The sequence below is a fragment of the Agelaius phoeniceus genome, chromosome 2, assembly GCF_051311805.1.
Source record: "Agelaius phoeniceus isolate bAgePho1 chromosome 2, bAgePho1.hap1, whole genome shotgun sequence".
Classification (NCBI taxonomy): domain Eukaryota; kingdom Metazoa; phylum Chordata; class Aves; order Passeriformes; family Icteridae; genus Agelaius; species Agelaius phoeniceus.
In genome coordinates, this window is record NC_135266.1 from 98,762,134 (window position 1) to 98,830,735 (window position 68,602).

Here is a 68,602-nt window from a genome sequence, read left to right on the forward strand (position 1 = left end):
GATTATCTTTGCTTTTGTTGTGCATATCTTCTATATCTTGGTATTTAATTGCCTGGTAGCATAATCTCTATGTTCTATTTAGCCCAATGTTTTCAGTTCTTACTTAATCCTTCTTCATTTATGCCAAGTTGTTCGCTCTCCAAGAAGAATTATGAGACAAGGTAAAGTTAAGAGTTTAGAGCATGTAGAATATAGGGATGCACTGATGGTCCATAAATGAGGCAAATAAAGGTTTCATGAGTCACCATGCACCAGCTACCACAGAAATGCTGAAACTTTACTTTAAAATTTAATTTGATTCACTTGTGTTACTGCCATACTGACTTTTTTTCCCTTAGAACATCTCACATTTATCTAAACTATATAAACTGTTGGCTTTTCAGTCTGAGGGCAGTCTCCAGCTCCCAGAACTCCCTCTCCAGAGGGTAGAAAGGGTACAGGCATTGGAGCCACCTCTGCTGAACTGAAAGCTTCCTGCTATGAAGGTTTTCTTTTTTTCCTTTGTACAGCTTTTTTATTCCATATTCTATTGTACCTTCTTTGATTGAAATCCCTTGCCAATTGCTCTTGAAAAATCTAAATATAACTCCATCCTCTGAATTTGCCTTTATCTTAGTGGTAATACCTTGTAGTTAAGATAAACGTTTTTTTCACTGTACAAACGAATAAGGAATAGCACTTCAGTTGTGCATGGATCCAAAGGAATTTTGACAAATGTGTGCATTTTATCAAGGTGGCTTTATACTACCTCTTTATAACATAGTCTTTTCAAGTAAAACACCATTGCTTTCACTAGAATTCCTTTTTCCAAATTCTCTCTCAAACTACAAAATCTTTTGAGGATTTCCAAGTGAAGAGGGGTTAAGATCTTTATTGCATGCTTCTTGAAATTAGGTCACTTACCAAAGAATAGTAAATTAATTCCAAAAATGTAGTGATAGCACAATGCAGAAAAGTAATGCATAATATATACTTTTCAAAATGCAATGCTAACCTTTATTCTTAGGAAAGAAAAAAGAAAAGAGAAAATAGGCATTGTTACAGGTGGTTTAAGTGGTACTAATTTTTTTCCCAGAAAGGAAATATAAATGCATTCATATATTTGAGAATTTGTGGGGCTTTTATGTATAAACATAGTTTAGCTATTTTCTAAAAAAGGAACAGAAATTTTTCATAAAAAATTTCAGCTGCAAGTAGCTGAAAGCTGTTCCAGCAGTATTACATATGGCTTGCCTTGTTCCTCTTCTCCCTTTAGAATTTTTTTATAGCATTTCTGGGAGCAGACTAGATGGTGAGAAGCACCCTTGGGCTGAAACAGATCACAAATTTACCCGCAGGATTTTGGCCTCACACTTATGAAATTCATGTATGCATTTATTCCATCAAGAAACTCCAAATATAATTTTATGCTGAGTGGCCACTCTTACAAAGCCAGTATTCTTTGTGCAAAGAATATTATGGAAAAAATTTCTGCACATAACATGTTTTTTATGTGTTGAAAATATATGCAAAATAGCTCTTAGGAATCCCAAAGTGAGATATAATTTAGTGTTGAACTAGTGTGATCTATGAAAATTTACCATGCAAACTGCTTATATTAAAACATATTTCTATTCCCATTTTTCATAAGTAGTTTTATTTGATAAATTTTCATTCTGTTCATCCTCCAGTCTTCTGGAGAATCTACTTAATACCTCACCTCAAAACTTTTAAAAAGAAAAAATGAAGGGACATTTCATATTTTCATTTTCTACGTTTCCTAAAAACAGAAAATACACAGTTCAGGTGGTAACACCCAGGAAATTGCATGCCTGCAGTTTGTGTGTTTGCCCTGCATGGAGCAGGGAGAGGTGATTTGATATTACCAGAGCAGGCTGAATGATCTCTGAGAAAGGAGGTGTTCACAGCTGAAGTGACCTTTTTTTCCACCTGCTTGTAAGGGTAGTTATGCATTTGGAAAGGGGGCTTTGGAGCTTATTTCTGTAGTTGATTCTTTGTGCTGCTACATCAGGGGGCATGCTGAATCTGAGCATTAACTTAAAATGTCAGTAGCTAACCTTTTGAACAGTCATTCAGTAAGTCTTTACCATTTAATGACAGGCATATATAATGAGGTGCCAAAATTTCACACACCTTTTTCCTAGAGGGCTTTTCATTAGGACCACAAACAGCTAGCTCTTCATTCTGGAGGCAGCAGAGCTACAGGAGCAAATGTATTTCTTTGTTTGGTTTCATGCTTTCTAACAGGTACTTATGAAACAGTGCTAGAATAAAAATTAAAATACTCCATGAACACAGTCAGCTTTTGGCTTAACATAGTGCAAAATTAGAAACTTGTCCCCAGAAAAGTCATGCTGTGTCTCACAGGGATAGTGTACCTCATTGGAAACCCATTTAGTGTTAGCAGGGAACTAGGAAAGGTCAAACTTTACATTTATTCATGAATTAGTCTGTAAAATCAAACAAGGATAGTTCTTAAGTAGTCTAAACAAGCAGAAGTGGTGGAGGTCTCAGCATAGCTGGCCTCTTCCCTTTTCTGAGGGGCATGTGAATGCTTATAAAAGCAAGCACCAAAACTAATTTTACTTGAGGGATCTGTTCTGTTATTTCTCTGCCCAGAGAACTGTAGGGGGAAAAGGGCCACATGCAAAAAGTGGGTTCTAAAAGGTGCAGTAGTCAGGATAAAGACTTTCCATCTTCAAAGAAAACTAGATCACCTGGATGATAAGCATATTGTCTTTTCCTCTGGAACCATGAGGATCATCCCACACTCCTGAGATGCAGTATTGCAGTCTCTCATTCTCCACCTTACCTTTAGCTCTGCAAAGTGTTTCTTTTGTAACCAAGCAGGTTCAAATGTGCTTTCAGAAACACTGAAGATTATGCAAATACTGTCAAAACTGATTTGCCACACCTACTTTGAAGTAAAATATTTGTTCTTTCTTTGTGGGCCCTGCTTGATGGCTGGCACACACCTTGTGAGAGAGGTGTGCAGGATGAGAGCCACACAGGTCTCCCCCCCTGTGGCTGTCTCCTGGGCTTCTGCTGAGCTGGGTTTGTGCAGCTCTTGAGCTGCTGGGCCATCATGGTAGCATTCACTTGCTGCACTGAAGCTCTGTGCACTAAACACCGAGAGATTACAGCAAGACAAACCTCCAAAAGGCATTTGTCACAAAGCAGGGGCTGATGTAAGATGGCCCCACGTACTGAATCTTGCTTGTTTTAGATTCATTGAAGAGTGAGTTTCTTGAAGGAGGAATTTTTCTCAGTATTTTTAAAGGGTTCTTTTAAAAATAAAATAAAAACAACTAAAACAAACTCTGGGTTGAAAACGCTTTTGGAGTGTGTATAGTAATTGCTTTTGTGCTTTCTTTTCCAAGAACATGAGAAACCTCATTTCAAATTCTGAGGTATTTTTAATAATTAAAGAATGACTAATTTTTCCCAAGGGATCATTTGTGTGCACAGGCCAGAGTGTCACTGAAACACAAGTTTTTCCTTTTGTCATTTGACAGACAGAGGCACATGGAAGAGAAAACACAGTCAAATAAAAAAAAAATTTTAAAAAAAATCTGTTCTGTTAAATACCACATAGGGAAGACCAAACAATCAGATCAAACAAAGGGCAGCCTATGGCACAGTTGCAGGAACTTCTGTACTCGGTAAGTGGTATTTGACTTTATAGGAAGAATTAATACATTTAATGTTGAGCTGGTTTGGTTAGGTTTTAATGCATAAATTATGACATTCCTTAGCATTTCAGTGGATACTAACTTCCCTGGAACAATCTCCAAGTCCCCCAGAAATAGGTGTGTGCTGCTTTTGCTGTTGTTACATGCCTATTTTCATGTAACTTTCTATTGTTTCACATTTGCTGCACATCTAAACACAAATCTAAGGTCAGCTCTAGCTGCTTTTATCATAGTGGTTGTTCAGGTAAGCATTAACATGGTAATATCCCTCAAGCATACAGAATTGGGTGTCTATTTAAAAATTTCTCTCCTAGGACCTTTACCCTGCACACTGATCTTAAAATTGTAAACATGGTGATTAAATTTTACCGTATCTCATTTCTCAGTGAAAAGTTTTCTTGTAATTATAGATACTGGCTATATGTTTTAATATCCTCATTTTGAAACCTGTTGGTAGTTCAGAGCAAGATATGGATTTTTTCTTTCTCCCATTGACAGAGGCGGTGTGAAATTCCAAATTCAGAAATGTTAAATGTTTGGTGTGTTAGCAAGTGCTTTGAAAAAGGGCATTCATTTGCTAAACCACAAATATTTCCGCTCATCTTTTAGTTCACAAATGATGATGAAGCTCATCTTCTGTAATGGTAATTTTATTACAGTGATTGGATCAACTCAGGATTAAAGCTTCTTAGATTTGGCAGTAACCTCTGCAGGTCATGCTTTTGACAAGGGTACCAGTTGCATTGTTTATGTGAAGGTTTGATTCTATTTGTTTTTCCATTAGAATAGCTCCATTTTAGAGATAGTTACTCATTGTACTTTGTTACCTCTTTTTATTCAGAACAAAAAATTAACTTTTCTTCAATTAGATCGTTCTCACATTCCCTCAAGCATCAAAAAGATAAAACCACTTTTATTTCACATGGCTTAAAACTCTACCCACACACACATCTTGAAAGATTAAAGACAGGAGAAGGGTATATGTGTGAACTAAGCAAATGTCTTTGCCTTGAATAGAGACCAGGCCTCTCTTACTACAGATTTCATTCTTGAAGGAAAGGGATAAGAATGGTAATGTATATACAATTGGAAAAAAACGTGGTGTTATGGCTCCTATAATTCACCTTGCCCCACATTTCTGTGTTGTGCTAGAAAAAATAGAATGTCAGAGAGTAGTAAATAAAGCTGTATGTTAATACAAGTCTAAATTATAAGGAACAGCATGAGTAATGCTTTTAATTAAACTGGCTGGGATAAAAATGTCTTGGTGCTGTCAGTCTTCATGCTTTAGGATGCACATTGATCACGGAAAAATTTATCCCCTCCCAGCCCATTCTTTCTCCTTTCACTGTAACTTCATTGAGTATGAGCATGACTCTTTGCATTCTGGTTTGTTTGTTTGCCTTTCCCCGTTGTTGACTCCAGCTGAAGATTACATGAAATATTGGTTTAACCTGATAAAATAATGCCTGGTCATATTAACAGCAAGTAGTAGAGAGGCATTATGTGGCCACATGTGAACTGATTAGGCTTTTATTGGTTTTCTGATTTCCTGAAAAAGAGGTGTGTCAGATCTGTCTTAACAAGCTTAACCTGTCATTAACCTAAGTGGTAGGAAAAAGATAATGGCTTGCCAGCCAATAAGCTGTTAATAGAAAACTATATTTTTTTTTCCTATAGCAGTTAATCAGTGAAATGTAAAAGCATCCAGTTTCACTCACATTTTTCTACAAAAACTGCAAGCAGGATGTTGTGCCTGAAAATGGTGCTTTAAAGAGATGCCTCTCTCCTGAAAGCTATCCACTTAAACCAGAACTGTGAACTGGGATTTTTTAGCATGGAGTTATGTTCATTCATTTTCCAGAAATGTGATTTAAGATCTCCTCCATGCACCCCAGGCACAGAAGCGCAAGTCACATGTGGAATATCTTCTAACAATTTCAAGGCTTTTTCAAAAGGAAACATATTCTGCAATGTGACACAAAGAAAGAGACATCCCAGAGATTGATTTCAGATTGTGAAGGCATTCAATATGCATGTTTTTAAGGTAAAAATACCTCCAGCCTAGCTTGGCTGCTATGTAATTTTGCAGGTACCTCTTCCCAATCTCAAGGAAATCACCCATTTTGTGAACCGTGAATGCAGCTAAAATTGATGTGAAAAACAGTGGTCCAGAAATTATCTGTGTGAGGAATTTCTTTAAAATGCCAGAGCTGTTCTATGGTAACAAATTGCAACAAAATTGAACACAGGGGTGATGCTAAACCTCCTGCTGCTTAAAGAAACATCTTTTAAGCTGGTGTCTTATCGTGCTGTACTACCACTGCAGGTTGAAAGCATTTGTGCAAAAGTATTAATTTACCATGGTTCTTGTAAACCATGACAAAAGGCTGTGCTGTGGCAGGAAAAGTAACATGGATGGACTTTCAATGTCTTAAAGCTGTATGTAATACTCTTAATATGGTGACCGAGCACTCTAAATCTCTGGCTTGGGATATCATTTGCCTTAATTACTTGTGGATCATCTGTCTTAAAGTGCTGACTTGTTCTTGAAAACATAAGGTTGGTGATGCAGTGAAAGTCAACTGACAAATCTGATATATAACTTCAATTAATATTTTCTTACAAGTAATTACACAAATATAAACAACTTAGAAAAATGTAAAAGCCTCTAAATAGCAGGTTTATCTTTTCATCTCTCTCTTTACCCTCCTCTCCAAGTAAAAAAAAAAAAAAGAAAAAAAAAGAAAAGAGAAAAATATTGATGTAGTATATGAGGGCTAAAGACCTTTAATACATACTAACTTTCAGAAATGGAAATTTTGATAGCCAAAGGCCAATATCCAAAATTATGAAGAAATACTGCAAAAGTAATTTTTTGGAAATACTTAGAATTGAATTTTCCAGAATCAAGAGGGCAAAGCATAAGAAGAAGTTAAATCAGGTAAAGCTTAGATGGTATTAGCAGGTTATATTAATTGATTTGTTGTAGCATTGGGATTTTTAGAGCACAAGGAGTATAAAAAAACCCCTAATGTCATTTTTTAATTGAACAAAAGAAATCTGCACCAATTTCTGGCAATTTTGGTGGAGAAAGAGAAGAACTTTCAAATCAAGGAGTAATAGCAGTATATATGGATAGCAGGTTTGCATTAGGAATTAGCAGTTAATTTAAGAGCAGAACATTCCTGAGTTGATTGAAAGCAAAATAATTCCATTAAGCTAAATGTCAGTATAGCTCTGAGTGCTTATTAGCACACAACTGTTTCTCATAAGGGATACAAAGTTTGACACTGAGCAAGGCTCCAAGGCTGTGTTACACCTATTATCGGATCTTGGAATTTATCCATTTTGGCGTGATATCACAGGAAACTGTTTAGGTTGCAGTCCTTGTGGTCAAGATGAACCATTATAGTGTTAATTTTGTTTACATTTTGTTCCATGTTTTTCTTTCAATTGAATACTTGACCATATGCAAATAAACTCATTTTTAAGAGGGAGCATGCATGATAAAATTGCAGCATAAATTAGTATCATCCGGCCCAATTCTTGCAGATCATACCAAATGTTACAAATTAAATTTCCCACCAACTGTATCCTTTCTGTAATAGATGGCCTGTTCTCCTGATGTGGAAACAAAAGTTGAGTCTATACACAGTACTTGGTGCTGTGGAGAGCACCAAGACATCTTGAGGACACTTTTGTTTTACACTAATTTTTATTTGAGCAAGCATTCACCACAACACAACTTTTACCCACCCTGCATCATTCAATCCTAATCTGTCTTTAATTCCTGCTTAATTACTATTCCAGTTGTCCTACAAATGGTGAATAGCTATAAACTTACCCCAAATGGCTATGCTTTAAACATTAACTTTTCAAAATTACTGCATCATTCTCCCCAGGTATGCCACCCCCACAATGCTTATATTTTGTGATTACATGAGAGTTTCTTTTAGCCCTTCATCACTGTCTCAGTTTGTTACACCTCTTCCACTGTGATTTGTCATTCCTTGCCTGGTTCTCTGCACAGAGTCTTTCTCTCATTTTTATGTTTTAAGCCACGTAAACTCTGGCATTTTGGCATAATAAAATAAGGTAGTAATTTTTACTACTACTAAGCCCAGACTCTTTGTGAAAACTGGCCTGGGTTTTCTTAAGTTCCTGGATATCTGGCAATTTCACATGCACTGAGATCAACCATTTAATCTGTCACATGGAATAATGTAGGATACCTTTGATGGATAGTTTGCAGAATACGTATTATTCCTGTTTCAGATCTAGCTGAAATGTCTAATAATCATTATAGCATGCTTTACCTCATTTTTATGTGTTCAGATAGGTAGCTTATTACTTTTAACACTTCTCATCATGCCTGAGTGGTGACAGTAATAGCTTCACTATTGCTTTCTATTTGTAGGAATGTGTTGTTAAGAACTGGAGTAAGTTACATCTGTCCTGATCCTTTCCTTCCTTGGAAAGCATGACATTGCTTCCTTTCCTCATCCCTTTAATCATCTGTTGGGCCTGGCTGGCAATAGCTGCATCAACACACTCAATGGCACAGCTAAGCCTTCTCAAAACTGGATTGAAAACTCACTGTGGCCACCAGGGAGAAACAAGAGCAGTAATTGCTCTTCCTCATGCTGGGCCCTTTTCATCCCCTGACAGCACCCTGCTCTTCAGGAGCTCTCAGTTTTCCTTTCTTTAATTCTGGGGGATTTGAGGTGAGTTTTGGTGTTGGATTTGGTTTTCTGTCGTTGTGTTTGGGGTTTTTTGGTGGGGGGGGGGGTGTTTTTTTGGTTGGGTTTTTGGGGGTTTTTTTTGTTGGTTTTTTTTTTTTTTCTTGTTTGGTGGGTTTTTTTGTTTGTTTTGTTTTTTTCTTTAAGTTAGAAGTTTGCCTGTCTTGTTTTGTGAACTAATAATTCTTGACTTTCCTTGACTTCTACACTAGACATCTAGCTCCATGATTAACTTTTGTAACCAGTCTGCTTATGGCAAAAAACGTTTCAATACTGTACAAAGACACTACATAAAACCATCTTTCTGGGGCATCTCTACTGATAAGCAGCAGTGCACATGGACAGAAGATAATCAATGCCAATTACACTGTGAAAAAGAATCTGCTATTCTCAGATGGTAACTCCTATCACCTCTATAATAAAGGCCTGCTACCAGCCCTGTTACAAATCCCCTTTCTTCTGAAATATGTAACAGTTCTCTAAGATAAAGTTTTGTATAATAAACCTAATATACAAGAGCAAGTGTGAAATTACCCACTCACTTTTCAGTAGGCAATTAAATAGGGCAGTTGAAGCAGTTCTGTGCTCTACAGAAATGATGGGAAATTGTACGCCAGTAGGTATCTCAGATCAAACAGGGTTTTCAGTTTCTGTCTCCAATAGACAGCCTGCACTCCACTGAGTGCTTTCCCTGCAAAACCAGTCTTGTTTCTACTTCTTCCTTTTGGACTTTGCATGTCTAAGGGCAGAATGAGCAAAGAGACTGACCTGGCACTGGGAGGTTCAAGCTGCCTCTGTCAGATTTTCACAGCAGCTGTGAACACCCTCATTAGTTCAACCACATCTCTTAGACGTCTCTATATCTGCTTATGATGTTATTTAGTAACCATCAGCAGACAGATATATTTAAGATAATTAAGTCAGTCAAAGCACTTGCAAAAAGTTTAATCTTTTTCACCAGATCTAGTAAAATGCTTTGTGTGTACTTACATATATATATATATATATATATATATATCCCTCGCCATCTCCATTCCCCAGGAGCTCGAGGAGAGAATAGGAAGAGAAAAAGTGAGAAAAATTTGTGGTTCAAGATAAAGACAGTGTCATAATCTGTTTTATGATAACAATGAGCTGGTGTTTGAAACGGTATTGATTGAAATGGGAAATAACGAATACACAAATATTTATAGCTCAGCTCCACCATTTTAAACCCATTAACATCAGTGGAACTACTTCTGATGAAAATGGAAGCAGAGGTGAAGTAGGATGCAGTTGCACCTGATGAACCAGTAGCATCTGACTCTTGTTAGCTACAACCTTGTTTTTAATCAAAAGTAAGGTAGGTTAACACAAGGAAAACCTGAATTTATTGTACAGGGCATTTTATAAACTTTGCTTCAAGAGGAGTCTGAAGACTTGTTTTGGAATGAGGCTTTTCCTAGATTTGGGTGTGATTTTAGTTGAGTCTTATGCATGCGATTTTGCCTTCTTTACCCACTGAAATGATTATTTTATTCTTTTAAAAATTTAAATCACAAGTGCAGTCAATTTTGAAAAACTAATAATAATTCTACAAGCCACATTTTTCTGTAAATAAATGCCTTTTGATATAAATTATATCTATAAAATTCTTGTTTATTCTTATTCTTCTTCATTTACTGGTAATTTATTTTATAAGTATTGGGTTAAGACAATAAATCTGACATTGTTGATGGAAAACAGCCTCAACTATTTTCAGAAAGATTTTTAAAGCAGTGATTAAACACCTATTTTCTAAACTGCAAAAAAAAAAGGTTATTTCTAAGACCCTGCTACTCACCCAGTGTATTAAAATCTAGGACTTGTCCAAGGCCTCAGATCCCTTAATCATGCTTAGTTTCAGTGGTACATTTTTAGCATGTAGTTAGAACAATATAATTGCTACTTTATGCAGCTGCAAAAAAATGCTTAACTCCAGTGTGCCAAACGCAACACGTAGTCTTGCAAGGCTTGGAGCAACATCTGCTCTCATAAATTTGATATAATAATACTCCCTAGGCCAGACTGTTGGATGTCTGACCCTACTCTTGACACAGTGGTTAAATGCAATGTAGCATTCAGCCAACTATCTTGTTCTTTTTTGAATATCCATCATCCGAGTGTAAAGACATGTAGACTGTGGCTGTGGCAGAGGTAAGATAAATGGAAAAGGCACCTCAGTAACACTAATGCAGGTGCTAAAATAGTATTATATCACAATGAGGTAGTATCTTGACAAATAGTAGTACCTCAATTATTTATCTTTATGTGGTATCTTGAACTGCTGCTGTGTGCAGCATCAATTTCTGCACTTTACAGTACATATCAAAACTGGGAATTGTTGCTTTGAATTTTTTCATGTGCTTCTTTTAAAGGTCAGTGAAAGGAAGCCCACCAACGTTTTCATTTAAGCTTATTTCTCAAATAATGTAATGTTTCTGAAGATGGCAACAGAATATTAGTGTGGTACTGAAATACTAGATATTTTAGTATAAAATATTCAACACTTTTTTAAAATCCAAAATACAGAACACTTCGTGTTTCTTAAAAGTTTTTGTCTGTTTAACTTTATTTTTGTGCAAAAGTGCCTATTCATAAATAGGCAATGATGAATTTTGTTAATTGTTTGATTTTGCATGTTTAAGTTAATTCATTTCTAAAGTTTCATTCCACTTCTTATTTGCCCTTTAGTAAAATTTACAACTCTAACTCACTTGTCTCCCTGCTAGAAAAGCACCTGTCTCCTGCTGGATGAAAGAATATGTTGAAGGATGACTTCTGCTCATCCCTTACTGATATTGAACTCCTTTGGGCAAAACAAACTATTTAATCTACATTTATCCAGCTTGCACTGTGTGTTTTACACTCTACCCTGCACAGCTAGGCTGTCAAGGATTCCATGCTTTTCCAAGAAAAAGCACAAGCAAACATTTAATACCTGAGCTATTTTCACTCCACCTCTTCCAAACTCTTCCAACCCTTTCTCTTCCGGAGAAGTATTAGTACCATCATCGCTTGGTAGTACGATTAGTACCCTTCCATACCATCGGAAGGGCTCAAACCTACTTGAACTTAGCAAGTTTTCTGTCAGCTCTTCGCTTTCACTTGGCTGTTATGCCTAATTTTGTTCTGCCTGGCTGAAGTGGCAAGGATAGTCACCCCTTGCTCCCTGCTTTCTGGACCAAGCATGCTTTAGGATTGTGCTGCAGGGTTGGAGAAAACCAGAGTTCCCCAGCACAGAGCCCTGGGAAGAGTATTCTCAGCCCAATGGAGGTTTCACCTGATTCCAGAGCCCTGACTCAAAAATAGGGACGGCGTTGTCTGCCTGATTTCAAGTTTTATTTTGACACCAACTGTGGTAGCTGTAGCATGTCAACAGCTAAGAAGCCATAAGAACTGCTGAGGAAGAGAACTTCTAACTTCAAGTTCTTCTTCTTCTCTCTGCTTATTTAGTATACTGAAGAAGTCTGTACCATACGGAAGCTGGTGCCATGACAGCATTCATGGGATCTTGGGGTCCTCCTTGTGCATGTCTAGGAGAACACTGGAAATGCCAATCTCTCATCCAAGACAAGCTTTCCTATGCAAATGATTTAGAAATCCTGCTGTGCTTCACCTTGTGTACAGATTGTTTTCAATAATTTTTCAGTCTGTTTCAGAGCCTTGTGGGCAAATTTGAGGACTGTGAAAAATACCCAGAACATAATAAACCTCTGACCAAGTTTCTACCAGTCTAGGACATGTGCCCTACAATTTTATTCTAACCAGAAATTCTCAGGCACTCGGTGATCACTCTGGAATGTGATTTTGTAACACTATGCTTGGGTGAGAGTTAGTTTTGAGGGCTTGGCTGTTGTTTGTTTCTATAGGGGCAGTGCTGTTCATTCGTGTGAGCAGTGATTTTAATAAGGAAGGGAACTGAGAGATTCCTCCCTTCGCACGCTGAATTCCTATTTTACAACATTATATAACTCTAATCCCTGTTTCAGCACTTCAGCAGGATGAAAGTGGCAGGTATTTGGCACTTTTCCTGTCACTATCTCTATAGTGTAATGGTGGATTTAGCAGGGTGAAGTGAGGATTTTCATCTCTTACTGCCTATTATGTATGTCTCTGAAGCCAGTAATAGTCATCCCTCCTGTGGGTATTCAGGACTGGTGTTTAAGGGCCGAAAGACTGTTCCTTTTTCTGGACAGTGACTTGAATAAGCTGCAAGTAGTTTGTCCTTGGATGAGGGAGGAAATATTTGGTTTAGTGCAGAACTCAGCACTCAGGAAATTTTGTAAATTTAATATGTAAGTTTTTGGCATATGTTGCATTTCTACCAGATTTGGAGGAGGAATGAGGATTTGAGAGTATAGCTTTGAAACATTGCACCTAGAATTTAAAATGGGAGCATTGTGGCAGCAGTGCTACCTAAATTGTCTTTGTCACTCTCTTTCACTTTTTAGTGCATTTTTAATTTGGCTTGTGATGCACTACATGTTTTACATAGGCATAAAATACCAAATTTACTCACTTGGCAGACTTGTCTCATAAGACTGTCTGGTCTGTAGTAAAAAGCAAAGTGTTAAGTTAGGTTCTGAAGACAGAAGCAGTAAGTGTTTTAGATATATTCAGCCCATCTTTGAAGAAAAGGAGCAGTATACTAACTTCTTATTTAAAGATTATCAACTTGTGAAATAAAAAAGCAGAGATATGAAGAAGTTTTAAATGTAGTTATCAGCAAAATCATGACATTTCTGTTCCAGTGAATATAGTTGCTGTGGCCAGCTGTTTCATTAAGATTGTTAATAAAATGACTCTAAGTTATTTTCTGAGGTAGAAAAACAGTTTCTTAATTAGAAAAAATGTTGAAATCATTCAAAAACATTTTAGTAATTTTGACAGAGGAAAAACTGCTGTGTTGTGTTTGTTATTCTTTTATTCAGTAAATGCAGTTTGTAGAAAAGTGAGAGCACGCTGCAATTGAACTGTCAGATTTTATGTCATGCATTAAGCAGACTCTTCAAATGTGTGTTATAAGCATGATACAGCAGCCTTATCATTATTAAGTGCCTGAAACTGAGCAGATGCCCAATAAAATTGCCAGAAACAGCAGTGGCTCCCTAAGGTGACTTTTCTGCCAATAGAGAAAAATGCACTAAACCAAGCCTTTCAACACAATTCTGTGGGAAAAAAGAACAACCTTAAGGCCAGAAGCACAGACATCTGAAGTGCTACCAGTGTCAGACTCGTTGCAGGTAACACTAAGTTTGCACAAAGCTGATTTCCCCTGCTCTCTGAGTGCAGTGGCATAATAATTCAGTGTGTAAGGCAAGGTGTCACACAAGCTTACAGTACAGTTTCTAGGTGTGTTTAGCCTCTATTTGTCATTTTGGTTGCACTTCATTTATTGAAATGACATCATTGACTGCTCTGCATCCCTCTTAAGGCATTGAGTAATTCAATCAGAGTTATTAGGCAATGCAGATTAGGCAACATGAATATTCTGTCTGAAAGAAGTTCCTCCTTCACCCCTTTTCTCTGCTGTTAGTCCTACTCTCCTTGCCGAACTCACAACTACTATGCAAGCAGAGCATTGAGTAAATACACCCTAAAATGTCCAGTGGGAGCTGCTGCAGCCCCGCAGCAGAAGGGAGTTCTTCATCACCCCTTCCAAAGATGGAGACAGAGCTGTGGGAAGGGACCTCATCCCCAAGATGAGAAGTGACTAAGTCATGTGTCAGATCTGCACACACTCTGGCACCAGCATGGCTTTACTGCAGCTCTTTCTGTGCTGCAGCTTCTTATCTGAAACAAAGGAATTGTTTTTTAAAACATGGACTCTTTCAATGATTGAAGTAAAATTAAAATAAAAAAGCTTTCTGCACTACTGGCACTGTGTGGAAGACACATTGATGGTGTCAGATAGTACAGATCCAGTGTGAAGACACATGGCATAGCAAAAAGAGTTGGCCTGCTGTCCAGTTCTTGAATTTCAATCACAGCAAATTATACACTATAGTGCCCAGATGGTTTGATTTCACTTTATACAGCTGGTTGAAAAAAACCCAGAATTAATTATCATAAAATTGGGAAGTTTTCAGCTACTTAAAAGTGTACTAAATTAGAAACTGCCCATTAAGGACATTTTCTGCTACATCTTCTGGTGGAATGGTGTGCCCTGAAGTCTTGTAAGCACTTTGCATGTATGATTTTAATCTTTCTCCATAAAAGCCCTGACCAAGTTACAAGAAGTTAAAGCCTTGTGGAATATAAAAGCATTGGTTTCATTTGTTGCACAGTTTGTTTCCCTCCACTGTATGAGGGCATAGCTGCATTACAAAGTTCTTAGTAAGATGCTCTGATTGAGTGACCAAGACACGGCTTTCCTGGCCTTGGTGCTTTGGAAATTTTCATCACTGATGTGTATTTGCTTTTATTGTCATTGAACATTTCAGAGATCTGCTGTTGGTTTTTTCCAAACATAGAGAGAGAGAGAACTGTTAAGAGAACAGTTTTCCTGCATACCTGAAGAGGATCTTACATCTATGTTTACAGTCTGGGAACTGCTGCTCGATTGTATTCACTCAGAATGCAGAGCTCCTGTTTCATGGGAAACCATGGTGACCCTGACTGTGGCATTGTCACAATTTTTCCAGTGAGTTCTGTATGGGAAGCGAGTGGTTTCTCCTGTCTTTCCATGCAGACAGGGTCTGCTTTAGTCCCCATCCTCAGCTGCACTAACATTGTGGTTGAAGCAATGTAGCGCATGCTGCGGGGGCTGCAGAGTGGCCTTGGTGAGGAGGGGTGGGGACTGCCCCATGCTGAGCATAGCCTGTTCCAGCTCATTCCTTGTGGGCTGCCCACAAGGCACAGCTGAACCCTGCAGCCACAATGGCAGTGTCATGTGAGAAAGGGCCAAATGCTGCACAGTGAGTGAGGAGAGAGGGGAGGGTGTGAAAAATAGTCCTGCAGACACTGAAGTCAGAAGACGAGAAGATGTTCTAGGTGTCCATGCAGAGATTCTCCCTGCAGGCATCCACACTGGAGCAGGCATCCACACTGCAGCCCATGGAAAGGACCGCATTGTGGCAGGTGGACATGCCCTGAAGGAGCCATGGTTCATGGAAAACCCATGCTGGAACAGGTTGATCCTGAAGAGCCGTAGCCCATGGGAAGGAGCCACCCTGCAGGAAAGGAAAAGAATGCAGAGGAAGGAGAGGCAAAGTGGAGCTGTTATGGACTTACCACAGTCCCCATTCCCTGCACTACTTGGAAGGAGGGAGTAGAGGCGTCAGGAAGGAGAGAGTGAAGTTGAGCGTGTCAGAAAGAGGGACTTTGGGGAAGGTTTTGTTTTGTCTTTCTTTCTCTGTTTGGTACTTTATTTTAATGGAGTAAAAACTAAATTAATTTTTGCTGTGTCAAGTCTGTTTTCCTCATGAGAGTAATTGGTAAACAAACCCTCTCTTTAATTTGACCCTTGAGCTTTTTCATTTTCTTTTCTCCCCTGTCCTGCTGAGTAGGTGGAATGAGAGCAGTTGGGTGGCATCTGTCAGCTGGCCACAGACAACCCACCACAATCACAGCAGAAATTGTTACACTTGAGGAGTCACTCTGGGTAAGTACAGCTACTCAGCTTGATTATTTTTACCACTCCAGGTTACACGTGCTTAGTTGTCATGTTTTGCCTCTGTGGACAAATTGCCACCCAATTGTTTCTACAAGTGTGCAGATGGACAATGAACTCAGAAGACAGCACTGCAACACCATTCAGAGAAGCTGCAGCTCACTCTGTTCCCATTACTAAGTTGCTTTCCTCCAACTTCTGCAAACTGCTAATTCAATTTAGAATTAAAAGCTTTCAAATACCTTTAAGGTGAAAAGTAAAGGTCAGATACTTGCATGCAAAGTTTGAACTGCTTCCACATCAAGGACCCAGGATTTTTTTTTTCAGAGACCTTTACTCCAGTACTGCAGACTTACTATTTTTAAGTACTCCAAGGTCATCTTTAAGGCATAAGAGGACAAATCAACTATCGTTATTCACCTGCTGATGATAAAGAGTTAATTTGCTCAGCTAGGGCTTCTATACCCTCCTGAATCTAATTACTGTTCTCCCTCTATTAATTCAGTTGTTTCTTCTTTACAATTTTTTTTTACTCCTTTTATACACACACAGTACCTTGTGAATGTAAATGCTAGTTATTTTTCTTTCTAAATAAGATTCCTCCCAAACAATTAAAATCATGCTATGTCCAGGTAAAAAAAATTATTTAAAGACATGCTACTGAATGGGTGTTACAATGCTTTGTGGATGCTCTTTCCAAGAAAAAGAGTATGATTTTATTTGTATTCTTAAATTTATTAACAAAACTATGTTTAATACTTCAAGGATGTTTCTTAAATTATGTGAAGTAGACAAACAGGTCAAGCCTAATTCAGAAAACCTGAGCATGGCTTTAGCTTTCAGTTATTGTTGCAAAATATTTTGGCAGTCAAAACTAGCAAAAGAGTAATGAAGACAGAATTTATTTCACTTAACTGGTTTTTGTGATTTTTTTTTTCTTATTTGGGGGGGAGGGTGAATACAGTAATTTCTTTGCTAACAGCCTGGAAAATTGGTTTCAAACTCATTAATGCAAAGCAAGGATTAATTTTGAGTAACTCTTCACACTGAGAAGAATTGCTTCAAGAGGTGTATCTTATGTTTTAGACAAATCATATCAACATGGTGGTTTTTAAGAACTGTGATAGAAGAAAAACTATTAAAGGGTCTATTAAAGGGTGAGAGGAACCTACCTGGTTTCATAAACAGAATATGAAATGCCCACTTCTTAAGCTAAAGAGCACATTTTATTAAATTAAACCTTCAGACAGCTTCAGAACCCCAATTTAGTTCCCCCCCCCGCTTAGTTTCTTTTCAAATTGTGATTGCAAGTCTGAGCCAAATTTTTCACAGCTTAGAGTTCAAGTGATTTGCCCTTAATAGTGAATGCTGATATTATTACCTGTTCCATGATGATGAAAACACTTTAAAAATGAAAAAAATAAGTCTGTAATAGATCAGCAAAAATGTCTGGAAACAATGATCTTTGCATTCTAAACGCTAACAGATTTCCTTGCCTTTATTTTAATTGCATGTGCTGATTAAGCACATTAGGCATGTGCATTCCTCCTCTGAATACCCTGGAGTTGTGCCTTCTTGAAACTCATAGAGCCCAGCTTCTCAGTGTAAATTCTCTAATGTGTATTTTTTTCTCAGACTAAAACAGACTAAAACACAAAGCAGTACTCTTTGTCAATACTCAGTTAAAAGAACACTCGAATAAATGTTGTGCCTGCTGGTATTTTTTAATATCTTAAACTTTGTCAAGAATTGCAGCAGCCAGGAACTACCTTGAGATTGCTGTGGCAGCATGAGACAACTTTAGAGCACAGTCAGAGCTGCATTGCACAGTAGTGATGAAATTCCTCTTGAGGAACATAAACTATAACAGATTGAAAGACCTTCATGCATTTCTTTTTTTTAATTAAATTCCATGCTGGTTTTATTTTTGTGCCTCTCAGGATGAAATATCAAATGCTGATAGTAAGATAAAAAGATATTATTTTCCTTTTTGTTTTCTTTGTCCTATCCCATTATTATACTTTGCTCTCAACTCTTCAGGGTCCTTCTGACAGAAAAATACAGGACTAACAAAAGTTACTAGGTTCTTTCAGTCTGAACTCTCTAACGTAAAAGATTGGCATCATGGCTGGCCAAAGGTTTTGGGTATGGTGCAAAATAAGTTACTGGAATCACACAGGTCCATTCTATATCAGTTGCTGCTGACCAGGCATGAACCATGGAAGGACCTTACAGACCACTTCTTGCATGTCCTCTGTTAGGGATTGTTAACCATGCTGAGTTACTAGTTTGTAATTCTCTACATGCTGAAGAATATTTATAGGAGTTCTCAGTAGTTCTCACTAGAAATATATTTTAAAGGGACTTTTGGGTTGCCTATATTCAGGATATAAAATGAAATGGTCTATTTAGATTTAAAAGATCTCATACTGTTTAAAAATGAAAGAGAAAAATTCTATCCATCACTATATCCACAAAGCAGACTGCTTGCCAACTGCAGCAAAGCTGTGAACTGCCAACATAGCTTTTCAAGGAAAACTTAATAGTCTGAGGGGAAAGATGGCAGAATTACTGAAGTCCCTTCACAGGGTAAATTACTTTAAATTATATTTAATTTTCAAATATTTCTTGTTATTTAACAAAAGAAGCAAAATGTAGCTGATTGTGGGCTTCCAGAGTTAGTAGCATGTTTGGTTATAAGCACAGATGCACTCAGATAGCACAGATACCCATCTCTGGATTTTTCGTAGGGAGGCATCTCCTGCTGCACTGGATTTGAACATGCTCGTGTTTCCCACTGAGTCCATGAGGTTTATGAGAGAATCTGGTGCTTTGTGTGCGATGAATTCCTCTGCCTCTTCACCTTGCACTTATTTTGCCACTTAGATAATCCCAGACTCTATCCCAGGGAGGGACTGACAGATTACATGCAAACTGCTATCAAGTCAAATTGTAATTTATTAAATGTCAGAATTCATTTAAAGGTGGTGCAAGCATGTTATATATGTTCTTCAAATTGAGTTTATATAATCACTTACGAAATATTACTTGTTAAATTGTTTCATTAATTCCTTTTGGTGAATTTTAAGATATTTATATCATTCTGAAGAAGAAAAGTTTTTTTATCCTATCTCTTTTTTTCTACTTAGGTAGAGAAAAGGGGATTGTTGCCTTTTTTTTTCTTTTCTTTTCTTTTCTTTTTTTTTTAATACAGAGTAGTGTGTGTTGTGTAAGAGTCCCAGAAAGATTATGCTGTCACCTTAATACTTTATAAAGGGCTTTAGTAGCATTAGAATATTACTTAAGTAACCTTAACAACAATTCAGAACCAACTTACAAAACCAATTTTAAAAGACATCTAATGAAGTTTGAGAACCACAAGAAATTATTATTAATTATAAAAAGAGAAGAGGAAGAATTGAAGTTTAATTGCCATCTAGTCATCTCCTCAGAGTAGGCTATCACAAGAATTTGTTCTCTTACTAGTTGATATCAGTAGAACCTTGCTGTCCCTTTATGCTTCATGACTTTGATAGCAGACAGATTTCTGCATAAGTATTTTTGTCATGTAAGAAAACACATACAGGACTTAAAACAATAACAAGGCATACAGCTTTATTATTGTGTATTCAGACTTGTGTATTTTCACATACAAGCACACTATGAAGCTTACAAGCAAATTAAATCAGAAAATGTCCTAATAAAGAAGCATTAAACCTGTGTGAAAAAATTATAGGAAGATGCAAAGAGAAGCTGTAGAGAAAATGTAATTTACATGAATGCTTTTATGGTAAATATGCCATTTGCAAATAAACCTTTTTATTTACAAATAAACCTGGGTACAATGCAGGTTTGCCTGCATTGTACCCAGACATCCATCTAAGACATGTTTCAAAACACCACAATTTTCCAAAATGATTGATCTTCAGTCAGTCAGTCAGTCTGACCATCAGCTGGATAAAGGTAAGCCAATTAAACACTCTCTGGGCCATGTCTGGTATAAAAATAGCCACACTTCACTAGACAGGTCTAAGATACTCAGGTCAACTCTCCTGTGTCTGCTCTCCTGTCTCTGGCAAAAGCCCGGAGACATGCCTAGGGAATAGGCACCCCTCAGTCACCCTCTCTGCTTCCAGCAGCCTATGGCCACTCATTCAAAGAGATTCAACAAATGAGTTAAATGGGCTTTTCCTGCCTGAAATTATCTGGATTTTTTTAACTCATATTTACTTTTAGCCTCCATACCACCTTGTGCTAATCAGTTCCAAATTATAATTGCACTAACATTCTTTTTCCTTTTCTTTTTCTTTTTTTTTTTTAACAAATCTAATTTCTCAAATTGTTTTGCAGGAATGTTTGAAAGAATTCCAGAGAGGCTGCCTTGAGGTTAAAGGAAAATAAGATTTTCATTTCAGGGACCTGTGGGTTTTATGTCTACAGATGAGATCATTACCTGTCACTGTAGTAAGGGGATAAAATAAAACTTTTAAATGGTGCTGCCCTCCTACATATGTATCCTTCCTATGTATCTTTAAGTCCAAATGTTTTATTCCTGTGGCATGCAGAGACTGATGGTGCTAATATATAGCAATGAGAGAGACTTAGTGTGAATTTTGCTTTGGAGAAAAGCTGGGGTCAGAGTTTAGTCTCTTGAAGCTTCTCCCTATAACAGATGTGGATTTCTGTGTACTGATATTGTTGTTCTCATCGTCTGCAATTCTTAAGTGTCAAATGCTTCATTTAACTTTCCCCTATATTTTATAGCATCATCCATAGAAAACTTGAAATTTCCTAGATACAGTCTATCACGCCCTTAAGGCTTTTTATTTCATAACCTATGTTAGCAGCCTTGAGTCTCCATCATTACATATGAAGGTCTAAATGCCAAATGGAACAGGGCTAGGAGGTTCCAGGTGACATTTCCAGGTGGTTCTTGACAATCACATTCAGAGGCAAATAAGCACATGCCTATTTGAAAGAGACACTGCTCAATAGGCAATGGGTTTCCGTGTGTGTAACCATTGATACTGGATTTAAGTAATTGGAACTAAATTTTGTTTTTTACTGTAAACATAAGTTCAGTTTTTTCAGGCCTCACATTTCTGGCAGAATTTAATATATTTTTTTTTATTATTCTTTCTTGAAGCACCTTGCATTCAGCCCTTTGATAGGTGTTGCTTTTCTTTTCCATCTGCCTTTCCTCCCTTTTGTATTACATTGCTTGCAGATCTACAAAGAGAGTTCCCTACCTCTACATTCTCCCTCATTCCACTTCTGGACTTTTGTTGGAGGGTAGTACACATGAAAAAATGTACTCCCCAGCTAACGTGGATGTAGACATGCAATAGGTCTGAGAAAACTGTGCTTTAAATAGAGAAGTAACTTTTCCTCAGAGTGAAAGTGAGGATATTAAATGGCTAAAAAGAACAGTGTTGCCAGCATAGCCCTTCTAATCTGTGTGCACTTCATCACTATAATCCCTTAGTAAAGCTATTCTAGCAGGAACATGGCCAAGAACTCCTTGAAAAGCAGCTTCTTCTCCTACTTGCACCTAATTCTGGCTTCCATGTTTCCATTTTAGTCTGGTTTATTGCACTGCTTCTTGAAGTCTTCTCATGTTTTCTTTTAATTCTTTTTAAATAATGACCTTTGCTGATAAGCATGTAACGCTTGTTCATATGCTTATTTTTTCAAATATTCCACATTAAAATTTGATGGGTTTTTTTCAGATTTATCAAATAGATAATTTAGAATATCTTGATGATTATCAAAAGAGTTATTTAAATAAAATGTAGATTTTTCTGACATTTTTACCTTGTCATCCAGAAGGACAATAACAACAGAGTTCCGAGAGTCTTCCGTGCTATCTGAAGGAAATATGCACATATTCAAGGACTGGGATGGCTTATTTCTTAATATTCCCATTTATGCTGTTGCTTTTTTCAGAAGAAAGTTTGAAAATGAATATGTACAAAATAATTGTCTATGGCTTCTGAAACCTGTGGTTCAAAGCTTTGATTTTTTTTCCTTTGAACACTGCTGTTATTTCGGGAGGGCAGGGGAGCGGGGCAAAAGAATATTGAGTAACATTTGAGTTTTTTAAAACTTCCTTTTTCATTGAACAAGAAATTTGGTAGATATACACTTGGGAAATTCTGTTTTGGCATTTCCAATTCCTAACTATTGAAAATTTAAATTTTATGAAAAACAATAAAAGACTGAAGATTGCTATTTTAAGCTACCTTTCTTTTGCTTGCTGTTCTTTTTTATTTAGATTATAAAGTATTAATATTTAGATTATAAATTTAGATTATTGTTATAATATGGCATTTTTTGCCTGCTAGGGATATTTTGAAGTGACATATTTCTAAATACCAATTCACATGTTTCAGATTCCGGTTTTATTCAGTATTTCATAAAGAAAATCCCTGCTGCTTCTCAGTATTGAAGGTCTTGATCTTATAACGGACACGATGTTAGTGGGCAGCTATTTTTGCTCTGGGGAGACTATTAAAAGTGATGCAAGGAATAAGCAGAGATTAGGAAAAAAAATCACATTTTAATAAAACTACAGTATATGTCTCTGTTGAAGTCTTCTAGGCATCCATGTGCACTTTTTTCCCCCTCCTCTCCCTCCTCAGCAGCATTGCCCTGAATAGGTGCAGACTCTGGCTTATGCAACACAGGAGCAAATTTGTGCTGAAAGTCTGTTCCAGCAACAGCCCAGCTTGTTGCCCTTTTACACTGAAGGCTGATACCTGTTTCTGAAAAATATCTTGCAATTCAGATCTTACATGAGTAGAACATCACAGCTCTTTATTTGCCTAAAAATACTGGAGGACCACATGAACCTGCATGTATTGGCCCTAAACCTTATGTATCAGAGGCAGCCTGCCCAGCTGGTTCTGCCACCAGTGCACACCCCATGGATGCACCACCACAATGCTCATCACTCCTGGCACCTGAAAACCAGGACTCATGATATGTCCAACAGTAGCGTTCAGTTCCTTCGCCATCTTGAGACCAAATTTGTCTCTCCTGACTGGTGACACTGCTTTTGCAACTGAGCAAGCAGGAGCCTTGGCCAGAGGAAGATTGATCTCATGCAGCTGCACAGCACTTGAGGACAATGGGACTGTGCCCTGCTCTCCAGAGCAAAGCTGCTCAAGTGGTGCTCAGCTTCCTCGGGTGAGACATCACTGCAGGGCCACTGGTGAGACCAGCACCTTGGCAGTAGCCTTAGGTGGAACAGCTGTACTTGTACGTTCCATCAGTTTAGTTTCAAACTACTGTATGCCATAGTATCTGCTGTAGGGCTTAAATGCTGTAAACCTGTACATTGCTATGTACTGCAATACAGCACAGCCATTATGACACTACAAGTTTCCACAAACAATTTTGAAGCAGCAGAAGCAGCAGTCCTGCACCCCCCATACTGCTGGCCACCCTTTTCCACCTTCACTTTTTCTGTTCTCTTGTAAAACCCACTATTGTGACACCAGGCAATGCAAAAATGTAAGCAATGTTTTCTAAAGCTAACTATATTTATTGATATTCAATCTTATTGCAAGCTTTTCCATGGATCTGTTCTAACACTTGTCCCCAAGTGCTACCACAAACTCTTCTGCTGGCCTAAGGGAAGGGAAAGGATGGGATTGAAAGAGCAATGGCAGTGGGGAAGCAATTTTCAAGACAACATTGGCTTACAGGAGACTCAGTTGCTAGTAGAACTGCTGTCTAAAGACAACAAGTTTTTTGTGTTTAGTATACAGCTACTTTCAGTTTTTTCAGGTTATCCAAGTCAAATTGTGTTGCAGTTCTGACCTGTAAGGTAAGATTTGGATCACCATATATACAGAAATAATAAAAATGAAAAGTCAGCTGCACAAAATGTATACAAGTATTAAAATGGTTCTAAGTTTTTGTCAAAACTTTATAAATTGTAAAAATAAAGGTTTTTAAACTATCCTCAAAGTTCCTGCCTGTTGCTTTTTCAATATTCATCCAGTTTAAACACCTTTAGCACCACAGATGCCAGTACAAGATGAGAACTGGTATAATCAGTTCATCTGAGGCTCTGCAGACTGACTGTGCACAAAGACTCTAATTAGCTGCTAAAACCACAGGGTACTAAAACTGGGTGCCAGTAATCTTTCTAGGGTGCTATATTTACTTACTCTATCTTGGTAGTGATCTGTAAGAGGTTTAAAGTAGCTCTCAAAGGCAGAGTTGGTGTTTGAATGATCATTGTTTGGAAGGAAGAATCAACATTTGGATGAATTGATACTGAAAAAGATTACCTGGTATGTTTGATGCAATGGGTGCTGCTGGATCAGCAGATGACATTAATGCTATGGAAATTCATCACTGGTACACAAAGTTTATGAAGGAATGCCCATCTGGACAGCTTTGCCTGCATGAATTTAAACATGTCCTAGATCTACATGGACTTACTCCTGAAGCTAACAACTATGTTGAACAAGTATTTCACACATTTGACATGAATAAGGTAAGAATTCATTCTTGACTTCTGGGCTTTCTTATGGCTGTATCATTTGATGCACTCAGAGACATGTCTCAGTGAGCTGCAAGCTCCCTGCTCAGAGGTAATGGAAGGGATTCAATAGAAAACTCCAAGCAGATAACCAAGAATGGCTGGCAAATAATGTTGAATGCTTTGTTCCCAGTATATTTAGCCAACTTGAAAGTTTCATACAGTCATTCTAATACATGCTAATGGTTTCTCATCTTTGAAAACCAGATTTTTATAGTTATTTTCAGTGTGCATTAATAATTGAATTTTTTATTTATATAGCTGCTTGAAAAATCTTTCTAAGGCAGTGAGTGTTCAGCTGGATCCATAGGTATTAATGTTTTCAGTTTATGCAACATAGGCACAACAAGCTTCCTTCTGTCGCGAGATTCATTCTGAACACCTTCTGTGGCCTAATTCGGTATCAGTCAATCCCCCTTTTCCAAAGGCACATCTGTTTGGTTTTGATCCATCATCCCAGTTTTAATGCTAAACATCCTAGGTCCTGCTAAAGACCTGTCCAGCAGCCGTTAGATGCATTGCTGTCTTATGTTATTCCAATGCAGCCTTCGTACAGGTTCCTGCTGGCCACGAGACTCAACCAGAGTTATTTTCCCCTTAAGCCACAGTAACACTTTCTACCAAATGTGACAAAAGGAGTGAAGAGTCATCTGTAATCCCTGAAAGAGTCACAGAAATTAGGTTTAGGCTGAATTGTCAATAATACAAACTAAGCTTTCAGCTAATAGAACATATGGCCCCATCTTGGTATAAAAAAATATATTAAAAAAAATAAAGCATTAATGTTCTCTACCCACATTTTTTATCTCAATGAGTTCAGAGATACAGAATTATGTAATTAATTATACTTATTTCAGAAAATGCTGAGAGTATAAGGTACCTTGTGTGTTTTTACATGCAACAGTGCCTCTGTGCCACAGTTTTATTGTGTTTCCATAGATATCTCCACTCCCAATTCAGCTTTCTTTTTTGGAATTATGTAATTCTTTCTTCCATAATCCTCAAGGACTCTTCCTATAAAATGAAGGGTCTTCCCACCGCCAATTACTGGATGGTAAATCATACTGAAATTTGATTAAGTAGTATCACCTACTCAATAAATGTGCTAATTACAGATGATGAGAAAACTTCCAGTTTGCCTGACTGGCAGAAATTGTTAATTTGCTGTGCTCTTTTGAATTAAAAATTTGATGCATTAAGTTCTCCAGAAAAGCTTTATGCATGCTAACGTTCCTGGACAGCGCGCATGGACAGTGTCTGAGCTCACCTAAGAGCTTTTCCAGTTTAAGTTGTTTGAACATTTCCAGTTTGTTTAAGCATTAATGTTTAAGCATTTTTGCACTGCAAAAAGCCCTTGACACTTCAGTGATCTTGAAAAATGTGGGGAGCTTTGGGTGTTGGGGATTTTGGCTTTTTATTTTATGAGGGAACATCTTTTTGGTGTTGTTAGTATTTTAGAAGTTCCTACATGCCTTTCTCCCAGAACAACTAGCTTATTACCCATGGAGCAGTTTGCTCAAGTCATCTGAGGAATATTAAGATGTATGCCTTAAACTTCTCAGGCTATATACTCATCAGTTAGCCTCCTGCTACCAATCAATCTCTCATCCCTTTCTCTGGTATCCCCAGAACTTTTTAATCAATTGGTGTATTTCCACCAAATTTCAAAGAGTAGGCATTTCAGTTAATCACTTCCTAATGTTTTCATAAAATTTGGCAGCTGGGTAGCAGGGACACACCCACCTGTCAATGCCTCATTCATGCAGAATTAAGCTTTTATTCATTGTTTAAGGCAACAGTTGGCTGACAAAATGATCAGGCACTTGTTTTCTTTTGCCTAGAGAAAATACAGGATGGAGCTGGGGTACCAGCATTTGGTGTTTTAGGAGACAAAAGACATAGTTTGTACGGGTCAAGCCTTTTGTTTTGCTATTCCCAGAAGGGCTTTTTTAATTAATATACCATGTTAGACAGAAAAAGATGCTTCAGTTTTTTATCAGTTTGGAACTCTTCCCCCCATTTTAATGAAATTTAACAATGATTTGGCCTTTAGGGCTTCATAAAATCCACTGTAAAACTGCTTTTGCTAGGCTTAAAACCTCATTATTTAATAATGTGCTCCCACTAAATATCTGATGTTCATTTCCTGTTCTGCAAGATGCTGTAACAATCATCTACTAGCTACTACTAATCTGAGGAATAGATTTTATTGTGTGCTTTCTTAATTGATCTGTTGCTCAGCTGCAGCAATAGGACTAGGCAAAGTTATTTAGAAGGCAGAACAGGAATGGCACATTTAGAATTGTCAGTTAAATAAGATTGTATAGTCTGTATCCATTTGGAGATGGAAATAAAATGAAGAATGGGGCTTCCATTCCCAGAAAAATGGCTGGCAAGTTTTAATCCCTGCCCAATCTATTTGTATATTTTAGTAGTTGGAAAGACTTAAACACTTAGGAAAATGAATCAAGTGAACCAGAATATTTTATTAGAATGTTTTATTAGAATGTTTTATGTTCTTCCTTTAAATACTAATTTAAAAGTCTATTTTTTTATTAAATGGCAAGAGTATACCTACATTATTCAGATACAACACATAGCATCTAGATAAGCTGTAGCTCAGTTTTATTCTTCTCTTGCCTTGAATAAAGTCTTGTGAAAGCCTCATTGAAAACCCTGTGGCAAATGAGAACCAGGATCTCTCAAACAATGTGCCAGGGTTTCATAAGTTTCCTCTTTGGCATTTACACTGCATCTGTTTAGTTAGACATGATGTGTATATTTATCTGCTGTAATTTATGTTTTCTGTGAACTCATTCTGTGGGGCTTCAGGCTGGTTTAGGGGACTGCTTCACATAACAAGAAGAATGAGCTCTGCTCATACCAGCTTGCCCAGAGAAATGCATTTGTGAGTTCTATGGCTTGGCATGGCTTTCTCAGTAACAGTATCCTCATAGTATTTTTGGTCATTCTGACTGCATCAACATTTCTAACGATAGCAAGGCTCAGGCAGAGTACAATGGAAAAGAATTTGTCGTCTGGATTCTGGTCTTAATGCAGAAGTCCAGCTCAAGACTCCTTTCCATGCTTAGCAGAGACAAAGAATCTTCGAGATGACTCAGCTCTTTCCAAGTTAGATGAACCAAGTCTCTCTGCCCTGCCTCATACATCAAGGGAAAAACAACTTACCTGAGTCAGTGGAAACTAACTCTTGCTTAACAGATTTTTTTTAAATCCGTTTATGAAAAAATCCTACACGTAAATCAAGGTTCTGAAGTGGCATAACACGTATAGATGTAAAAAGCCATAATGCCATTTTATTTTGTCATTGAAAATTGCACCATTAGTTTTCTTTTGTTTTCTTCACCCTGTCCCCTCCAAACACACTCTGCCCTGATTTTCTGCATATTAATTTTCTCTCATCGAGGATCAAATTTTCTCTGCTGCCATGGTGGTAAAAATCACTGTCAGATCTATGACATTAATGGATGAGGAAAAGAATTTGAGATGAAATTTCTTGCAGCATGCATGCATTTAGATTTTAGGAAGTGAGATTCCAAGCAAACAACAAACTTATGTGAAGGCAAGCTTCTCCCTGAACCTGAAATTGCTGAAGATGACTCTGTCAGCTTCCAGTTTCTATGATAACAAAAGTGCTATGCTTTAAATATTCAAATTTCTATCACTTTATTATCTGAAAACCCATCACTAAGCCTGTGAACAGAACATGTGTGTTAAGTGGATTATGCAAATGAAGCAATATGATTACTTTTTAGTGTCTCCCCATGCCCTTGCTGTTTCAGAATTATATACATAAAGACATGTTGCTAGTTGTTTTTAACCTTAGGATTATATTAGGAAAAGTACTTATACCATGCTTGGTTTAGATGGGATGTTAAATCGAAGTATGTACTTTTAATTGGAGAGCCATGAAGAATCTGTTTCCTGTAATAAGTTCCCTTCCCAAATTTCACTAGCTCTGATTTATACCCTTTCTTCAGGGGCTGTCATGTGAACTTCACCCATGTTTGTATTTAAATAACGTGATGTTTTCTGTGAGACATTTCTGTGAGATCTGAACATTTTTTTCCCGATGCTAATGATGGTGTATTTTCTATTTCAAGTCTAGCAAGAGTACCAAGGCTGCAAACCTGACACAAGCTCTTATATAACATAAGCATAAATGTTTTGTCTTCAAGAGAGTCCCTGCAGAAGCACCTGAGAACATTTCAAGGTCACTCCAGACAAAGAGAAGGACCCACCTATTGACAAGCTCTTTAAAAATCTCTTAAACGAGTTTGTTTCCTTGTAGGTGGGGATGGATGAGAGCCTTAAAACCCTCAGGTTTTCCCCTTTCACTACGGGTGGGTGGTGTGAATATTTTTGTCTTCACGCTCCTTTTTCAAAATTATTTTCCCCACCATTTCTAAAGTAAATTCTGTTCAGAGCTGCATTTTCAGACAGTTACAATGAATCTTTGCTGGTTTTCTTCTTTATTTTATCATAGCATTTTTTTTCTTATTTAGAAAGCTTGTAAAAGACTTATGCAGCTGTTTTACTTCCCTATTCACCTCTTATAAAAAACAACTTTTAAGGCTAGGTGGTGGAATGCAGGCAGACTCCAATTTTTGCATAGATCAGAAAGATTTTTTTACTTCAAGAAGATAAATTGAAAGAATTTATAAGTGCAGTCAAATAAAAAACAGGACTAAACAGGAATAAGTAGATAGCTTTTGAGGGGAGGGAAGAAACAAGTGAAATGTAAAAAAAGTAAAATTTACAAAATCAAGGCACAAGTATAAAGAGATTGGAAATAAATGTTCAAGGAGTGGAAGGAGGAAATAGTGCCTCACCCCTTCTTTGTACATTAATTGAAACCCTTGTGGAACTGAAATGCCAGCTACGGGGAAAAATTGTTGAAAAGATTGTTAAAATCTTAACCAGAGATTCATTCTCCATCAGAAAGAGAGCTGATAGTTGGACAGAAACAACACACAGGAATAAATATGGTTGTTTGCTCACTGCAGTGAGAGGGAGAGAGGGCTGGCAGTGGCAGCCTCAAGATCCAACCCCTGGAGGTGTCTCTTCACAAAGCCTCTCCAGTGTTCCAGAAAAGCACTGGAACAGGGATTACTGAACCCAGAAATACCAGGGCGCTCTTTAGCAGGAACACGAGCACTTGTCTTGCGAGCCCAGGCCACTAGGCGATGCCAGTGGCTCAGCGTCTGCTCACTTCGGGAAAAGACTTCTGGCAGCAGGAAGGAAAACGTCTCCAATCAAAACAACGGCCCCTAATTAGGGAAGACAGCCTCGTCTTTGAATTAAATGTTTGCTATTGGCTTGGCTTTCCTTTTTCCGAAGTGCTTAACTCAGGGGATTCTATTGCTATAAAGAAAAAAAATTAAAAATAAAATTCAAATTTCTTGCAAATAGCCGTGCTGTGTAGGCAGCTAAAAACAGGAAACCAGGATTTAGAGTTGTTTAAGGATCTATATGTAACATTATTAACTGGAAAAATCCAATTTGTCTAAATTGAAAGCCTTCACAAAAACAACCTGTGGCATCAAAACATTGTTGGGGGTGAGAGTGTATTTGGATCTATTACCATTAACATGAAGATTTCTGGAGATCTCCCATCTGGTTCATCAGCATGGAAAAGTTCCATGATTTTTTTCTTCTTAGTTGTCCCAGTTGGAGCCAGGACATTTCATTGGCCTCTCAGATTGTCCCTGGATGAGAGGACTCTTTCACTTCATTTCTAATAAGACCACTGAAAAGTAGCAGGTTAGCAATAGCAGGGATTGTTAGTCCCACTTGCAGTTCCCTGGAAAAAATTCTTTACAAGTAAGTTTAGGAAAATCAATGAATTCACAATAGCTACTAAAAGAAAGTATTCCTGACTTATTCTCCTGAAAAAGGAGGATGCACCTCTTTGGCAGCTAGAAACTTTGATGAAAATAACAGTTTCAGCAGTGGGTCTTCATTGTTACTTATGAACTAAAAAATGGAAAATATAAAATTGGTATCTCAGAGCACTTCCCATAATCATTGAAACTAAAGGAACGGCACTACAAATGGTTCTGTGGAAAGGGTAAGACTTGTTATTTCATTATGATTTGTTGGCTGGTTATTTATAGGTACAGGCACACTGTAGCATGTGTGGCTAACAATACCCACAAAATTACATCTGTAACTGGTTTGATGACCAAAAAAACCCTCTTAGACTGGGCTCTGCACAACTAAGATAAGCACAGTTGACTTTCTCATCACCAAGATATGTTTCACTGAGCTATTCTCCTAATCTCCATGTCAGGAATAATGAAGCAGTACTACAAAAAGAAATCAGACCTAATAGGCTCTTACAGATGTATTGCTTTAATGGTCACTGCCTTCTTTATCAGTTTTAAAGGTATACAAAAACTCAAGGAGTTAATTGTTTGTGCAACTGTGGTAGGAAGCATACAAGTAATGTGGCTGTGAACTAGCCAGGTTGGGCCAGTGCATGACCAGTGTTTTCAATGAGAGAATAATTCAGCATTTGTGTGTCTCACAATGGTGCCCGGGTTTAAATGCCAGAGAAAGCAGCAATGACCTCTCTTTTCCCCATCCCCACTCTTGAGTTAGTAAGAATTTGTGAGTCCTCTTACCTAGGGCTAGGGGGTTGTGTCCTACTAGAAATTTGTCTCACTGGGGCAAAATCTTTCTGGTTTATAAAGGAGAGAAGTACAGCCCTTAAAAGCAAGCTACATTCTGATGAAGATAAAAGAAAAAAGGTCAGCTTGGTCATCCTCCTTGTATCATGCATAGAAGAAATGCAGAAGAAGCTTTTAGAAGCTAAACACTCATTCAAATTGTTAGAAAACTGTAGAGTAGTCCATAGGGAGAAGATGGTGATGGTTGGGTCCTAATAGTTTGGGTCTTAAAAATCAAAAAAAAAGCAAACAACGAAAAAAGAAAAAACCCTTAACAGTGAAAGCCTTCAGAGGTAAATTTTCTAACTAGGATAGGTCATTTCAGCTTTTCCGGGAGGATAGCCTTCTCTTTCCAAAATTTTATGTCTTGTCCATTAGGGCTGTCTAGGTAGTCTCTCTGAAAACACCTCAACCAGATCTGCTTGAGCTGGGAGGTAGGTTGCATCTACCTTAAGAGACAAAAATGGACTCTGAAGTTGGCTGCAGGTGATGAGTGGCCACATGCCTATGGGGAGTCGGAAGGTACTAGAGGGACATGGCAGGATAGGGGGAAGAAAACCATGCTCTGAAGTCAGGGACATGGGAATGCCTGCAATGGTGCTTCCTCTGGCCCTGCCCACACAGAGCCCCTCTGCTACTGAAATGAGCAGTGGCAGATCTCCATATGCACCCAGCACTGGTAGGATCCAGAACTTGATAGCAATGGAGTGCAGGAAAGAGAGGGATGGAGAAAGAGAGAAATGAAGCAAAGTATAGAGCACAAGCTGAATCACACAAGCAAGAGATGTGGCTTTTTTTCAGAGAAAACACCACATAGAAATTGCCAAGGAAGGAAACAGAAAGTGAGGCCGATTTAGCTGGAGCAGATGCAAGAAGTCAATTGGTAAAGATGACATGAATTTAGACAAAAATCTGTATATAAGCTTTTTATTCAAATATAAAACTTGGCATTTGCCACTTCACACAACAGCAGTTCTCTTTGTTGTATTACACTTCAAAGAGGTAGTGTTCAGCTGCGTCCATCAGAGGGGAAAGATGTGGGTCCTCCTTGCTCCACAACACAGGGATGTAGTACGGGCTGCCTACTACCAAGGTACCACTGTTTTCACAATACCCAAGAGAAAGAGGAAGTCATCTTTATTATTTTAGTTTTCTGCTTTTTTTATATTTCAAGTTTGTCCTTGATCACCCTGCTGGGAAGTTTTGTTTTGTTGTTGTTAGGAAAATTAATCCACAAACATCAGAGGTTTATGTCCAAAAAGGAGACAGAGGAGTCCTTTTACTTTATTCAAATAAAGGCAGAGGTCATGGGGCATTCCTCTGGGGTCTCTCGAATTTTTGGAGGATGCAGCCTCACTTTTTATCCTAATTTCCCAGCCGTGTTTCGCTTTTCTCTTTCCCATTGGCTAAGGTACTTGAGAGGTACAGACTTCCCGAAACACCTGATTACCGAAGATTTCTCTCTAATGTATAACCCTCCCTTTTAATTTTTAATTCTTATGGAATTTAGGGGTTTTTCTTCCCCATTGTTTCTTTCATCTTTCAATATCCAATTTAATTAATCAGCAACCCTAAAGTTTATTTGTAAAAGCAAGTATCTTTTATCATTCTTCAATCAGTGGAATCCTTCCTATTGTTTCTTTTATCTCCCAGTGCTAGTTTTACTTAACAGCAGACTCACAGCTTATTTGTAAAGACAAATCTGCCATTTCTCTCATTGTGATGTGGGTTTTTATTTTTAAAGGCTCAACCTCTATTTTCAACCTCTGTCAAAAAACTACCTTTTTTCACTTGTAAAGAAATGTAAATTACATGATATCTTCTAAAACTGAGAACTTGTAAACCATTTTCAGAGCAGAACTAAGGAATCTGATCTTTTTTTCTCATGGTTCCCTACAGAGACAGTTTTGCTTTACCTGCATTGTGCATTTTCTGTGTGCCTATGTTGTTGCATTGATTGTCCTTGAACCAAAAATCTTTTTTATGGAACTAGCATTTTCAATGTAAGTGTGCAGTCCCAATTTTGTCTGTTTATATGATTTTTTTGATTCCCAGGATATTGTGCAGGTTCCAGAAAGGTTCTTGGCATCTCAATAGATTCTGTAATTTTATCTTCACCTTTAAGAATCAGCTTTGTTTGGTTCAGATAGCTCATCAGGAATTGTTTCACTGTGTTTTCTATACACAAAGTAGTCTCTACACCCATTGCTTCAGCATTCCTTGATATGTCTTTGCTATATTAATTTATTCTGTTTAGCTCCACATTGTTATCAATTTTCTATATTTATTTATAAATAGAAATGCTCCAATGCCCTTGACTTCTGGAACAGATGATTTCTATAGAAATTCTACTGTCTCAGCACATGCTTTGTCTGTAGCTCATTAAGTGCCGTCAGACTATGCAGAGGGTTATAAATTTTTGTCTTTTTGTGCCCCATAAAACTCACCTTTCTTTTTATGTCAGATGTTATATCAACCAAATTATACCGTTCTAGTCCCCTGCTAAAGGTGAGGGATGCTGTGAGACAGAACTGTAAATCAGATCATTTTTTACCCAGGCATTTTTGCTGTCTTTACAGGTGTTTTAGTTATTCCTATTAAGCTGAAGGGATTCTGAAAAAAGGTATTACTTTAAAAGCATTCCAACCTTGACTTAGCATTCTTTTATAAGTCTTTTGTGAGAATGTACAAAATCTGACACAAAGTTGGACTTCTAAGGCCTTTCTTTAAGGCAGTGCAGCAGTCTCTCATGTGTCTCAATCACTCTGGGCACACTTCCCCGAGACTTGCTATTTGGAAGCAACAAACAGAAGTAATGTATGATTTTTTCAGGGGGAGAAAAGAGGAGGGAGGGTAGAGGGATCAGTATGTGTGAGCAACTCCCAAGTTCCCTGTGCCTAAAATGAAATCCAGTGACCAGTGTCTGTACAAGATCATGTGAAGATATGGAAGGGAACTGTTATTGCCCAGGAGAAAGAGAGAAAAGAGGAAGGATGACTAGCACTGGGTGACTTATTGATGGATAGTTCTTATTTTCAGCCTGTTTGTCTTGTTCCTGACACTCTGTTGTCTTGGTTTCATCTGGGATAGAGTTAATTTTCTTCCTAGTATCTGGTACAATTTTTGATTTAGTAGGAGTAATATTGATAACACACTGATGCTTTGGTTGTTGCTGTGTAGTGTTTATCCTAAGTAAAGGACTTTTCAGTGTCTCATGCTCTGCCATTGAGGAGGTACGTAAGAAGCTGGGAGAGATCACAGCCAAGACAGCTGACCCAAACTGGCCAAAGGGATACTCCATACCATGGAATGTCATGCTAAATATATAAACTTAGGGGAGCTGGGAGGGGCCAATTGCTGCTCAGGGATGGACTGGGCATCTCTTAGAGGGCGGTGAGTAATGTAGTTTACACCACTGGTTTGTCTTGGGTTTTATTCCTCTCCTGCATTATTATTATTAGTGACTATATTATTTTATTTCAATTATTAAACTATTCCTATCTAAACTCACTAGTTCTACCAGTTTTTTTCCTATTCTTCTCTCCATCCCACCAGGGGCAGGGTAGGGTGAGAGTGAGAGCACAGCTTCCTACAGTACTCAGTTGCCACTTGAGGTTAAAACATGATACCTGTCTTTGCTGTTTGACACAATCACTGGTCATTTCTTTAAGAGCAGGGCAGGATGGCTGAAGAAGAAAGTTCAGAATTGTCATCAGACTGTCCATCCCCAAGAGGTTGGTCTGCTTTCCTTTCACCTCCCTTGTCCTTGCATCCCCTTCATTCACTCTCAGTGTTCTATCCAGCACACACCTGCAGATGAAATGCCTACACAGGGTGTGTTCCCATCATCTCTCACTCATTGGGATCACACAGCAGGTCTAGGGCTGGGATGTGGTCTCTGCAGAAAAGGCAACACACTGACTATCCACTTTGTTCTATGTTCTTTGCCTGTTGAACCAGTTTGGGCTCAAGTGTTGGCAATGTCTGTATCTTTCTGTTTGGTCTTCAGAGGTTCATTGGCACCTGAGAATTGTCCAAGGTTTCTTACTCAAATGCCATATTTTGAAGTATATGATAATAAATTTGTTGATGTCCTTGTGGAGAGAGCTGAAGCACAGACCATTAGGAGTATGGGAGTCCTTCTCAAAAACTGACCTGATCCTGTAATATTGATTGTTCTCTGACTGAATTCAGACTGGAAAATGGTTGCCATTTTTCATGGGCATTCACCACCTCACAGGACTATGCTCTTAAACTCCCCTGATTATAAATGGAAAGGATGAGTGGCAGTGTCTTGTTTCTGTATCACTAACATCCTACATATTCACACTGTTATTTATAGCTCCTCATTTCTTTGGCCTATAGTAACGCCCCTGAGCTGCTCATCTCCTTGTATAAAAGCTAATCAGTACAGAAGTATTACTGATACCTAACCCCTTCCGTGAGCCTATGGAGGAAGAAGGAATTCAGCTCCTGAAAGCTGTAAAATAAAAAGCAGGACTATAGCACTGACCAAGAGCAAACCTGTTTTTAATTTACTTACCAGACTAAGTTGAGTCCTGTTAAGGAAGTTCCTGTAAAACATTCATCCTCCACTCAAATTCTGTTACAAGGCTGCTGGCCAACACCACGTCTGGAAACCCATGCTGAGAGGGAAAAAATAGGATATGATTTGCACATAAATACAAGATCCCACACAGCATATATATGATAAAAGGTACATCAAGGAGGAATCCAAAGGGGTCAATTTTTAGAAAGGCTTAATCCACTTACAGCAAAGAGGACGTAATTACAGGTATTGCTGTTTGCACTCTCAACTTTTCCATCCTTATTTGCAGCAAAAATTATAAATATTCCTTACAACTATTCCAGAATTAGACTCTGTGTGTTGTTAATAGTTTGTACATAATTCAAAATCAATCACTTTTATAATATCCTCTTTATTTTTTTAATAACAGGCATGTTTGTAGTCAATGGAAGCATGGTGAACTATAATTTGACCATGGTGCTCTTTGCCACAATTTGAAATCCCATCTATTTTAGACTTGGGCATTAAAGGTAATCTCATGAGTAGAGATAGGCACTACATAAAAATAGAAACTTATGCTGTAAGATGTTTAACGTAGCCATTTAAAAGCCATATTAACCTGAGCTGTGGTCATGAGCAAGACTTTGAACCTGGGAGATAGAAATGTGAACAGACAAAAAGGGACGCTTACTGTGTAACAACATGGGCTCCCAAGAATCTGTACCAGATCCCCCTGCACAGATGCACCATTATTACAGCAAATTTATGAGAGAATGTCCATCTGGGCTGCTTAGTCTTCATGAATTCAAGAAACTTTTGGATCTTCAAGGGCTGGATCCACAGGGAGACCTATACATTAAACGAGTGTTTGATATCTTTGATCTGAACCAGGTAAACCTTCTTTTCTTTTTGTTTTTTTTTTTGTTTTTTTTTTGTTTTGGTTTGGTTTGGTTTTTTTTGTTTGGTTGGTTTTTTTTCTTTTTTTATCTCATACTATTGCTTTGTTTGTGAGTTGTAGTCTGCAGGCTCTTTTTTGTGCTATCCTCCCAAAACTGCTCTTTTGGACAGGTTTCCATTAAGGTGCACTAGAAGAGAAAAAGTGAGACTTTGCTTTGAGGGTTTGGATTAGGACTTTGTTAGTACTTTCTAGGGACACTTAAAAAAATTTCAGGAAACAATTCTTAAAAAGAGAGGTAACTTCCAGATTTCCAGTCACCACAGGAGAAAGCATTCCCCCCTGCTGTCTTCTCCCTTGTCTGTATTTTGTAATTCTTGGAGTCACATATACCAGACCACTGAGGGGTGTCCTGTTTGATTACACAAACTGGGTATGTTGGAATGCATTCCCTTCACCAGAGAAGGTCATGTGTGTCCAGATGGTGTCTTAGTGTAGCACCTCTACCAGTTCCTACAGATATCCTTTCTTTTCAGGTGTTTCATAACTAGTTTTTCTAAAAATTTCAGCTTTCCACATAATGTGGAGTTGAACAGCAAGGACATCCCAACCTGTAGATCAGTTTCTAAGCAAAAAGAAAAATGAGGAAATAAACCCCCAGAAAACAGAGTAGAGAAATAGGTATTAAAAAGTAGAGCAGCTGGGAATGAAACTAAAGTGCAGCAAAGCTCAGAAGTCTATGCTGATCTATAGCCTGTGAGTATTTGTAAAGGTATGTTAGATATTGATACCAACCTTGCTAGGGAAGGATGTCAGGCAAACGAAACTAAAACTGGCATATTTGAGACCAACAGATATTTTTATTCAGAAAAAAATGAAAAGGAGCAATTTAAGATGCAAGATTTATATCCTGTGCCCATGGCAATTTTTCACAGAGCTTTACAGATTTGCTGTATTTTAATTTCTATTCAGTATAATGATTGTATTACTTTTTCTAGCATTGTTAAAAGCACTCCGTTTTCATAAATTTTTTTTTTTTATTTATTACCATGATGAATCACCACTATGTTTAAGGAATACTTTTAGAAACAAGAAGCATCGATCAAATGCTTTTCAAATACATGGCTGTGATGTTTTTTACGTGATTAAGCTGAGAAAAATGTGGCAACAGCCAGCTTCTTAGGGCAGGAAGAAAGGAATGTTGTATGTTGTTGATGAGGTAAAATACGAGGATCTCTTTATTCCATATACTCGCTTTTTGTCTTATAAGCTTTCTACAGATTTTTCTCTTCCCCAGGATTTTTGGCAAAAATGTAGGATTTCATCCTGAAAAGTTTTTAATTAAGTATAGATGCGTGAAGAGTGGTCAATGGGTGGCTGACTGGGGGTATAACACTATGGGCTCTGAAATGGCAGCTATGATTGTACAAATAAGGTGTCTGTGACATTATGTCAGAACATTTAGGCATTGTGCTATATTAAACAGATGAGAATCATTCATCTTCAAGACACAGAAGTTATTGGATGTAAGTGCATAATGCACAAATTCAGAAATAATTTGGTCATTTTTGCTTGCATTCAGTTCCTTCGGTACTTTAACAGCTTCTGTGGTGTTAAGATCAAAATTTTGCTTCCTTTTCTGCCACATTCTGTCAGCGATAGAGAGAGACGGGGAGACGGACTCGGTGACCAGAATTCTGACGGTGATCAGAGTCCGATTTTATTGTGGGATACAAAAGCTTATATACTATTTCAGGGAGACTAGTAATGTGTACTACAATGATTAGGTTAAAATCACATACACAAATGTATACATATAACAACATGTCTTGCCTGCAGAGTTTAATGAGATTTTCTTTCTCTGGTAAACCTGTCTGATTGAATCTTCTTGCAATCTAGGCCTAATTTTCAAAGTTCTTTTTGCTTTTGCCAAAGCATCCTCTTATCAAATCTCTTGTGTTAACCAGGTCCAAAATCCATAGTCTGTCTTGTGTCTCCTAACATCCCAATAACATTCTTTTATGGTTTTTGCTTCCTAATCAAGGGGTCACTTTCCCAGTGACTGGCGGAGTATACAAAACTTCTTGATAGAAATTATTTCCTTTGTCTTAAAAGTATTCTTCATACAAAAGTGCTGTTATAAATAGATGGTTGGCAAACTTGAACCTCCTCCCATGCTTCCCCCAGCTTTTATAGACTTTTTATAGATATATGACCTGATTTTTTTCCCACTCTAACCATGGTTTAATAGTGGACTTTTACAGTTTAAAATTGTTATGACTTCTATTGCTGAAGATTATAAAAATCATATAGTTTAGGGACTAGTTTACAGTTGATCTAAATATAGAGTAACCCGATATGGAAAACTTGAGTCATTTAATGCAGTCTTCTCAGCATAAAATGCATTTTTCACATGTAGGCTTCCATTTTCTCAAAATAGGAATCTGCGCAGAAAGCTCTGCTAAAGAGTTAGTCCTGTGATTAATCTACAATTCCAATTATAGCAGCCTAATGCCTTGAGTTAATCTGAGGACATCCATGTCTGGAGGTATTTAATATAGATCAAGATAGTAAAAAACAGAGATCAAGGTGGTAAAAAACACTCTTGAAAGGTGCATAGATTTTCTCCTCTGTGTTTCATGCCAGTTTAAAACCTCTAGCATGTAAGGTATGGCATACTGTAGGATGTAACTACAGTAGTGAATTTCACCTTCTCATCCGCTTTGCTCCTTCCAGCTGAAGCCTGTTACAGACACTCTTCACCCACTTAGGATTTCCAGCAAAAACTCTAAATTTCCAGTAAACTCAAAATAGTTTAAAAGGAATAACAGCAGCATCGTAAGATTTTTTTGACAATTTGTGATACATTGAAAGCCCATTCAAAACTCATTACATTCAAGTCATCCATACAAATACCAACAGGAATAGTTGCAAGCCAAATCTTATAATTCCCTGCCTTTCTCTAGGTTAGAGATAAAAAAGTAATTCAGCTCCCCACTCACAGAAATTAATAGCCAGTGGACAAATGACAGGGAAGGGGACATCTTCACAGAGTAATTTAATGTCATGTGGAAGATTGTGGTCTCCTCTGGTCTCAGCAGCAGGCAAATCATTTCATGCCAATGAGGCAATGGTGCTGTGGCTGTTTGGCTCCTTGGGCTCAGTTGTGTCCCATGCTAATTTGTGTAGAGGTACATCTGTGAGATGCAGGTACACCTGTGAGGTACAGGCACACTTGTGAGATGCAGGTACACCTGTGAGGTACAGGTACATGCAGGAGGTGCAGGTACAGCTATCAGCACTGCACAGGTATTTGTGACTCTGGCTCACCAGAGTGCCCCTGTTCAATGCATAAAGGCCATTTCCAGGCGGGGCCTCTTTCTGTGCAAGGTTAGTGACAAAGTCTATGTCTGAAAACCTTTCTTCTCAAGAACATACTAAATAAGCACTAGTGTGTCTCTTGTGCAGACCACCAGTGGTTTCAGAACTAAATGACCCTATGCACCAGGAACACAAATATCTTTTTAATTTTTTAAAAAATCTATAGATTTTTTAAAAAATCTATAGATTTTTAGGGGGGGACTACCATGTGACGGTTTTTTCAGGCCTTCCTCACCCTTGGTGGAATGCTTTGCTTCTAATTAAACATACAAACAAGCAAACAAATAAATATGCTAGTGAAGTTTGAAAGCTGTTCTTCATCATTCTTAACAGCATTGAAAAATAAAGGTGCTGAACATCCAGAACTGTAATTGCAAAATTTACTTTCCTTGAGATTCTCACAAGGAGTGCAGAAGGTAACATTTCAGCAAGCATTTTGTTTGATGACTCATACATTAATACTTGTAAGCATTATCTATATAATGACATTGGCAGGATAATAAGTGGTAGGTTTATCTTTTGCCACAGCTTTCCAATGAAAACTTTCAAAAATAATTTGTTTATTAAAGTACAAGCACAACCAAATTAATTTTTAAAGTATTTCCTTTCTTAGACGTGAAGAGTCCCTTCTTAGAGAAAAATTATCTCAGTCTTCTTTGCCCTTGAGCTATTTGTAATACAAAAAGGATAAATCTGCAAGCACATACAAATACATTTAATTCTTCCTACTTTTTTTCCTTCCCTTGTGTGTCAGTCCACTCATAACTGGCAGTCCTAGTTCATGAATCCTAATGATGAATTTTAGAGAGGAAACAGTTATGTTCACCTAAAATATCTCAGTAGTTGCCAAGTATAATGATGTATATTTGGTTTTCAGTGAGAATATATTTCAGTGCCATTGTATCCATCAAAATGATGTTTCACTGATGTTAAAGGAGAAAACATATATAGAAAAATAATGTGTGGTGTATCCATAATACATTGCAAGTGTTATTTGCTCTTAGGCAGAAATAAGGACAAATTCTACAGTCAGCACTGCTGCTATGCAACACTTATTCTGAAGTATCTTCTTTCTTTAAATCAGAAACCCAGATCATTGCCATTCATTTCTCATTAGCTTGCAGATAGGTTTTGCCACCACTAAAAATAAAAATTGAACACTGTGATTGATTGATTGATTGATTGATTGATTGAGTTCTTATGACCTCTGAAGGACAAAATTTGCATAGCCATTTAACAAGTGAAGCAATGGACTGAAAATGGGATGCTGCTGTTGTAGTTCTCTTACTGCTTCTTTTGGCGTTATTGAAACTAGCTACAGGAATAAGTGTGTGTTGCTTTGTAAGAAAATTGGATTTTAAAAGGTAGAATTACTGTGAAGAGTAAAGAAGATTAATAGGTTTGTGGCACTGAGGTAAAATTATACAAGTTCAAGGACTTTCTGTTAAAATTTATAAAGCATTGGACAGACCATGTCAGAGAACACTATTTTCTGCTACTTCTTATGCAGAGATAAAGTTGGTAGATGCACAAAAACAGACACTCCACAGCAGTTTTAGAAATCTTTAGATAAGGAGCCACCAGCTGATGTCAATCCTTAATCATTTTTCTACTTTGTCTTTTTCATTTAAAATGTAAAGTAGTTGTCTGATAGAGTTCATCTGACATCATTATGCAGATTAGAATTATAAAAAAAGATTTAAAAACGAATCCATTTAAAATATAAAGAAGAAGGATGTTTGATGTAGAACAGATAATAAGAAATGCAAAAATATGTTACTTCAATAGAACTTTATTGTGTGTAGGGATGACTACTTAGCAATGTAAACTAAATCTCAAGTTAAATCCTTTTTTTCCTTTTCTCCTTTTTTTTTTTCCTGAATCATAACTGTTTCCCTTCACTCCTTATATTTGAACAAAGCTAAGAAGTGTTGGGAGGCAGACCACCTTTCCTTTTTTCTCATCCTAGCTTCTTCCCCACTGTCCTGCTGTGTCTTTATAATTCAAATTATCATGTAGACTTTTCAGCATCTGATTTTGTGTTCTAGATATAAATAGATGTTATCTTCCTTTGGTTATAGGGACATGAATGTGGTTAGCCAAGTACAACATCTTTAGTATTGTAATAGAAGGAAATGAGAGTCATTTGGCCATGAAATTCTCTATTAAAGCAGTTGTTGCACCTCATATTCCATGAAAAGCCTACAAATGTCCACAGAAAGGTGTCATAATTTTCAGAGGTCTTTTGCTACTTATTGTAATTTATTCTTCATTTGACTTTCAGCTGTTTTTTTCCTTCCACTTTTTCCACCTTGAGAATTGTGAGAGAGAGAAGAATGTTATTTTCCTCTCTATGAAGCATCTGGTCTAGAGATTCTAGTGAATATATTATTTTGTTAAAGACTGCAGGGCCAAACTGAGCAATTGTTACCTAGCATGATGTGTTAGCTGCTTTCCACATGATCAGAGAAGGTATGAAGAGCTCTTAAATGATTAAAAATATAGGTGCTAGAGAGCAATGCTTCAAAAACTACCAGGAACCTAAATATTAAGCATTTCCACTTCTTGTGGGATTAACTATAATAGCTCAGGATAACTTTGCTAACTGTCCTTTCCTGGAAAATAGAATTTTCAGTTGGGCTTCCTTTCCCAGAATGTCTTGCTCTGCTGTGTCCTCAGAACAGCAATGGCTGTTCTGGAATAGCAGCTGTGATATGAATTGTCAGGCTGCCTAAGCAGCCACTTAGCCCCTTTGCTACATCCTTACATGTTCACAGGCATTACCAGAACTGACACAACAAAACTGGGTGCAATAGTTAAAAGAAAGTAAGGATGATAATCAAAGAAACATTTTCCTAAACTTTCCTGAACTACTTTCCTCTTTTGTGTCATGAGTCTCTGAATAATTGAGCAAACATAAGCTCAGCAACACAGGGACGTTTTCAGCCTGAAATTACTCCTTGGACCCTTGTCTTATGCTACTCTAACCAACCAGCTTAGGTAAATCAACAAAGTTGCAGCAGCAACATCTGCATGACACTGTGGGGCCAATAACCATGTAAACTGATATTATATTGAGGCAGGATGCTTTATGTTATTCCTTTTCCATGGTTCTTGTATTGGCCCAGCACTTCCACTTTGCCCAGAGAAGTCTAACTCTTGCTTTTTCTGATTTTGAAGATTGTGTCACTCTCATAAATGTTTCCACAACAAGAAAACCCTAGAAAGCATATTTTTGTTTTATGACAGTCATTGCTATCACATTGTAGTTAGCAATAAAAGCCTGTATGTGAAAAACTTAATCAGCTTCTAAACCAAGGGCTAGAAGAAAATAAGACTCTAGGTATGTCTTAGACAGAAAGAATTCTTCTGTCAGAAGTAACAAAAATCTACAGCTTTTACTTCCTCATATATCTGGACTTTTTGAAGGTGACATGTAAAAATCCTGTTCCCATTAGTTTCAGACACAATCCAACAAAAGCAACAAAGCCAAATCATTTACTTTTCCTTAATTTGGCGTAATGTTGCATAAAATTATCTCAAATGTAAAGTAACTAGCCTGATTACTGTAAATTAGGAAGTTAAATTATGCTTTGCTGTGTTCAAGGCAGGAGAGTTACCTAATTTTTCTCGGTATGCTTAAGTGCCTTTGAAAGGTGCAGTGCCCTGATAAAAAATTCCATGTTCTATGAATATTTCACCGATTTCCAAATACTACTTTATTTATTTACAAACTACACTAAAGAATGCCTGTATTCTTCTTCTAAACTGTCTCCCAAAAATTTTACATTCAATTTTATATATTGGTTCCAAAAAAAAAAAGCACTCTGTAATACTGTAAATACTTCCCACAGTTATTGGTGCAATTGCATAACCTTAAGTTTGTTTTCTATTGGTTTGTCACAGGGCACACTGCTGTGATAGTACAAACTTATGCTAGAATAATATGTCATTACCAGCTAAAAGTCTACATCATTAAATCATCACTTGCTTAATGCAAGTACAGTTGAATTCTTGACTGAAGGATTTAACATTATGAGTTTTAAGTTATGAGCTAAAAGTTTTAGACCAGAGGTAATTCCCCAGTAGTGACACAGCACCATCAAGCATGGGAGACCAATTCTTTACATGGGACATTAAAGAAATGCCTGTCTCAGATCTCTCTACAGCACTGCAGAATTCAGTGGCCTTCTTTGTTCTGTTCTTGGTTTATTGTTTTGTTTTTCCATTTCCAAAAGAGTAATCTGAGTTTCCAATAAATGTTTCTCTTTAAAATCTAATTTTTAAAATATTCAAATAGGTAAGTGTTCCAGATTAATACTCCATTGACTTTTCCTAGCATCATACAGCCTTGATTTGTAACTGGTTTGGATTAGGTTAGGGTTTCTTTGAAATATTCACTTAAGTGAAAACAAATTAGCATGTATTGTGCAGCTGTCATTGAGTTTAAGAAGCATTTGGAGCATGCCATTATCAGGTAACACTGTAATTTTGTCATGTTATGTGAATAGGCAATGGAGATTTACTTTGGACAATTAATCATAATTATTTTTAAGCATTACTTTAAAAATTATTATGAAGATAAAGGGTAAATTAATTTTAATGGGAAACTGTTCAGGAAAGTTCTTCTATTATTCAAAGAAATTTTAAGATTTCTTTTAAGGCATAATTGTCTTTTTTTCTATTTATTTATACATTAATTAAGAATAAACCAGTTATTATTGTAACAGTCTACTATTATAATACAAGTAGTTTAGACAATGATAGTATATGCATGTAACTTTTAGGAGCTTTCATACATCCCTTGAGTCTCACAGAGCATTATATAGAATCACCCAAATCTGCCCAATAGAACATCTTTGCCACTAGAAAACATGTATGTCTTCAATGTACTTTTGTTGGGGGTTAGGATTTTTCCTTTTGTTTCTTTCTCTTACAGAATTTTGTCCCATCTGTTGGTAAGAGACAGACTAACGACTGGTACCTTGTAGGTGTAGAAGAAGGAATTACAAGTGACCTTGCCCCTGATAACTCACAGTTGTACTAATTACCAAAAGAAGAACAGTCTTGCCCTTAATGGGTCACAGCTGTGACTAATAAAGTGCGATAAAAGGGGTGGGCTCCTCTGATTAGGGGGAAGTATAGAGGAAGAAGACCTTGAGAAGGTAGAGGTGCTCTGAAGAAGAAGTAATGATCCAGAGAGACACAATGAAGAATGAAAATAGGAAGAGAGTTGCTACTGCAAAAGATTTGCTATGAGTTTAGTCTGGGTCTCATAGAGCTGGAGCCTGCAATCATAACTGAGCTAGGTAAAAGCCTGTAGTCAGAGGTAGCAAGGAAACACTTGCAGTCATATTCCAGCAGGATATAGCCAGCAGTCAGTCAGAAAAGCCAACAGTAGGAACTTGCTGTAGTCAGAGTCAGGATGGCTGAGGAGTAAAGAAGAATAAACTGGGACCCTTTCCATATTGTTAAATGACAGTCTATGTCTTGGCTCATTTCTACCCCTAATGACTGCTGTTAACAGAGAGACAAGAGAAATGGCCAAAGTGGAGGAATTTGTGGAAAGGATGGACAGCATGGTAATGATCCTGACAAGGTCAGGTGCACAGGGCAAATGTTGTGGGCCCTGGAAGAGCTAGGGACGTCTCAATACAGTAACTTCATTGCAACAATTAATGCCATGGACAACCAAGAGACAGTGGGTCCCATTGCCAACAGGCTCAGGTATTAGAGAGTATAGTCAATGGCCCAATGCAGGCTCATGTCTCTGCTTTGATTTAGGACCTTAAAGACATTAGGGAGGTGAGGAAGAACAGTGTGGTACCAGTGCGAGTCACAGTCCCCAATATCAGAGCCTGATGTGCACCAGCTAGGGAGAGGGAGTACTCCCCATGAGCTGAGGTTCTTCCTGTGTGACCACGGGGAAGACATGGGAAGGTGGGATGGGAAACCCACTTCTGTCCTGGCAGAACAGGTGCGTGAATTCGAAGAGGAAAAAACACTTACTGACAGAGTTCTACTAAAGTGAAGGCAGCCTCAGTCTCCCATGACCAAGCTTCCTAGTATAAGAGAAGGGAGGATGATCTGTTGGATCCCCTTGAAGGTACCTCTATCATGTATGCCCAGGAAGAAAACAATAACCAGGGTTAGAGGGGCCCTGCCTCTATCCAGGGAGCGGCATAGGAAAACTGGATCTTCTGGATGGTGTGGATCCGATGGCCTGGCACATCAGAACCACAAAAATACAATGCCTTAGTTGATACTGGTGTGCAGTGTACCCTGATACCATCGGGACATGTGGGAGCAGAACCTGTTTCCATTGCCAGGGTGACGGGGGAATCACAGCAATTGATCCTGTTGGGAGCCAAGGTGAACCTGACTGGGAAAGAGTGGAAGAAACATCCTACTGTGACTGGCCCAGAGGCTCTGTGTATTCTGGGCATAGACTTCCTCCAGAATGGCTATTACAAGGACCCAAAGAGACTCAGATGGGCTTTTGGCATAGCTGCTGTAGAGGCAGAGAACATTAAGCAGTTGAACACTTTGTCTGGACTATCAGAATCCTTCTGCAGTTGGACTTCCGAAAGTGGAGGAAAAACTAGTACCAACTGCCACCTTGAGTGCACTGCTGTCAGTACCAGATAAATTGAGATGCTGTGATTCCCCATCCACAAAATGATCCATGAACTGGAGAGCCAAGGGGTGGTCAGCAAAACCCACTCACCCTTCAACAGTCCCATCTGGCCTGTGCACAAGTTTGACAGAGAATGGAGGTTGACTGTGGACTATCGTGGCTTGAATGAAGTGACTCCACCACTGAGTGCTGCTGTGCATGCTGGAACTCCAGTATGAGCTGGAGTCCAAGGCAGCAAAGTGGTACACCACTATTGACATTGCTGACATGTTTTTCTCCATTCCTCTGGCAGCAGAATGCAGGCCTCAGTTTGCCTTCACCTGGAGGGGAGTGCAGTACACCTGGAACCAACTGCCCTAGGGGTAGAAACACAGCCCCACCATCTGCCATGGACTGATCCAGGCTGCACTGGAAAAGGGTTAGGCTCTGGTACATCTACAGTACATCAATGGCATCATTGTGGGAGGGAACATGGCAATGGAAGTATTTGAGAAAGGAGAAAGGATCATCCAGATTCTTCTGGAAGCCAGCTTTGCCACCAAAAAAAGTTAAGTGACCTGCTCAAGAGATCTGGTTTCTGGGAGTGAAGTGGCAAAATGGATGGCATCAGATTCCCACTGATGTCATCAATAAGATCACCCCAATGTCTCTGCCGACCACCAAAAAAGGAAATGCAAGCTTGCCTAGGCGCCATAGGCTTTTGAAGAATGCACATTCCTGAGTATAGTCAGATTGTGAGCCCTCTCTACCTGGTCACCCGTAAGAAGAATGAGTTCCACTGGGGCCCTGAGCAGCAACAAGCTTTTGCCCAGATCAAGCAGGAGATCGCTCATGCGGTAGCCCTTGGCCTAGTCAGGATGGGACCAGAGGTGAAGAACATGCTCTACTCTGCAGCTGGGAACAGTGGCTTGTTCTGGAGCCTTTGGCAGAAGGTGCCTGGGGAGATTCAGGTCACTGGGATTTTGGAGCCGAAGGTACAGAGGGTCTGAAGCCAGCACTGCTGCGATAATACAAACTTCTGCTGTAATAATTTGTTATTACCAACTAAAATCCTTAATTATCATAAAATTATCACTTGCTTAATGCAAGTACAGTTGAATTCTTGACTGTAGGATTTAACATGAGTTTTGAGTTATGGTCTAATTTTAGACCACGTGAGAAGGTGTGACTGTGCTTGCGCCACAGCGCCCCCTGCAGCTGTGGGGGAATCATTGCTCCTGCCCTGCCAGCTGGGAGCCAACAGCGCCCCTGCTGGCTGTGGGCATAACTACACCAAAGGGGAAAGTGCCTGCGGCCGAGAGATGGCTGCAGCTGGGATTCTGGCTCTGTTTGTTGTCGTTTGCCTTGTTATACATACTAGTAAAGAAGTGTTATTCCTTTTCCCACATCTCTGACTGAAAGCTCCTTAATTTCAAAGTTATAATAATTAGGGGGGAAGGGGGTCATATTTCCTCCCACTTTCCTTGGGAGACGTCTTTCTTTCAAACCAAGACAACTTTTCCTGGAGGTTTGTCCTGCTGAGTTTTTGAATTTGTCAAACAAGAAAAATCTGCTAGGATTATCAGCAAGGAATTTCCTGGAAAATGTGTTAAGATGTCACAGCTGCATTTTTCAGTCTTTTTCCTCTCTTGCCTACTGCTTTAATTTGGAAAAGATGTTCCTAAAAGCACAGGCAGAGGCTCAAAATTAGGAGTGCAGAGAGCTAAAACCCCAGCATCCAGGAGAGGATGGCAGACGGCTAGGTCTTTACAGTATAGCCTTCCTGGGCAGAGGCCCCAGCCTGGTGACTTCCTTGTCTTCTCCAGTAATCTTAAAAGAAAATTGTCTATGACGGCAAGGAGTTAGGGGGTAGTTGTAATTTTAAAGAAATACAATTGTTTGTCATCTTAATATTTTGGATTTCACCAGGTTTTACCAGGGTAGCCTGCAATTCTGAGAGCCAGGACATACAGCTGGCTCTGTATTTCCAACTCCTCCAATGCAAATGTCCTGGTAATTTTTAAGTCTCCAAACCTTGGAGGTCCTCTTCATCTGGGCAAAGCAGAACGTTGTGTAATGGCCTGGTCAATACAGCCTCATCCCTTTACATAATCATGAGAATGCACTGATTACAAAACCGCTTAACAATCTGCAGCTCCTAATTCCCTGCTTTGTTCTTCATCCTTGTTTAATAATGTTTGCTTGCTGAGGTCTACCCTGCCCCATGACAAATGCCAGCTCTGTTTACTTACAAAACTTGTGAGTCTGGCCAAGCCCAAACTGCAATATCAGATCCTAGGGAAGTAGCAAAGTAACAGAGTTACAAGTAGCTCTTTATTTCTTCAATAATTGCAGCTGCAACCTCTGAGGAATGGATGAAAGTACTCAGAAGCAAAAACAAACTGAGGGTGGTTGGACTCAATGATCTTTGTGGTCTTTTCCAACTAACCCGATTCTGTAATTCTGTGATTCCATGAAACGGGGGAAGAAGAAATGGAGTGAAATGAATCCTCTTTTAGGTTTCTGAGGGCAGAGAAAGCAGTGCTACATTTGAAATTGGACCCAAAAAAAAAGAAGTACATAGGATTAGCTATAAATTTCACAGTTATTCTGAGCTGTTTGACCCATGCCTCCTCCCTCTCCCTTAAGAGGTTTAAGGACTATTCTGAAAGACGGGCGGTTCGGAAAGAAGGTGGCTTAATGACCTAAGCCCTAGGTTTGAAATACCTGCACCATTTATGTTTGCACACTTATTAATCCTGATAAACAATTTGAGCTATTCTCCTGCTGTCAGATTGAGTTTAGAGATTTTTAAGGAACAAATTTTGGAAACAAGTCACTGCTTGTTGTGTATAAACTCTTGGTGGAGCCCACAGTGGTTCAAGTAAAATGATAAGCTCACTCACCATAGGGTTTTCAGGGACAGAAATTGTCCCTTTCCACACGCCTGGCCACAGCATGTGGTATGAGATGGCTGACTATCCCTGTAGGGGATCCCTGTCACTGCTAGAAAATCACTCTCAGGGAAGAGCTAGGCAGCCAAAACACCACGTTCAGATCACTCTGGCACAGCCTTGGATAACGGTGCTGTTTCAGGTCAGCTGTGTATTCATAGCTGACAAGTCAATTATTTTTAATCTCTACTACAGTTTGAAGTCCTAAGAGTGTTTTAGGGATCTGTGAAGATTAGCAGTGCTGTTCTGGAAGCCAATAATGCCCTCCTACAGCTCCAGGGCTGGAGTATTAATGGCCGTTGTATAACGTGGCAGTCCCGCCCTGCCTAGCTTTGCCCCCGGGGACACACATCTGTATCCTCATCAAATAATGGTGAGCAGCCTCCAGTAAAGGTTCAACTGACAGCCTGAAGCAAAAATCTCTCATAAAAGGACAAAATGAAATTCCTTTTTCCTCAGGAGATCCAGTAGCTAATGAAAAACTGAAATGGGCTCTGGGCCTTAGGCACTCACAAATGATAGTGCCCTGAGGAGCAATTTCATACCATCAGCAAGCTCTACTTGCATTTTTGGAGCCTCTTTCTCTTTTTGTTGTGTGAATCAATCTGTTGCAAGAGGCTTAAAAAATCACTCATCAGCAAAAGCAAAACAAGTTCCAAAAGCACAGTATTAAAGGGCACAAACACATGCATGACCTGAAAGTGTCCTTAAACTTCTAGTTCAGCCAGTCAAGCTGTTAAAAGACTAAAAATAGGTCTACATTTTTATTAAGCCTACTATGTATAGAAATACTGGAGACTTTGAGGCATGTAAAAAAAGTTCTGAACCCGTTCTTTTGGTATGTCTCCAACCCAGAACCCGTTCTTTTGGTATGTCTTCAACTCCTCAGAACCACATTAGGAGAGTTCTGTTCCTCTATTTTACACCACACGCAGAAGGGTACCCTGGGAACTGACTCCACGTGCCCCTTTCTGTTCATTTGGGCAGGGGAGGGTGCAGGACTTCACCATCCCTACAGGTGCCCATGGCAATGTGCTGCAGGCAAGGAAGGCAGAGCCAGCACCATGCAGACATGGAAAAGAAACCTTCACACACCCAAATTTGTCTTGTATCCTAACCTGATGAATAAGCAGGTTTCGCTAGCATTAATTCAATTTAACAAAAATATTACAAATATTTGACAATTACACAGTTAAACACCAAAAGTAAATAATTTGTAACTTCCGCCACTGGGAATCAGCTCTGCTTATTATGATGTTGAGCATTATTTAAAAATTTATTTTATTATTCTTACAGTAGCTGTTTGTTTGTAAATTAATGACTTCCTAACAGGCAACAGATACATTGCTGTGCATGCTGCAGAGAGGTATTTTACAGAGCCCAGAGACACATAAGGACCTACCTAGATACTTGTATTGAGATTGATTATAGAACAGCAGATGGGTAAATCAGCACAGCAGTATTCTTTTAATAACATCATAACACATTTATTGCACTCACAGAACCACAGGATGATCTTCTTAGGTTACTGTTATAATGTTTTTCACTGTTTAATGTAGTATTTTGAGATGCTACTGTAAAAAGTGCAGTATTTCTCTTTATCTCAGAAAGTTCTGTATATGTGCAACAAGATCACTGTAGCCTTCTTTATCCCATAAATGTTTTCTTTTTTACCTACAATGTATGTTTTTTGGTGTAGAAAGGAAAGCATCACATTTCTCATCACTGCTTTTATGAAATGCTTCTGATTCCACATCAAGCAGACAAACATGTCTAAGTCTTCTCAGTATGTTTATTCCTGAGAAATAGAAACCGGCTGCTAGCTACCATGTCACCAGTAGTGTTCCCATGACTGCAGAAAGTGGCAAGGGCTTTCCTGACAACTACAGTTTCTCCCAGGTATTTTTCAGACGTGGGAGTTTTTTCATCCTGGCCTTCAGTCCCTTCCTATTTGGGACAGGCCATATAATCTACCAGATCAGAATTACATACCCAAACACATTAGACTGGTTATTACTTTGTCCAGATTCCTGATGTTTTGTCAGAGCAACAATAGTGACACCAAGATGCAGAAAGAAAGCAAACAAAATTATATTTTCCAAAATCCCAAGTGAAATGTAAGGGAGTAAGAAGAAAATTAATCTGCTCATGGATATCCAGCAATCCTTAAATTAATCTGTAGTTGCAATAAGCAGTATGAAATGCAATAAAAAAGCAGCAATGTAAAATGCATTTAACCACATTCTTAATAGATAAATCAGATGATGGAAATGCAATCAGCAAAATACATTTTGACCTCCAGTAAAATACTTTATGAGATCCTTCTTGAAATAATACTTGCAAAATAGAAATTAAAGCCAGTGTGCCAAAAAGAAGATTAAGTTTGTAGTGCGTGATATGACATTCTTGGTTAAGCATCTGCTTTTAACACTGGGTCTAATTTTGTTTGAAAATTATATGTAGTTACTGTCAAATTTTATTTAATCTTAAACAGTGGTAGAATGGTGTCTTTGCTGCATTTGTTTGTGATTGGAATTACAGTAAAACAAGCAACTACTAGAGAACCTGCAGAGGGTCTGTGAAGCAATGGTCAGTCTGCATGGCTTATGCACACACCATTTCTGCATGAAGGTTGAATCCAGTGTGTTTGAACACATTGGATTTATCTCTTAGGTGCCACTCTGCTGTTCAGCCTTGCACAGAAATCAAAACAAACACTACAAGGGTCTCCCAGGAGCTCTGACCCTGATCAGTATCATGAGGGCACAAATGTGAGGAATCTAAGAGGAGAATGAAGAAAAGAAAAAAAAAAGAGGATGGATTCCTATTTCAAAAAATATATCCAATCTCTGAGAACCTACATTCACTTCCACAATTGTGTAGATGTGTGGGGATGCTGTTAGGAAAATTAATCCACAAACATCAGAGGTTTATGTCCAAAAAGGAGATAGAGGAATCCTTTTACTTTATTCAAATAAAGGGAGAGGCCATGGGGCATTCCCCTGGGGTCTCTTGAATTTTTGAAGGATGCAGCCTCACTTTTTATCCTAATTTCCCAGCCGCATTTCCCTTTTCTGTTTCCCCATTGGCTGAGGTATTTGAGAGGCTCAGACTTCCCAGAATGCCCGATACCGAAGATTTCTCTCTAATGTATAACCCGCCCTTTTAATTTTTAATTCTTATGGAATTTAGGGGTTTTTCGTCCCCATTGTTTCTTTCATCTTTCAATGTCCAATTTAATTTATCAGCAACCCTAAAGTTTATTTGTAAAATAAAACATCTTTTTCCATTCTTCAATCAGTGGAATCATTCCCACTGTTTCTTTTATCTCCCAGTGCTAGTTTTACCTACCAGCAGACCCACAGCTTGTTTGTAAAGACAAATCTGCCATTCCTCTCAATGGTTTAGGCATTTTGGTTTGTTTTCAATGGAAAGTTAGTCAGAAGAGCTCTCAATTTTAGTATATTCTAGCCCTTATAAATTCCTGTTTGTTGTCATTCTTTGCATGCTCACATGTTTGGTTCCTTGTCACAAAAATATACTGATAGGAGGTCTTCAAAAGACGTGTAAGGTGTGGCACTTAGGGACACAGTTTAGTGATGTACTTGGTAGCTGTGCATTAACTGTTGGACCTAGTGACTTTGAGGGTCTTCTCCAACCTAAATTACTTTAGGATTCTGATTTTGGCAATGAGTTGCAGTTCATCCTTACCGATCTTCTTTTCCTGTAGTACAATACTGAGGGACTGATTAATGCTTGCCTGATTAATGCCTGTAAACCTCAACTGGCAAGATGTCTGTTGATATATGGCAATAAAACTAAGTAACATGCTAAACCTACTGAATACTCATCCAACCTTCTCTTTTCAGTCAAAAGCCATCTGAAACTGACAAGTCTTTCCAAGGTTTTCTAAGCAATTGGATTCTGACCAATTGGATTTTGATCACAAGACTAAATTTACCAGTTGTTAATTCTTTTTGTATGCACATGAGAAACAGTTGGAGCAAGTAGGATCCAAATTCAGCAACTGCTTCTTCCATCCTAACCACATGTCTACAGAAACAGAAGAACCTGATTATGGAGGCCTGTCCTTGACAGGCTTCTATCAGAAGCTTGAGCAAAGCAGTAAGAAAATGATTCTAAAGTCAATCTGAAATGCTGTCTCCCTATGAATATCCCCAATCCTCAATATTTATAGTTTGGTTTATGCCTTGAAGGCTTTGTATCCCATGCAAAATGTTTATCAGATCAACTTGATTTTTATTTGGATAAACCACAGTACTTAGGGTTCATGTCAGAGTATTTGTTACAATTTTAAAACACTTATTACATGATCCCTGAGATGAATAGCACCTGGAACAGCACTGGAAATCATACATAGTTCTGCAGTATAGATGTAAACAACTCCACTCTAGGTATCTCATTAGTACCAAACCAGATATCCCAAACTCCTCTTTTCCACATGTCAGACTGTCACAAAACTGTTTCTTTTCTTTTTAAAAACTGTCAATAACAATTGCTCAGAACAGATTTGCCCCTCCCCTCCACAACACCCAGATTTCAGGGGAGAACCAAACTCTCCTTCCTATAATACCTCTTCCTATAGCTCTTCCAGTTGAGCACATCCTTTTATCCTTTTTTGATACCACAGAAAATTTCTATATTAAGATGCTTCACAAATCAATGTGTATTGTAAGGACTTTGATGACCTGTTCCTGTGCAATTGCCAGAAAGAACAGAAAACCAGTGTTATTAAATAGATGTGGTTTTTTTCTCTCCCTCTCTCTCTTAGGATGGATTTATAGACTTCTTGGAGTTCATAGCTGCAATAAATTTGGTTATACGAGGGAAAATTGACCAAAAATTGAAATGGTATTTCAAGCTATATGATGCTGATGGAAATGGATGCATTGACAAAAAAGAACTATTAAGCATATTCAGGGTAAGTAAGTTATGATCAATAGCAAGAGCATTTGATATAGTGTGTTGCCCTGAAACAGTGGTTCATCATGTGCTGTAAATGGATTGTCAGTACTTTATCTAATGTTTTATGGTTGTAAAACCAGAATTAACAGTGGCTACTAGTGACACTCCTGACATTAGTTTCTTCCTTATTGAACATATCTAAGTAGCATTTTACTTTATACATAGTTCTACAGATAAAGTACTTTACTGAAAGTGAAATGTTTTGTAGAAACAGTAGAGACATTACTGTGATAAACTGTACTATAAGGCAGGGCAACACAGTAGCAGCATAATGAACAAAACAGATGGTTACAAGTATATGTGCCAGTCTATTGTGGAAAACTGGCTTCTCAAACTGATCTTGCAGCAAGAAAAATATAGATGTCAATAAAATATTACAATATTTTAATTTTTTGAAAGGCTTTTTTTGTTTACTACAAACACCATTACCCCCATTTCAAAACTAAATCACGGAAATATAATTTTACTATTATATCGCTCAGTGATATTTGGATAAAAATACTTCCAAAATTTTCCAGAAAATGGGTTCACTTCAAACCCATAAAACCAAAGAAGTACAATTCTTTCTTTAAAATTATCTTCATAGTTTTCAACTTGCTTTAATGAAATAAAAATAACATTATCCTCTTCATTAGCTGCTGTCATCCAAAAGGTATGTTAAGGCTCCTTACAAATATATATGACTCAATACGGTGCCCTAAATGTACAGGACTCACTACAGATCAAAGTTTTGCTGCAGGGAGCATCAAAACTAAATAGAGCTTTAATGCCATAACAAACAAGGAATATACTTTTCCTGGATTCTGCATTACTGCTGGTGCCAAGCCAGTCGCTGTTGGAGACTTTAAATAGCTGCTGCCAAAACTGAAAGGAACTGGAGCCAGATGGAGCTACCAGGTCAAACAAATAAAGCTGATCACCTAAAGAGCAGCTTTCTAAAGATAGAAGTAGAGGCCGAATCTTCCAGATTTCTCCTTTGAGACTAATGAAATCTTTCTTTCACAAATATTCTCCATTAATTTTCACCCAGAGCCAATGAGTCAACGGTGTTTTGTCTGGGGCTATCCAAAGTGAGAATTAAAATTAAAATCCTCCCAATGTAAAGAATATTTATTTTTTAACTTACCTGGTTTTAAAACCAGTTTATACCTTTGTGTGTTTCCATCTCTTTTGTTGTATAAGAACTTTAACTTAAACCTGCCTAAATCATTGACCTAGACTAGATTAAAAATGGTGGGCCCAAAAAGAAAAAAAGAACAAACAGGCTCACAGCCATTAAGGGGTGACCAGCTTATAATAAGCATCAGTAAATAAGGGCTTGTCCAAAAAGATGTGTAATATCTGAGACATTAATTTAGAAATACAGAAGTGCTATTAAAATGAAATCTCTCTCTACAGCTATGCAAACTATGGACCAAGATACCACTACCCAACTCCTTCCAGATAACCATGCACCCTTTCAATGATCAGTATTTACTATTTAAGGGGCTTCTGTGGTAGTCAGTGACACAAACACTTCAGGAACCACTGCTTTACTCTTGGCACTGCAATAAATTTAATTGTGGAAGGGATACAACTTTCTACTTAAGACTGTGGGAGGGTCAGACATATAAAACACCAAAAGTACCTAAAGTATGAATTAGTAATAGAAACAAGTTTATGTAACTGTTTTTGTAAAATTATTGCTGCTTTTTGAAACAGACAGGAAGTTGGGGCATTCAGAGGGGGCATTTTTATGATTTTATTTTTCAAGAATTCTAGATCAGTGAATAGATTAATAGATTGTTTTAAAATATGAGGTCTAATATAATATTTGGAAAGAGACACCAAAAGAAACAAGTGGCACATACAGTGACTTATCTTACACAACACAGTTCACCTCAAGATAATTCAAGTGCAGAAAAACAAATTCTATCGTGTGCCCATTATATAATGCATATGCATGTTTATATATATGCACATATTTTTCCAGTCAATGGGACACAATTTTGCAAAAACATACATTTATACCTTTACTCCAAATATTGAGTCCTTTTGCCACAAAAAAAAAACCAAAAAAACCCAAACCAAAACAAAACAAAAAAAAACACCAAACCAACCAACCAACCAAAAAAACTAAAAAAGTAGAGGGGTTTCTTTTGGTTTTCTTAATTTCTCTGGAGGGCAAGTTTACTGCCAACTTCAGGACGGCCAGTCTGACTTTATTTGTGATTACTAAATTAAACACGTCTTAATAGAAAAATTACTTAGGCTTTCTCTGCATGTGCTTTCAGATGGGAAAAACAATACTGCATTTAAATCACACAGACCAAAAGGCACTCTCTGAAGGCATGGAACTCTCTAGGGCCAGATAAAAATGCTGATGTAGAATCGAAAGTGAATTACAGAGCAGAGGTGCCACAGGGTTCTTCAGACCTTCAGAAATATGCATATTAGTGTGTAATCTCTAGGCTGTGTTATGTTAATTAAATTTCCAGTCCTTATTACTGATAATTTACTTGAAGTAACTATTTATTTAGTGATTTTTGAAAGGGTTTATGAACTAAAGAGTTGCACTTCAAGTACTGCTTTTGACAGCGTATTGTTTCACACTTGATGGGAAAAACTCTGAAAGAACTTTCTGTGTTTCTGCCCTCAGGCAATTCAGGCTATTAATGGCTACACCAACATGACTGCTGAAGAGTTCACAAACATGATATTTCAGAAGATAGATGTGAACAATGACGGTAAGAATCTAGGTTTTGTTGGCATTGGCAGGGACTCTTCTGCAAGAAGGGATTTCAACATACAGCTGAAGGATGACTGGTTTAGATAGCTGAAAGCCCGAATCTGCTCTTCTTTGCCCTTATTTTACTTCAGTTTCACAGTGGAGTGTAAGTCAAATGAAAAAAGGAATTACATGCAGTAATTACATGCAATAAAAACAGCTCCAAAATGCCAGTTCTCAGATTGAGTAGCAAAATGAAAATTTGTCTGGCCGTGGGGGAGTAATATATTTGTGTTGGTATATTCTATTTTAAATTCTTAAAAAAAAAAAAAACAAATAGGATGAATGGTTGCACATGTTCTAGCATGTTCTAAAGACTGGTGAGCATATTGGATGTTCCTTGAAGGCTGACTGTCAATGCATGCTAAGATACATGCTCCTGGTTTTTCCTCAAGATACTAAATTAAGCCAATTGGTCTTGCATTTGGAAACTATAATTTCGTTTCACTGCTTCAGAGTTGTTTCTAATTGAAAATTTATTACGGATGAATGTCCTCCCTCATACTTCTAATCATGAAGATAATCCTTCCACTGGCAACTATGTTTTTCAGCAATTGCTGCAATCATTGACAAATTTGGAACATTAGGAAAGCTAAAAAGAGTAAAGTCAGGTCACAGACAGGAATTTTGGGCAGTTTGACAGAGAGAGGCATTTTTATGGTCTTATTTAGTGTATTGAAGTTACTCTTTTAAAGAGTTGTTTGAAATATATAATCAGAGTATTAACAGTGGTCTTGTGATGCATGTGGAGGATGCCTTAGTGGAGGATTTTTTTGACCCACCTCCTTGGCCCACTCTTTGGTGAAGACAAATTATGAAAGGAGTGCAAATAACACAGTCAAAATCTAACCCAAATTCTACGATTATTCACTGCTTTGACCATACATTTACTGGCAAGTAATAGTTGTATCTGAGCTAGACCATTATTAGTGTCATACATTTTAGCAAGGAAAATCCGAAACATAACATATTGACGATTATCTTCATAGTGGTTCCGTTTCAAACAGTTTTCTATAGTTTCTTAGTTTTTATATTGCTGGAAAGCAACAGGACTAGCTCCACCTGAGGAATAGGCCAAGTTTTACCAAATTTAGCTTCAACTATGCTACCTCCTGTAGCTTATTAAAGAGAAGTGCAAATGGACAAATAAATTGCAAAGTCCTTCCTTACATTAATATACAATAAATAATCCCATGGGTTGTAAGGAACAATTCTTAAAACACATCTCCTGTTGGTTTTGCAATTTATTTTCATTATCTCCCAGAAATCTCAGGCCCATCACAGCAGAAGTGAGTCTGGGCCTGCCAGTGTAACCTCATCTGGCAACTGCAGTGTGGTTTGTATGCCTGCTATTGGTACCTCAAAATGCACAGCTTGGGATCAAGAGGAGTGAATCCAAGACCAACTGACCTGAATAAGCAGGAAAATGGGGCAGCATGTGCACGTGATGAGTCCAGGAACCCCATCCACCCAAAGACCTGAGTCAAAGGCAATACAGAGTGAAGGAGAGGGAAACTAAGAGGAGTGTCTGGGATAGGAGGAGAGTTCACAGGAAGTGAGTGGATTAGTGACAAAGCAGGATGATGCATGCAAGTGTACAGAGATGGCTTGTTCTGAGTCTGCTTGTGGAATGATTATATAGGCTGTTGTTGAAAAAAGAAGAACAAACATCCTCAAGGCTCTGCATGCCAGCTCTTGGAGAGGGTCTTAGTACTTTCATTGAAGCCTAAGAACCAAGACTTCTGTCAAATGAGGACTTTCCTCTTTATATGAGCCTTTCACCAGTGTAGCAAGGACATATGTGACTAAACAGAAAGCAAACTTTACTGACTATTGCTAGAAAGTGTTTTTCACATTTTTAAATGCTGATAGTTTTCCTTTTTCATGTCAGATGATGTTTCCAAGGCTGCCATGAACAAAAAACAAGACATAAAAAGCCAAGAAAGAAAAAACCAACCAAAGAAACAAAACCCAAAACCACAAAAAACCAAACCAAACAAACAAACAAGCAAAAAAAAAAAAAAAAACAAAAAAACCACCAAACCTACAGATACTACTTAAACCTGAAAACAGCCAAAAGTCAGCACACTAAGCATTCACCAGACATACACATGACTGAAACTGCTGCTCCCTGGGGCCTTAACTCATCCAGCTATTTTCCTCTTCGCCTGGCCCTTGTAATTTCTAATTTTACAGAGAAATCATTCATTGTTGTGAATTTAACAAGAAACTTTAAACCATTCTCAGAGGAAACAATCTGGCTCTTCTTGTTAAACCAAGATTTATTTCTACTCTTAAAGTAAAACAGTATCACTGGAATAACCCCTAGACAGAGAACTATGGACATTTCTGTGTACTATGCAAACAGACACATGCCTAGAACTGGCCTTTGCTGACAGGGAAAAGAGCAGGAAAAGAGGAAGAATATTAAACAATATCCCTACTCTTCAATAAAAGAGATTTTATTGTTGTCTTGAAACTTTGAAGTTATTAGCTGATTTTGACATGACCCCAAAAAAATCACTCTCTAAATGGCCATTTCAGTTCCTTGAAAGAATTTATCTATCAAACCACTTTGCTGATTTTTTTCCCCTACATCTGATAATGGTTCTAAATAATCCTAGTAGTCAACACGGGGACTATGACCACTAATCCTTAGCAAATCACACCCTAATCTCTTTTAAAATCAGCTCTAATATAAATTCTAGTTAGCTCAGTGAGAAGCGGCCAGTACATCCAAATTCAGCCCTGATAGAGGCTTCATTAGAGCCCCTTTACACACATTTATGAGCACTTATAGTTATTTCAGACTTCAGGGAAAGCTATGTTTGACCTGCTTTAACAGAAAAATGAGTGAGGATCTGACTGATGCAAAGTGAGAAATTATTCGCAAATACTCTACCTGCATTTGCCTATCAGCAACTTTCATAAGAGATTCAATCGGGCATGAATGTTCTTTTGTTCACTAGAGAGATTGCTGCATTTCTCAGCTTCTAAAGACTATGTGACTTTCTTTTAGGGGAACTGACTTTAGAAGAGTTTATCAATGGTGTGGAAAAAGACGAGGACCTAATGGAATTAATTACGAAAAGTTTTGACCTTTCCAACGTACTCAAAGTCATACAGAACGGCAGGAGAAACAGCGTCTGAAGGATCCAGTCATGGAAGTGGTCTCTGTCTCATAATTTCAAGGATGATAATATTTGCTATATTCAGAGAGGCTGATGTTGTCAAAGCCTGCCCAGGCAATACTGAGCAGCCTTCTCCAGGAGTAACAATTTTCAATCTTTCTATATCTCATATCTCATATCTCATTTTATTTTCTTTATTCTTTCCCTTGCTAATGACTGTGGCAGCCACAGGGAAAAAAAAACAAAAAACTGAAAAAAACCCAAAAATTTTTGCCTGCATATAATAGAAAAGATATTTGATGCAGTAAAAGTCTCTATGATCTAGATCTCTATGAACATGTTGTGGTCAAACCCTGGCTGGCTAGCTGCTCACTCACTCCACTCTAGTGGGATGGGAAAGAGAATTGGAAGAGCAAAAGTGAGATAACTTGTGGGCTGAGATAAAGACAGTTTAAAATGGAAAGAAAATGCGTGCAAGCAAAGCAAAGCAAGGAATTCATTCAGCATTTCCCACAGGCAGGAAGATGTTCAACCATCTCCATGGAAAGCACGGATCCAGCAAGCATAAGGGTGAATCAAGAAGACAAATGCCATCACTTTGAACATCCTCTCCCTTCCTTCTTCTCACCCAGCTTTACATGCAGAACATGACTCCACACAGTGTGGGACATCCCTGTGGCCGTTTGGGGCCAGCTGTCCTGGCTTTGTCCCCTCACAACTCCTTGGCACCCCCAGCCCACTCAGTACTGGAGTGGGGTAAGAGGCAGAAAAGGACTTGTCACTGTGCAAGTGCTTCTCAACAGTAATGAAAACATCTTTGTGTTATCAATATAGTTTTGGTCACAAATTCAAAACAGTCTCATACCAGGTACTATGAAGAAAACTACCACTATCCAAACTGAAAACAGGACTATCTCTTCTGTTTAGACTAATCGATAACATAATGGAAATTATGTAAATTGCAACTTTTCTAAAAGACAAAAAGTTAATAATTTTTTTCTTTTAATAATATGTTGTTTAACCTACCATCTAAAGTGTGGGCACAAACTTTTAGGTAGGACTGTGTTCTATCTAGATGAATTAAGAACAAAGCCTGCTTTGTATTAACCTAACATTTGCTCTAATCAGTACTCAAAATTGGATTAAGTTCTCTGGGAAACACTTCAGCTAGCTTAATATTCCCAAGATGTGTATCCTCCTTAACAAGCTCTCTACTACTCTTGACTTTATTACATTTGTTAATTAAAATAATGTGGTATTTTGATGTTTTTTCCAGGGCTCAGCCACTGTTCTTTTAAATTAACCTTTTATAAAAGTGTTGGAATTAAAATTTGTTGTCTTTGTAAAGCAAAATTAGAAGTTCAAAGAATAGCAAAACTCAAATCATTTTGTAAGTGCTCCCAGATATTTGTGTCCTTTGACTTTATGTCCTCCTTTGCAAAAAAAATGTTTTTACTGGGCTCTTTTCCAGGGTTGTATGAAACAAAAGGTAAGAGATATAGGGTCACTTGTACTTCTGCAAAACAGACAGCCTTTCCCTGACTAATTTAGGTATCTTTGCCCTGTCCAAATACCTCGGTGGAAGCTTTTAGCAATTGTTGTCTTTCTGAGATTTCTACCTCCTGTCAAACTGGCTTGCAATTGTCTCTGAAGGTGGTAGCCAGGACTGCAGGGAAGGCATCTGCAGGTGGCATGATCACATATTCTTCATTCTTTTAGGAAAGCAGGCTCAAAGCACAACCTTACTTTGTAAATAACAAGACTAATTCTATGAACTGTAATGGAATGGCACGAAATGTGTGCAAAGGGAAAACTATAGCTCTTTCTGGTTCTATCGGCATTGATTCTCTCAAGTCTGTAAAAAGTTTTATCAAATTACTATATTATATCATAGGACTAAGTTCTCCTTGAGTGACAACACCCTGCAGGAATTACACTAATATTAATTAGTATTAGAAACATCAGAATTAATCAAAATAATTTGTGGAAGGATTGGTGCAAGTTGAACAAAACAGTTTTTAAGACTTCAATATGAAAGAGCTTTTCTTCGAAATTCACTTCAAATCTATGTCCAGTCGCACATGAAATGTAGTACCCCATCATCTACAGTTATTATCCCAGATTCTGGTTGATCAATGGAATATAGAAAGAATATGCAACATGAATCACTTGACATTACAAACAATTCTGACATTATAGATCTGACATTTGAAGCTTTTGCATCCTTAATAAAAAAAAAATGTATGAGATTGCTGGTGTTTTGAATGTTATGTTTTTGTATTTATTCATCTTTGACACATACATGTGTCAAAGCTTTCTCACACCCAGACTTCAGAAAATCACTGTTCATAGTCTGATGCTTTTGTATTTAAAGCCTATGAGGGTCTTTCAGAATTGGCTTTACAATATTTAAAATAAAATGGTCAGATCTAAGCAGCTTGGGCATATGGAAACAGCTGCATTTGGGATTTTTTTGTTTTAAACTAATAAAGTGATAGACTTGCAAAAATAGCTACTGTGAAAAACTCTAATCACTTTTTTTTTAATTTTAAAAGTTTAATAGTAATGAAATTGTTATAAAAATAGTAATACAATTAGAGTAATAATAATTTGGACAATTTGAATTAGGATAATATGGGACAATAGAAACAAAGAGTTATGGACTCTGGGTACCTTTTTCTGGGCAGCATAAGCCCGAAAAAGGACACCCGTTAATGAAGGATTAACCCTTAAAAACAATAGCCTGTTGCATATCCATACATCTCATTCATGATGCATAAATTCCATTCAAATACAGGATTCTGTCTGGTCATCGTCAACTTCTTCCTCATAAGCCTAACAGCGTCATCCTGGCTGTGCGAGGCGGGAAGAAGTTCGTTTCTCCTGATAATGGAGCAATAAATTCTCTTTCTCTGAAAGATTTAAGTGTCCTGTGACTGCTATCTCAGTGTGAGTCCTTTCTTTAGAAAAAAAGTATCCTACATAGCATAGTTTCTATTTTAACATTTTGTTATAACCTAAAACTAAATTTACCACACTACTTAAGAAAATTAATACAGCATTACTTTCTAACACAACACATATAATATTCATTTTAATATTTGCAAAAAGCCAATCATAAAATACGCATTTTTCACACTACTATCTATATACACTGACTCTTTTTTTATAAGTGGATTTTTTTAAAGAGTATTTCCAGTTAAATTTGCCTAATTTTTCTGCATAACTGTAATTATATGAAGTGAATTACCAATTCTGGGAGAGTTCTGTTTGCATTATAAAACAATGTATGTGAGGAAATTCTTGGTCATATTTTTCTAGATTAAATTAGGAAGGTGTAGCTGAAATGCTCATTTCCTACACTAATTTGAAATCATTTAGCAGAAACCTGTGTAATTAAGATGCAAGTATAGATGTATTTTAATGTAAACACTGTGTCACATCATTTCAAAAATTATTTATCTACATTAACTCCACATGTGGGCAACTATACATAAGATTCTACACAAAATTTTTTTGTAAGTCAATTAACGTACATTTCCTTGGACAAGTCAAACACAATTTGATCTCAAGCAGCTGCTTGAGATAAATGCATTATAGCCATAACTTCTATGTAAACTTGTCAGCTGCCCATCAAGTGTATCAGTAAAATCAGGTGACACATGGAAAACCTGTCAGGTGTGACCCCTCCTCCCAAAATCTTGTCCTGAAACAACATGAAGCTGCAACTCATCATTCTGGAGGCAATTTGTAGTCACAAAGCTATACTGTAAATTGACCTGACCATCAGAATGCCTGACCGAATTGCTGGTTGAAGGACAGCAGAAAAGGAAAAAGAAAGCCCAGTGTTAGTTCATGTTATATACACACCTTAGCAAACACTTCTGTGGTTCAGGGCATTGCTGACCTGATGATCCTGAGGGTGCTTGAGCCCACAAGGTGCTTTTGCTTAGAAGCCCTGCATGAGAGAAAAGGTTCTTCACCCAGAGGGTGATTGGTCACTGGAACAGGCTCCCCAGGGCAGTGGTCACAGCCCCAAGGCTGCCAGAGCTCAAGAAGCGCTTGGACAATGCTCTCAGGCACAGGGTGTGACTCCTGGGTGTGGTGCTGTGCAGGGCCAGGAGTTGGACTTCATCGTTGGATGGACTGGAAAAGTGACATCTCCTGCTTAGGCCCGCACTGATTTTTGCCTCACAGCAGCCACGTGACAGAAGAGTCAGCCATTAAAGGTAACTTAGTTATTCTAAAGGTGTTGCTGCATCACTGCTTAATTTTTATTTCCACCTCATCTGCAGTGGAATCATAGAAGTGTTTGGGTTGAAAGGAACATTAAAGAGCACCTAGTTCCAAATCCCCTGCCATGGGTAGGGAACCCTCCACTAGACCAGTTTACTCAGAGCCTCATCCAGCCTGATCTTGGACACCTCCAAGGACAGGGAGTCCACAACCTGCAAGACAATCCAAGACACCTTGCTAGGCAGTTTTTACTGTGCTTAAAAACAACACTGTATTGAAACAATAACTTTTGAGTTCCAAAGAACCATCTGGCTCTAGTTTGAAATTAAGGCCTGAATTTTTTGTCACATTTCAAGCTGCACTGTTTACAGAAACTCATGTCCTGTGCAGAATACTGGAGATGCTGGGAGGGAGGACTGGGTGGAGTCACAGAACACCCAAAAATCATAAAGGAAAAGAAAGGGGAAGAAATCTTAAAAGAGAAAGGAGGTAGCAAAGATCAGGCCTCACCAAAGGAATATCATGATGTGACAACCTCTGTCCCGAAGGACATATTCTAAAGGTAAGTCTAAATGTCAAAGTAGGGAAAAGAGAAAAAGGAAGAAGAGATTGAGTCTATGGCGGGGCACATTCATGTTCTGTACCTCAGACAGTACCTGACAACAAGTGCACAACGAAAAGAGAAATATATGGTACTTAATCTGAGGTTCTGTCTAAAATTTAGCTTTCCTTGCTCCCCTAATAGAACCAAATCTTTTCCAACAATGCACTGAAGGTAAAGCTCAAAAGAGATCAGACACGTTAGCCTGTCATCTCTTTATCATCTCCTGCGCAAAGGTACAAACATAAATAGTCTTCTGAAATTTTCTAGCATTCAGAAAAAATCAGATTAGCGCTGTTACAAATAAAGAATCTGAAATAGTGATAATCTGCCCAGCAGTTTCTTCTGCACTGGTACTGCACCTGATTTCTCCAGTACCAAGGGAACTAACCGCTCAAGATGTCTTCTGTTTATTCACTGAGAATGTTCAACAGCTCAATAAAATAAAGGTATTTTCATTGTTCTTCTCTAGATTATTTTCATTAGCTGTGCAAGTTAGTAAGGTAGTAACTGATGTGTTGGCATGGAGAGTTTTCCATGGTGTGGAAAACTGCTACTTATTTAGGAAACACAGTAAATTCTTCCTCACAAGTTCCTTCTGAATGGCAATTGGTAGCTGAGGGTAAGCAACTGACATAAAAAGAAAATGGTAGTATTTTAGATCTCCTATCCCATGAGCCATCTAGTCACTTGCATATACATAGCTGTTACAGATGTCTTAAATTTCACCTTTCCTGGAAAACTCAAAGTACACTCAGAATGATAAATGAATATGAAATTGTAGTCCATTTGTGGTCTCATATAAGTCAATGATCCCATTGATTGCAAACCAGAATTTTTTCACTAACATCTAAAGAATATATCAAATCCTTGATTTATTCAGACTCTTACTAACCTTTTGTGTAGCACTCACTAACCTTTTATTAACCGTTTATGTATTTCAGTGGGTTACTGGTGAAGGATGTAGGGAAGGAATGAAAGAAGTATTTTGAAAACATTTTTTAGAAACAGGTGATGTATTAGAATCATGATAATTTTCCTTTTAAAGGCCAATGAAATATTCATGAAAAGGGTTGACACAGTTTTGAGGATATCAAAAGAGACTAAATTCCCATCAGGCTTCAGGGACAGCTTTTCATTCTTACCATCCATTCACATGCCCCTTCTATCTTTGTTCCCAAAGCAATAAAAACTATATGGGTTTTTTCCTTTTTTCTTTTACACTTGCAGCATACCTGCAGCACTTAGCTTTATGGGTTCTGGACAATATTGGAAGAGTTTGCACCTTTTCTTCTATTTTTTATTTAAAATAAATTTATTTTATTACAAATATTTGACAAATTCTCTCTATCTCTTCTATCTTCAAATCTTCTATCATGGAAGATTTCAAACCTCTCCAATTTAAAATACAGATCACTATTAAAAAGCTGCTAACAGAAGGAATAGTTGAACATTGCAATTAAATATGTTTTTATTTTTCTTATTATATTAAGGGTGCTCATATCAAAAGAGAATCTTTTTTCCCTTGTCCTCATTTATTTTCTAATTAGGTCAGTCTTCCCTTTCATATGGTGTTCACCAGCTCAGCCTCTAATGGCCATGTCAGTTTGCAATCAGATTCTAGGGAAGAATATAATAATTTAGTCATTTTCTAAGTCATGAAAAAATACACAAAACACACAAAAAATCCAACATGATTTTTAACGATCAGTCAATTTTTTTCATTATTTAAGATGGTGAGATTCCCAAGTACAGAAATTAGGAACCGCTTTTTCTTAGATCATCAGTGGAAAGAGGAAGTTCTTGTAGTGGTAGGTCAGCACATGACACCCACCATCTTAAGAAGCTTAATTATAAAAAAAAAACCAAGCAAAATAAATGCATAGTCTTGCTCCCCAAAAAAGGTAGCTCCCAGAAACATGTTCTGTCTGCTAGGGTTAGTAAATGCCTCTGGAGAACACAGTTATAAATCTTAATTTGCTATTTTCTGGTGATTTTATTGTTGTAGAAAGCACATGCGTGCCCACTCAGATTCACGATGTGTTCTGCTGTCCCCTTCACAGCCTCCTGTTTGGACCAGTGCCAAATGCTGCCACACCCTTGGAGAGAAGCCAAATGTGCACAATAGGCAAGAACCAGTTGCCAGGACTAAAGGGAAGTGCTAATCAATGGTCTTAAAACAGACAAAAGGAGGATGGAGCTGCAAGAAATTACCTTCCTGCAGGTATAAAAGTTAGGGGGCAACATTCCAACAAATCACAGAATCACACAATCACAGAATGGCTTGGATTGGAAGGGACTTCAAAGATCATCTGCTTACAGCCCCTCACCATGTGCAGGGATGCCTCCCACCAGACCAGGTCGTACATAGCCCCACCAACCTGGCCTTGAACACTTCCAGGGATAGGGTGTTCACAGCTTCTCTGGACATGCTCCAGAGTTTCACCACCCTCACAGAAAAAAATTTCTTCCTAATATCCAGCCTAAACCTGCCCTCTTTCAGTGTGAAGCCGTTCCCCCCGTCCTGTCATTACCTGCCCTTGTAAAAAATTTCCCTCAATCTTTCTTGTAGGCATCCTTCGGGTAGCAGAAGGCTGCAATTAAGTCACCTCAAAGCCTTCTCTTTTCTAGGCTGAACAATCCCAATTCCCTCAGCCTTTCCCCTGGAAGACAGGACAGGATCCATCCCTTTAATGATCTTGGTGACTCTCCTCTGGACTCACTGATTGTTTGTATCTTTTTTCCTGTTCTCTGTTTTGGTCTGCTTGTTGCTGAGGTGGGGTTTTTCCCGCTGCAAATCCTTTCTGCTTTCTTCTACTTGTCCAAAGTACTACAGCAAGATCAAGGGAGAGGGAAACAAACCCTGAGAACAAGCAAGAGAGGACAGATAAAAATGGCTTTTTGGCATCTGGGGAGTAGCTTTGTGATAGAGAAAACTTTTTACTTACATATGTGCTACTCATGCTGCTTGGTTTAATTTCTTTCATTTCTGCTTTGCATTAACATTCAAGGCACACTGAGAAGAAGAATCTTCCTTTTTACTGAAGAGATATAATCAAGCATCCTTTCCTATATATCTAAAACAGAGACATCTGGAAATGAGAGCCATGGTGCAAGGAGGCCTTGTGACACTACTCCCATGACAAGGCTCTACTAATCACTGAGAAACATTTCACATGTTGTGGTAATTTGCA

General features: G+C 38.0%; 1 protein-coding gene across 1 annotated transcript; it reads left to right on the forward strand.

The window, feature by feature from the left end:
- Nucleotides 1-24,372: 24,372 nt before the first annotated feature.
- Nucleotides 24,373-60,618, forward strand: GUCA1C (guanylate cyclase activator 1C). Its single transcript, XM_054628091.2, has 4 exons — nucleotides 24,373-24,576; nucleotides 54,480-54,629; nucleotides 57,312-57,399; nucleotides 60,460-60,618. Exons 1-4 carry the CDS (start codon nucleotides 24,373-24,375, stop codon nucleotides 60,588-60,590), a joined length of 573 nt encoding a protein of 190 aa, XP_054484066.1. The 3' UTR covers nucleotides 60,591-60,618.
- Nucleotides 60,619-68,602: the final 7,984 nt, after the last annotated feature.

Excerpts from the sequence above, each read along its gene's own strand:
- GUCA1C (XM_054628091.2), top strand. The coding sequence starts at position 24,373 with ATGTTTGATGCAATGGGTGCTGCTGGATCAGCAGATGACATTAATGCT. Across the intron at positions 54,630-57,311 it reads AACTATTAAGCATATTCAGG|GCAATTCAGGCTATTAATGG; the intron begins GTAAGTAAGTTA and ends TTCTGCCCTCAG. Across the intron at positions 57,400-60,459 it reads GATAGATGTGAACAATGACG|GGGAACTGACTTTAGAAGAG; the intron begins GTAAGAATCTAG and ends ACTTTCTTTTAG.